Genomic DNA, 52,196 nt, shown 5'->3' with positions numbered 1-52,196 from the left:
TAAGTATCGTGAAAGTACGCAGCCCCGCACGTCACCTGTAGGAGAAAAACATACAATCCATCCCGTCAGTTTGTAAACCGTACTCACGAATTCTTAAACTCCAAGGAACAACTCATCACAGTAACTTCTCTAGATTATTACAGATTCTCGCGCTTTTCAACGGACACACTTCGGACTTCATTAGAAAAAGTGTTCATTCCATCGCGGGGAGGATGCTGAAAGACGTCAAGAGCAGAGCACTTGTGTGCCATGTTTGCTGGATGTGTGAGTGTTTTGTTTAACAAATGTCTCTGGTAGCTTACAGAATGAAAAAAAAAAAAAACCGATTAAGTTCAGCAAACAGAGGTGGTTGATGTGCATCAGCTAACAGGTTAAGGCAAACAGGGGTACCGGGGTTAACCCAGACACCACACAAAGAGCTCTCGTTACCACGCTACATTTAACCTAACCCAACTGACCATGTAAACCAAACACCCAATTAGGGAAAGAGTTTAATATAAATCAGTTAGGTTTTTTCCTGGAATACACGCCACACAGAGCTAAGCACAATGGATAGGTTCCAAGCGCACACCCAAAGACATGGCACAAAGGGAGTCGAGTGATGCCAGACGCCACCATTTACTTTTTACAAATAGACACTAGCTTTGCTACAAGACAAATACACAAACAGAAGGGCATATGCGTACACACGACACATATTCAACCCCATGCCACACTTTGACACGGACAGAGCTCCACAGGAAGGTGTCAAGCATATCAGTTGTAGTTTTGTAATGACGTTGCCCGTGGTTAACTGGAGACGGTGCCAACAGAGTACGATGAGGAGGGAGGCGTGATAGGTCAGGCACCGGAGCTGTTACAACGGTGGGCGTGGCCACCCGGGAAGGCTTAATGAATTGGAGTTAGTGGCAGACAGTCAGACTTTGGCAGTGATTGGTGGAGGGTTCAGATGGGAAAACCCTTGCTGAAGTTTCTGAGGAGTCTTCTCTCCATCGGTGTACATCTCCGTGACTCCATACTTGCGCTTCTTTTACCACCCTCTGAGCCGTATCTCGCTGTCTGAATTGCTCTGTCTGACTCTGAGAAATAAAAGGCGAAGGAACGAGGAATGAGACGGTGTTTATGGCACTGCTCATTAGGACACGTCTGGTTGTCATTGGCCTGCCACCACTTGATACCAAAATTAAAGGACTAGTTTCACGCAACAATGAAACTTCTGTCCTCAATTACTCCACTTCAGTGGGGTCGTATTGACTTGACATTGAAAGGACAAAAAATACAATGGGCAGTCAACTGGGAAACAAAATGTTGGGTACAAACATTCTTCAGAATATCTTCTTTTGTGTTACGCAGAAAAAAAAAGAAAGTTCAGTATACAGGTTGGACGTTGGGTAAATGGTGACAGAATTTTCATTTTTAGGTGGACTATTCCTTTAAAGAGAAACTGAAATAAGCCACAATAGCAACATATTTAATTTTCAATAATGTGGTGTTTTTGAAATAAAAATTAAATGATATTCAGTAAGAAATAATTTAAGGAATAATTTCTTTGTATCAGGATAAAATAAAATAATATTTCTCTGACTTCATACTGACTATGAACATTAACTAACATTATTATTATCCACCATAATAAAATAAAATCAAATTAAATTTCTCTGAATTCATACCTGACTGTGGCGGATTAACTAAAATTCTTATTATCCACAATAAAATTAAATGTCTCTGACTCATATCTGACTATGAGGATTATTAACTTAAATTCTTATTATCCACCACAATAAAATAAAATATAATTTTTCTGACTTTATACTGACTATGAGGATTAACAAAAATACTTATCTACCACAATAAAATAAAATTAAAATAAAAATGATCTGACCTATCATATTGACTATGAGGATTATTAACTCTTATTATAATTATTGATTATTAATACTTATTTATTATGCACCACTATAACTGTTATACCGTGAACGATTTCCACAGGAACTTCATGGTGAGGTTTATTTTTTTATTTTATTTTTTTTTTTGTCATTTTTGATAAATTTCATTTCGATTTAAATCCATATGGAAGAGTGGCAGGTATTCTTTAAAAACAAGCCTTCCATAACTTGATGCCATTTCCTAGTGAAAACACAATGATATTCAGTATGAAATGATGTAAGGCATGGTTAAAGATGGATCAGGATTTCAGATGAAATAAAATAAAATATTTATTTTTGATGACTTGATAAGTGAATTAGCCAGGATCATTCAATGAAAATTCTTGTCATTCACAATCATGAATATATCATGAATATATATCATGAACTATTTTCATAATTTATGGTTGTCTTTTTTTAAAATAAATTTCATTCATTTTAATAATTGGAAAAGAGCAGCAAGGCTATCTCAAAACAATTCTCTTTTTTGTTCCATGGATGTCTATGTGTTTGGAGGGAGAAAATAAATTAACCAATTTCATTTCTGAAACAATCTATTACTTTAATGACCTATAAAACCTCTCTCCTAGGCATCTCACCTGAGAGACTGTCATCTGAATCCTCTTCATCATCATCCTCTTCATCCTCCACATCATCATCATCATCGTCTTCGTCCTCAGCAGGAGTCATCTGAGGGTCTTTGGCTGCTGGGCAGCTTTTATGATCAGCTCCGCTGTGTTGAAACAGGTCCACCAGAGACTGCACCAGGTGGTTCTGGGATAAACCCCTCCAGGCTTCTAACGCTTTGGGAGTCTTGCTCTTCCGGGGCTCACGGGGTGCGGTCGTTAGGAGTGGGAGATGCGGAAAGCGGGGGCTTTACGGCCTCCCGTACTGAGATTGACAGGCACGTCTGAAGCAAGGTTTGGTGGTGAGGGCCAACGGCACATCCTGGGTGCTCTGGAGACTCCGTTAGGCTGGCCCAGACCCAGCAGCCCATGAGAGAAAGGCCGGACTGGGGGAGGACACACCTTGCACTGCAGGGGGCTTGGTCCTACCTGACGCCTTTTAGAGACTGAGCTAAGAGGGAGTGCGGAGGAGGAGGATGAAAGATGAGGAAGAAGACGTGAGTGCCTCCCGCCTTCTTGTTTATCTTAGATGGATTGAGCTGCCCTGTTTCTTTAACTGGAGAGGAAAACGTCTGGTCCTGAGACGGGAAAGAAAGACTGCAGAAGGAAAAAAAACGGGAACGATGATGGAAAGAAAAACTAAAACAAGTCTATATCTCATCCAGTCTCATTCACTAAAAAAGCTGCGCACAAGTTTCTAAGTTACATTAATAGAAAAGATTCCAGTATTTTTCTATTCGTTATCTGATAAAAAAAATAGTAAGAAAGTGAAAAAAAAGCAAAACACTAAAAGAGTTACAGTTTAAAAGGAACTTTTTATTTTAATTTTAAATTCTTTCATATTTTGTAAATGTTAAATCATGCCTGTGATGGGGAAAGCTGAATATTCAGCAGCTATTTACTTCATCTTCAGTGTCACAGAAATCCTTCAAAATATCAGATTTGGTGCTCAGTTATTATTGCTGCGGAATTATTAATAATGGTTATTATTATCAAAGCTGAAAAAAGTTTTTGCTAGATAATATTTTAGTTTCTTGATGAATAGGAAGTTCAAAAAGAACAACACAGGCATTATTTCAAAATAGAAAAACATCTTTTGTAATATTATAAATGGTCTTTGTTGTCACTTTTGATCAAATAGATTGCATTCTTGCTGATCAAAAATTATTCTTTTTTTTTTTCGTCTTTTTTAAATCTTTGTTACCACAGACTTCTGAACGGTAGAGCATCACAGTTTCCACAAAAAAATATTAATAAGCACAACTTTGCACAAATTTCAACATCGATAATAATAAGAAATGTTTCTTGAGCACCAAATCAGCATATTATAATGATTTCTGACTAATCAAGTGACACTGAAGACTGATGAAGTAATGATACTGAAAATGCGCTACGTATTTTAATATAAAGTGCTGTTCACAGCAATGCTGAGGGGGTAACTTTAATGATAGCTATAAATATAACGGTTTTAGCAATATAATTTAATGAGAATAGTGAACTACACACCTCAGCTATAACAATTAACAAACACTGAGGAGCAAAACATTTTCTTTTTAAATCAACATTCCACATGGGAGTATGCGTACATCTGATATATAAGTGAATAAAAAAACACTTTTTATTTCTTTTATATTTCTTTTATTTTATATCTATTTATACTATTAATCTATTCTCAAAATCTCAATATTTACAGCCAGTACTGCTGTGGGGGAACACTGTTTTGAATCCAAGTGAAAACAAAGGACTTGATTTCCTTGAACAAAGCACATCTTCAGAGAGGGAAGGGGAGATATGTATTACCTAAGAGCAAAGACGAGAGGAGCAAGGAAACACCAAACTGATGACAAACAAAGAGAGAGGGGGAAAAAAAGCAGCAGAAGAGGGAGAGGTGGAGGGGGATGTGGTAATTGCGCTGGTTGTCATGTGGGCTTAAGTGCTGGTGGAGGAAGAGTGTGCGTAAGCATAATGCTGCTTGTGACTCGCTGAAACAGAGAAACAACAGAAGACGGCCATGACTCTATCAGCTCACCAACATTCATTAAGAAAAAGGAATGCTCAAAATCTCGTGCCTGCCTTCAACCGCTCAGCACCAAAACACTTGAAATCTTCCATAGTACCATTATAGTTTCCAGACTCATGAACATGAATGTATTGGAATAATAAATTGAAAACTTCATTTTTGCATTTCTTCAGAAAACTGCTGTTTTATGAGGTTGCTTTGGGAATTCTAGATAGTGTTGCCAAGAAAGCCCACCTCCAGGTGTCTATGGCATTCTGAAAGCATTGTAATAAACTCCATAAGTATGTAACAAGAAACAAACAACAGATCAAGTTTTTTTTTACTTATTGTGGACTCAAAGTGAGATCCAGATCAAAGTGGTTCTATCCGTTGGTTGTTGATTGGATGGAGTCAGATATCAATGAAAGCTTGCAGTGGAAGTCTGCAGTTTCACAGAAGATCGTCTTGTGGCATTTTGTAAACTGAAGTATACATGAAGTAAAAAAAAAATTATTGTATACATAAATCATCGAACCATTCTTTCATAGTCAGTTCAATTATTAAAAGATCGTGTATTTAGGAAAAAAAGATTTGGTGAACTTTCTTAAATGCCATTTTATTATCCACCAGACAAAAATCTGATCACTTAGAAAAGTAAAAGCCCCTCAAACCGCCACATGTATTCAGGAAGCATTCACACAGCACACACACCAGATCCTCATGTATGAACAAGAGTAAACATCGTTAGTTGCCTTAGTAAGCACCACTATTACAATTAAAATATTATGAAACTGTTTCCTCACTGTAAACATACTAATAAAACCACTCTGTTTAATTACAAGTAGAAGAAAAAAACTATATTAACCCCTGTTCACACAGTAATTTCAAGGGCAACAAAAGAAGAGGTGAGGAAAAGGCACTGTTATTACACTTCATTTGCTGAAATCTGGACCCTTAAGAAAGTCATGGAGTTAATTGCCTTGTTGGTTTTTGCTTCAGTAATTCTAATAAAGCGATGCACATTGTCACTTTCAGTTACCAAACGAAATGCCACACAGTAGGGCAAGCCAGTTCTACTGATAAAGAGAATGGAGCTGTCCTTTCTGTCCTTCTCTCTGCATTTCTGTCTTCAACACATCCCCTCACAAACACACACACACACAAATAATTCTCTCTCCCCCTCACATTCCCTCTCCGTTACTCGACCTTTTCAAATAGGCTGGTCAATAAGGAGAGAACATGTCCTGAATACCAACAGCACCCTAAAAGCGATAATCCTAAAATTGGCTTAAAAGATACGGGACTACAAAAAAAGACTGTGGAGAATTTGCTTTAGCTGGTTTGCTTTTCTGGAAAAATGAAAAAGTGTGGACACCGGCATTGAAGGGAAAAGCGAGATTAATGTATGGACTTCAAAGGATGAACCGTCTCACCTTTCTCCTGCCGACGTGGCAGACTGTCTACTCACCTGTTCAGCCTGTAGTCAGCAGTGACTTGTGCCAGAGAACTTTCCCAAGAATCTTCCTGGTGGTCAGAAGCGTCCAGCGCTGGAGATTGGGGCTTCTGAGGCTGGAAGCGTTTAGAGCACTGCGCTTCTGAGGGAAGGGGTTAGAGAGGGGGAGGTTTGGGGGAAGAAGAACCAGGGGGAGGGGTTTTGGAGGGGTCTCATTAGGGGGACTGAGAGTGGTTTGGGGAAGGAGCAATAAAGGAGAGTGGGAGGGGCTGAGGTGAGGAATTGAGGGGCTTGGTAGTGGGCTGATAGTTGTTTTTTGGACGAGGTGAGGTGTGATGGCTGGGACGAATGTTTAGGAGAAAGGTCTCGACGTGACTGTTACGATTAGCGCTACTGGTTTTAGCGCCTGCAGCCAGGCCTGTGGACTGAATGACGCTGGTGTGGAGGCGGTCTTTCCCGGGCTCTGGCTCTGCCCGATTAGAGGACAGCAGAGGGGGTTGAGACAGGCCTGGAGTGAGGTGGAGAGCGATGCAGGTGCACTGGAGGAGAGGGTGCACTGCCCGGCAGGTCTGTGTGGAAGTCTTTGGCTGCCAAACAGCCTGGTCTTTTCCTTTCTTACTGAGCCCAGAGTTTGGCGTCACAATATCTGGGCAAACAAGACAGAGAAGAAGGCCATTGTTGATTAAGGTTTTTATTGTTTGTTTTTTGGGTACACTAAAAACAGTCAACAGTCACTCTCATGGACCCTCAGCATTAAACAGATTGTTTTGTGTTACTTCTAACTTTAAGACACTCTCAAAAATTATTTAGGCCTTATTTTAAGATTCTTGCATTTTAAAATTCCATAGAAATTCAAAAAACAGATATAAAGTGGCAAATGTTATTGTAATATTTGTCAGTCATACAATAAATTAAATGAGTAAGATTTCTGCACTCAACATAAAATCATGACAATTTATATTTAGCCAAATTATTTATTATAATTATTAACTGTGGTTAAAAATTATTAAACATGGTTAAAATATGGCCATTCTGTTGGACGAAGCAATATTCATTTCCGTTAAAAATGTGTGAAATTGAGAAAATAAATTTGATTTTTGACTGATAAATATATAAACCTGGATTATATGTAAAACTCATTTGTTTGTGTAGTACTATTACAGAAAGTGTTCCCTGTTTTAAAAACCATTTTATTTATGCACGGACCTGCCCAATATGCATTACATAAATTGTATTTTTATGTTAGAAAATAATGTAATACAAATGTTACATTCAATTCACATCCACAAACCTTAAAATTTAGGCCTAAAATATTTTTGAGTGACCTATGGTTATGTACTTTTTTCAAAAGTGCATTTCCAATGCATTAGAGGCGAATCTGGGGGTTAAGTGGTTTACTCAGTGGTGCAATGGTTAAGGTTTGAACCGTGGCAGACCTTTTGGTTTCCTGCCCCCGTAATAGTAACAAGCTAATATAAGCAGCATGCTTACTTCATTTTATTTTTTTTCTGCCGCTTCCCTTTTAGGAGTCCGACTCTCAACTGTCTTTACTCTGATCATCTTCGTCTTCATCATGATCATCTTCTTCCTCTCCAAGACTCATCGATATCGCTGCTGCTCACGCCATCGCGGTCAGTATCCAGCGATGATCCAGATTCACTGCCCTCGGGCTGACGACCAGACCCCTCTACCTGTTTCTCTTCGGGCTTTCTGCATGGGTTGGCACAGACGTCAATCATGAGCAATTTTATCTGATTCAACAAAAACAGTTAAATATTTGCTCATGTACTAAGCAAAGAAGTGTTTGTGTGTTTAGACTGCAAAAATGCATGGTCCGGTCCCGTCATATGTTCATGATGTTGTACCGAGTTCTCTTTAGGTTTCTGTGAGGGTTTCCCATGGAAGCTCCCCCTGTGCTGTTGCTATGGTGAGCTGGCCTTGCGGTCGTCGCTGGGCTTGGCGTTGAGTGTCCGGCTGTGTTCAGGGGGCCGGAGCGCGGGGGGGGGGGAGGCAGAAGCCGAAACCGTTCCTTTAGCCGCAGATGGAGCGACAGTGCCAAAAAACAAAGACCCATTTCACAGAGCTACAGCGACAACGTGGGGGCACGAAAGAGATGTGTCAAGCCATAAGAACCAAATTAGATGCTTTAAACGATTGCCAAAAATCTTGCTTACGAGAAGGGTAGCAGAAACGAAATAGTCAGGGATTGTCCGGTCAGACAGTAGTGATACTAGGTCAAACTAGCACTGTGTCATGGATTTATCTGGAGTGTTTAAACATGCAGAAGAATTCCTTATGAATTCAGCACTGGAAGGGAGATGGGGGCTCTAAGGGGCGATGAGTTACTAGGAGAAGCCCCAGCCTGAAGGCTAAGCATTACTGCTGAAAGACTTGTGTGTTCAACTTTAAGTCTGCCTCGAGGGGATACGCATACTATTTCCAGGAGGCGAGATATGAGATTAGGGTTTTACAGAGTAATACCTTTGGAGGGCGCTGACTTGGTCTTGCCTGGGGTGTCGTGGTAGTGATTGAGGATTGGTGTGGTGGTTGTGCAGGCGGCGGGGCAAGAGCCTAGGGCGGGCTAGACCTAGAAAAGGGCGGGGGAAGGAAGAAGTGGATGACTCTTCCGTCCTTGCTGTATGCTTGACTCGTGGCCACGCATTGGATGAGAGGGAAGGAAGAGGAGGGGTTTAAGATGTGTGTGTGTGTTAATTTGATGTTAGAGAATACTAAGGTGTAGAAAGGACTGAAATACATCATTTTGATATTATATTTACTATTATAACTTTTATAGGGAATATAATATTTATTAGAGTATTGTATACTGTTACATACACTCTTAGAGATATACTTTTTCTACTTAACATTGTTTATGATATATTACAATTGTATGTCATTTAGTACCTAAGCTTGGCTCATCAGGGCTTCAGTCCATGAACTTAAACGGCCACAAAACACTGTTCATTATAGTATAATAATAATGCAATTATGAATTATAGTTATACGTATGGCTTTACTGTTGTTGCTTTTAGCAGACTTTGGCTATCCTGTTATTATATTATATATATTATATTATATTATATTATATTATCTATATATTTATTATTTGTAAGGGCTGTCAAATGATTAATCACGATTTAATCACATCCAAACTAAAAGTTTTGTTTACATAATATATGTGTGTATACTGTGTTATTTATATGTTATATATAAATACACACCAGGCATGTATATATTTAAAAAGTAATAGTATGTTATATGATTAAATATATTTATATTTAATATAAAAATATCAGAATTTATAAATATCTAAATATGATCTACATGAAATTTTTTAAAATATTAATTAGGTGTGGTATTTATATATACATAATAAATACCCCTGTACACCTACTATATTATGTAACAAAACTTTTATTTTGGATGGATTAAATCGTGAGTAATCATTGGGACAGCCCTAATTAGTTGATATTGGTCTTTTTTAGTTTATGACTTTTGTGTTCATTTGGTTACATCAGGAATTTTGTGTCATCAGGCTCTTCGTTCAAAAACATACCTGTTGAAGGGCTAAGTTGTGGTGGATGAGATCCCGAGGGCACAGCCAGGCAGACACCCAGTCCTCATAGACCCACAAAACAGAGAGCTGGGGGGGGCCGCCAGCGCCGGGGGTGTGATAGCAGACCAAAGGCTGGGTGGGCCAATGAGGCGGAGACGCGCTGGGAACAGAGGTCATTGAGCTGAAAAGAAAGGGCTGGTCATACTGACCCCGTCCTCCCAAACAGAGGACTGGCCCCATTCAACACACAACAAAAAAACCATTACACTTTTAGCATTACGGTAACCATAACATAAACCAGACTATTTTTTAAAAGTTAATGTTTAAAAAAAAAAATAAGTTTGGCCACACTTTAGGGAAAAAAAATATAAAACCAAAAAACTCAGTATATTCTCTATATGACATACAGTAAGTATTAATATCGTACCAAAAGTTTGCTTCTCAAATTAAACTTGTCAAAAATTGGTTATGGTTAAGATTTTTTTATTTTTTGCATTGAATGTCGTTAACCCCCCCAGAAATAAAAATCTCTACACCGCCCAGTGGACCACTTAGGAATAGAAACGGAAGTTATTTGGATCGAGAAACGAGGAGTGAGTGTTGAGTGAGTTTCAGGAGTTCATGTGAGCCGCTTCTATGTTGTTCATTTGAGTGTTTTAAACGCATTTTGTCAAAGGTTGTGTGTGGTGGGCTTGTGTGTGTGTATCATAAGCACCGAGGTTCAAGGATGGTTGTATGGGCTCTTCAGTGCGGGCGTGGGCCTATAGCCTCGTAGTGCATATTCAGACCCTGGAAGCCACATAATTTAAAAATGACTAGGAGGCATGCTCATAAAGCTGGCATTCTTCAAGCCACAAAAGGCTGAGACGTTTATGTTTGCACGTCCAAAAAAAAAAGGGAGGGGAGACCGCATGAGCCAATTTCTGTTGGGCCATGGTTTGTCTGTAATTTACATGAGAGGCAAGACATGGAGGGGTTTCCCTGCATGTCCCCAGAAGTTAGCCACACGTGGCAACAACTTCACCTTGGGTTCATTTGGGGACATCTTAAAAAAATGAAGTCAATCTTTTTTTTGTTTTAGCTACCAATGCTTAAAGTTTTCTTTTAGGGGGTAGGGAGAGTCTATTGTATTTATAATTAAATAATAACTTTAAATTATTATTTAATTATTTACAAAAAAACCCACAAACAGTCTGTTTTGTCTTCATTTAGGCCTGCTGCCTAAAGTAAAATGTGTGTGCGAGAATCAAGAGGAGACCGTTGATGGCCCTGCTTAATGTTTAATGTAATCACAGGCTTTCTGACAGTATTTGATTATTAATACTATGATCAGACCAAATGAAAGTCTCCCCGCTTGATTAGAACAAGGAAGAAAGTGAGGAGAGAAGACGCCCAAAAGCGCTCTTGCACTCGTCCACATTATTCTATAGATATCCACAACACCCTCTGAGTTCGATAAAATCCTTCAATCTCTTGGTTTGACATTGTATAGGCTCTCGGTATACATGTAAACACAGAGCTCTTCATATTAATCATTGTCGTTCGTCCTCATCATCCAGATTGCAATCCTTTCTGGGATCGAATTCTCCTCTGGCAGCGCTGATGCGGCCCATTGTCTCCTGCAGGAGTCACATGTAATTTCTAAGCCGCATATTTCATGCAAATTCAATTTCCATTAGGGAGCACAGAGAAGAAAGGCTTTGAGCGCCACCGTTTCCGCCAGCGCAGCCCCGCGCCAGCTCTCTCTCACACACACACACAGAGAGAAAAGTGATGATGGGAAATGCAGGATTTTTGCAGATAGCTACTAACTCCAGGAGAGACAGAGAGAAAGGGAGAGGGCCTTGACTTCCCTTTGCTCTTGTTTATGTTTGAAGACTGTAGGAACTGTCTGCTGCATGCAGATTTTTTGCAGCATTTTTTTCCCTGGAGTCCATCTTAGAAGTTTGTCCATTGAAAAGTCCAAAGAAAAAACCGTCATAATTTAGTCTTGCATGGCCATTTTCCACTCTCTCTGGACCCTTAAAAAAACGGGTTGTTTTTGTTACTGTACTGGAAAAAAAAACTACTTTCTTGTCTGTCAAAACTCATTATTCTCTATTTGATATAAATTTCAGTCTGTTTTCCTTCATTTCATATTTACTTGTTGTTCTGCAAATTTTCAAGAACAAAATCCAGTCATTTCATTAGCGAATTCACGCAATTAGTGAATTTTTTGCTGTGCACAACAGAACGCTGCTTTTTTTGAAAGTAACTTTTGTGTGAGCTGGCTTAACATGACAAAAATTGGCAACAGACAAATGGAGCTTTTTACTGCCTGCAAAATTCTGTGATGGCACCTAAAGACTTGGAATATAGTGCCATATCAACGGCATTTATGATTCTTTGCCATCATTTCATCTTGACACAACGCCGGTCACCAGTGTAAGCATTTCTCAAAACTTCTCCATTTATCTTCCACAGAAGAAACAGACATGAGGGTATTGAGTAAACGATTGGACAGTTTGGGTTACGATTCCATGAAACGCCAAGCTTGCCACAGTAGCATTGCACACCAAAACCTTAGTTACGGTATTTACTGATTTTGAAGCAAGGTACAAACATTATACAGACAGTATGTTACAATTCACTGATATATTTAAGCATGTCACATATCTTTAATACGGCTCTAGAATGGAAGAGAGAGAAGAAAGAATATGACAGACAGCTTTCAGTCCCGCGCTCTTAAGGCCTGTCCTTTTTCAAATTCGCACACACCCAAATCCACGTACAGGCCTGTATGTTAAAGTGGGTTTGTCCTGATTATAGACAGTGGCGTCGAAAAGAAGAGGAACAAGGACGAAAAGAAGAAGCTTGAGAAGGAGAGAGGCGGATATGTGAAGATACAATGAGAGTAATATATTCCCCAAAGACCATCATGGCCACTCCTGCTGGCACACATACACACACACAAACACACACCAAGGTGGCAGAAGAAACGCCAGTTTTCATATTAATGCGCTTTCAGCCGGCAATAATTAACTCAGCCTCTGAGAGGAGCAGAGCAGGAATTACCGGGATTACCTGATATCATTCTTAGTTTATTTCTTTCCTCCTCCGTTCTCTCTGTCTCCGTCTCTCTCCTGGGGGGGCGTGTCGTTCTGGGGGGGTTGGCCGCGCCCCCCGCCACCAGCTACACACCTGCCCGGTTCTCCATCTTCTGACAAACCGAGCCATCTTGAAAAGCGGCACTGTCCTCCCCCACCTGTCTCCTCGTTCGCTCTCTTATGTGGGATGCGGCGGAAGCCGATTAATGTGCCCTCCGTTTGCATCAATCACATTTCTACAGACAGATCTGACAGCCGACTTAATTGTCTGTGTGTCTGTGGGGGACGGCGAGAAAAAGTGCGAACATGTGGCCACCGTTTGTTCTGTGAGAGGTTAAAATATTCTCTGTTTAAGCCCAGATGCACCTCGTTCTCGACCTGAACATCATCTATCGCTCTGGCACGCTTGTGTGCCGGTGATTTAGTGGGACAAAGTGTTAATTGCATTTAAAGCGGCAATGATAGCACTGTGAGAACCTGTCGAGGGATGGTCTCATTCTGAACGTTAATCAGCTCAACTAGGACTGAATAACCGAGGTTCTCTTCTCTGTTTAACCCAAGTAAATCACTTTTTTTTTTAAAAATGGATCATTCTTTGTTTTTGGATATCTGCGCGCGCCTCCTGTTTTAACCCAGTAACCGGCTCTCTCGTATCTAAAACACACACCATGTGACATCCCGTCTTGTGGCAGCTGAAGACAGCAGCGGGCGAGTTACATAAGGGGGGGGAGAGACAAAACCACGATCTAACAAAAACTCACCCAACCAGCAAGCGCCTCCAAACCGGGTGCGGGCAACCCCATGCCCCACAAAATAGGCCCAAACGGCCGGACAAGCGGGACCGCAAGTGGGGGAAGATGCCGCCGGCATCACAAGACAATGACGGGAGGCACCCCAACACAAGGCCCCACCATGACCCCCCGGTCTTTCCACGCCCGCACCCCTCACGTCCACGCCACTACTCTCCCACCTGGCGAAAACGGACAGCCTAGCTGGCTAAAATGTTAAGGATAATGCCGTTTAGGTACGTTCATCAAACGAGCGCTAAATCACAGAAATACCCAGGTTTCAGGTGTCTAAGACAGTCGAAGTCAGAACAACAAAAGAAAGGCAACGGAATGTCCTCGGGGCGAACAACCGGGTGTGGCCACACAACAAAAATAGCAACAAAGAGTTTGAAGCCCAGGTGTGGTTATAGCAGTGGAGTAAGCTTTCAATTTAAAGCCTAAACATAACTAAAAGACATTAGTTTTTATAGCATGCGTTAAAAGCATTGTAGTAGAAAAAATATCACGATATTTAAAAAATTATATTATATCCATGCTCAGCACCACCAATTTGTCAATAATCAGATGACTAGTCAAGTAATAAGTCCTTGCCATAATCCGTTAATCATCTCGTTCAGCGGTCTTTTTTTTTTATTAATCTGGAAAAGTATCAAAATTAGAAAGCGTTCTCTTGGTTTTGTTGTGTAAAAAAACAAAAAACGCAAAAACAAGAATTCATGCTTAAAGTTTCGTTTTCGTTCAGTGGCCCTCCACCAACTGCAATAAACAGCATGCAATATTCAATTTCTACCATTGACGGCTGCGAATTTAAATAGCCCTCTTTCTGGCTGATTGCCGTTCTTTTAGCCCGTCAGCCGAAGATCAAACCGTTCCAGGGGGGGGGGTGTTATCCAGTTCTTCCGCAGGTTTCATGCAAGCAGAATAACAGTCCCTCTGCTGCTGCAGTTTAATGCATTTCATTGCCCACAACTACAATTTCATCATTTTTTCATCAAAAACAGACTAATGCAAATAGCTCCGACACAAATCGCTAACCTACGCGGCCGAGTTATAGACAGGCGTCTTTCTTCTTTAGATAAACAGCGATTCTAAAAGTGATGCAGGGTTATGCCCGAAATAATGTGCTATACCCGTCCATTATATACAGACTTGTTCAAGTCACTTTTTATCATGGATACATAAGCCTACTGTTAGTCTATTCCACAGAGACTTATATTGAATGCATTTAACGTCAAATAATCTAATATTACGCCTTTTAAAAGACAAGCATTTGCTCTGTGCTCATTTTTTTTGTGGCCTGTAGCCGGGGAAAGATTCTCGAGGAGACCAAGACAGACCGACATGCGGGTGTTCTCTTTCTTGTTGCCACCCATGATATTTTGTATGTTTTTTGGAACATAACTGCCCCACCACTACAACAAATACAAAATATACAATTTTACCATACAACTACATAAATGACAGAGTACTTAAGTTATTTCCGCATCGAGAAGCCCGAAAACAAATCCCCTTGCACCGCAATTAGATACTCACTACTAGTTTAAACTGCATCTTTAGGCCATGTCCACAAGTACACAGGGCGTCTTTTTATAAAACTTAGTTGGTTCCTTTCCTTCTTTTAACAAATAATACCTTGTCCACATGAAAGGGCAGACGCATGCTATGGATGCACTGTCAAGGAGCATGACCAAGCCAACGGTTGGGGATGGCCGATATAATCTCAACCCCCTTAAAGCCATGTTGGCCAATCAGAAGCCTGAAAAAGTTTCCAGTAGGTGGAGATAAATCGCTGGCCTCCAACATCACAGCCAAAAAACGCTGGTTTTGCTGTATACACGATAACACTACAACACTGGAGTTTTTGAAAATGACACCTGGCAGGACGTTTTCAAAAATTGTGCAGTTTCAGTGACCCGGCACTGCATTTGCGCCGTGTGACGGACGAACGGCCAAACCGCGTAGAAAAACCTGCGGCGCCCAAACCGCCAGATTAAAAAAACACGTTTGTGTGGACAGGGCCTTAAACTACTTTAATTATGACTGCTGCTTATTTATTGTGCACTTCAATAGAGGTGAATTCAACCTTAATGTTGTTCCAAAGGCTTATTACTTTTTTTCAAAACACACAAAAAATGTCTGTTCGCACTTGCCAATTTAATGGCAGGGGAATGGTATCTTTAGGTTTTTTTTTTTTTTTTTTTTGAAGCCGGTTACTATCTAAACAAACACCCCTTTTTTCGGATTGTGTTTATATCCCCAAGACCCACCCAGCTAGAATTTAACCTGCATTATTCGCATGAGCACCATGCCAGACGGCTCAAACTTGTCAGAAGTATATCTGCAGTAACTACTAAGCCACGGCTCTGACTAAAACTGGAGCTTTATATTTTATTTTCTGTGAAACAGAACAACAAAAAGTTGGTGAGTACTTGAACCCGAATTTTGCTGGGTACTTGAATTCCAAAGAGAGATGAAGCCGGCGCTGGAATTACATACTCCAAAATTGCAAAGCTCTGCAAGGTGAAAAATAGCAAAAACAACACGGGTCTCCCTTCACAGTGAATCTTCTTGTCGGGATGGTGAGGAAGTAGAAGAGTGGCAAGCAATGTGGAATATCAACTGTTAATGAGAGTCTCGTCAGAAAACGACACGGCTCCGGCCAAAAACGAAACCAGAGAGACAGAGCGAATTACAAACAGCCGACGATGTCAGTGGAGCCTTACAAACTTCACAGTTGTATGGAGGAGGAGGAGGATTTTAAGAGTGTCAGGAAGGATGAGGGAAAGGTGTTATTGTGCCTGTGCCGTTCACGTGTGTGCGTGGTTTATGTGAAGGGGGGTGGAGAGTGAGATGACAGCCGTATTAACAAAGGCCTAGTTAATTGGTTGAGAATCATTAAAGCAGCAGCTTTTCAATTTGCAGCCAAAACTGTGAGTGCTAAATCCTGGACTGTGTTTTCACATGCTGAACAATAAGTCGGTAATTACGACAGAAGCAAGTCGCGTGGCTTTCTTCAGTCCTGACTACGCCACAAATGAACAAAACACAAGAGGATTAGGGAGAAGAGATGCTTTATCAGATAGAAAGACTTCATGGACAGTTGGAAAAAGTGATTAATATACAAGTTCATCCAAAAATGAAAATTCCGTCATCCATTTATTAAACTACCCTAATATTATTTCAAACCTGTTGTTGAAACGCAAGGTTTCAAGCTCCACAAGTAAACCCAAAAATGGGGTTTTTTAACTGATTTATGGTGTAAACCATTTAATTTACATAAGCACTCTTGTTGTTTTTTTTGTATCCCAATTACTGATTTATTTAGTGAGAAACCTTTCACAGTTCAGTGGGTGAAGGTGAGCTGAACAATGCAGACTGAATTGGGAATCGATTTTGTTAAGCTGTTCAACAAATTCATTGAAAAGAGATTAATTTACAAATCAGCCATTGCTAGTTCTGATCCAAAACAGCCACCAGATATGTGACCTCAATTTCTTAAATAATGTCAGGTATAAAAATGTAACATGGCAGTTGTTGCTAGCTTCGCTAAAACAGTTTTTTTAATGCAAGGCCAAAAAATTATTTAAAAAGTAGTAGCCTATCACTTTGTTACTAAGAAATGTTGTTCAACTAATAGCTCTACTGCGTAACAATAACTTTCAAGGGTATTTCATGCAAAAAAAAAAAATGTCCATTCTCTGTCCTCATTATTCACACTGTATTTTCCAAAAATCTGTATAAATTTCATTCCCATTTTGAAACACAAGAGGAAAAGTTCTGAAGAACTGTTCATGCAGCTTTAGCGCTAACTTAATGCAAGAAAAGTCATTAACTGCGGCTGAAATCTGCTTATTTTTAAGTCATCAACGCACTGAACATCTTCTCCACCACCATAACTCTCAAATATTATTCATGATTACATCAAATTTAAAACATGATGCATAACTACAACAAATATATAACTGATGTCAAAATCAACACACATCTGCTCACATATAAAGCTATTGTATGGCTTTAAATGACTTAAAGGGGATAGCGCACTAAAAAAATTTAATTCTGTCACTTACTCACCCTCACGTCAATCAAACCGATGAGGCTTTAGTTTCATCTTCAAATCAAACAGTTATTTTTGATATTTTATTATCATTTTTGTCAATCCCTTTTAAATTTCACAAACTATCAGTCATCAAAAAGTTCATAAAGACATCTCAAAAGTAATCCAAATGAATGAATTGGTTTAATAATGAACAGAATTAATCAATGATTTTATTCATATATAACACATAGAGCATATATAACATCACATATTGTAAATGTAACTGTACTTGCTTGAGATTACATACCAAGCAAACATTTTTAAAAGCAAACCTTTAATATAGAGTCATAATTACTAACTTGTATGGTGCTTTTTATGTTTTTATTTATTTATTGTTTGGGCTCTTTACAGCCCCAGTCCCTATTTACAAAAAAAAGTATAGTCTGGACTCTCTGCAAAAATCTCCTTTTGTGTTCCCCGGAAAAAAACTAAATAAATTTTGAGAGTTTGGAACGACATGAGGAACAGTAAAATGATGACAGAACTTTCATTTTTGGCAGAGCATCCCATTAACAGAACAAAATCTGAGAAAGTGAACACTTGTGGCCTTATCAGACAAAGACTCAATCAGCAGAGAAGATTTGCGCTTTATCACATGTCACTCAGAGAAAAAAAAAAAAAGATGCCTGCTCAATCAAACAGGAAGAGAGGTCCCTGATGACATCAGTCTCCAATCTGCCGCCAACCACGCAGTCTAAAAACTTGGAGACGGGCTCAAAGCGTGCCTGTGCGACACACTAGGCGGTGTGTGTGGAAATGTGCTGGTGTGTGACTGTGTGTGAGTTTTGACTTGAGCACTTTTCACACTGCACAATAAGCAACCCTTGCGTCAGGGCATGAAAGAGTGTGTGTGTGTGTGTGTGTGTGTGTGAGCACAAGTTCTTACCGCATGTGCCAAGCAAGGCCGTGGTTCCGTGGTTCAGGCTGCTCTTGGCATTGGAGGCTGCTGTGGATGAGGAAGAGGAAGAGGAGGAGGATGTTGATGCAGAGGTGGCGGTGGTGGACGGAGGCCGGGGGTGGTGGAAGGCGAGGCCAGCCGCTCTCCAGACTCCATATCTGTCAAGCACAATCCAATCGATAATTAGAGCCAAGCTCTTGCACGCACACACCGGCCTGCCACTCTTCCTTTCACATTTCACTTGCCATGAACAATATTTCTATTTAACACCCAGTCAGTCTCCCTACACACACACACACACACGACGTCTACTCGCAAGGACGAACCAGCCCCACAAGGCATATTTCTACAGGACCACACATTAACGTCCCCTTTTGGACAGAGGGTTTGTTCGGCTTGTCAAGTTAACCATTCATTCACTGTTCGAGACCCCCTTCAATAGGATAGAGAGAGACTGACACAGGATTCACACACTTTCACGCACACACACACACAAAGTGAGCAGTGCACTGGGATTTACAAGACTATATTCACAGTCCATTTTTACACAGAGGTTAAAACAAGCATTCTCACACTTGATGTGCTTAACAGGCAAATTATTGCCTTTAACTGTTTCTGTGGAGATTTCCACAGTTTGGAGAGAGGCATATTAAAGACAGTCACACGCAGCCAACATATACAGTATACACACACAAAACCCCACAAGCCTTCTTGAATGTATTTTTCCCTCCTCAAAACATACCATATCTGCAGATACTTTAAATGCATGAAAATACAGATTCGCAGCCGTTAGCGGTGATTCAAGGCACACCGTCTATGTTCAAGCAGAAAATACCTGACTGCTGAAGACAAGTTAAACGTTTTATGTGTTTGGAAATCTTGAGCTTGGTCGCATGTCCGCATGGATGCTAATGTCAAGAGGAGATTTCGATGGGGGAAGCAGCAGAGAGCGCCAAGGTGTAGCAAACATGGCTTTGTTATTCTGTCATTATATATAAACACTCGTGGCCGTCCCCTGAGTGGCTCTCCTTCTTGTATATCTCTGCTACACACACACACACACACACACACACACACACACACACAACACCACACACACACACACACATGCATACACACACCGATTAGATCTCAGCGATGGAAGCATCCACGGAATATCAACTAACAACTCTCGCCCGAGAGCAATGCCGAAAACTAACACACACACATAATGAAAGTGTCTGAATATTGGCGTAAACAGCAGCAGAGGACACAATCTGCCACTGCGGTTGTTATCCCCCTTTCTTTCGCTCCACCTGTCCGTTGCTTCCTCGTGTTTTGGATCATCCCTCTATCTCCTCTTTCTGACCATTTTCCCCTCACTCTCATACCCTGCCTCCAAAGGTCAAAGGTCACCAGGTCATGACCCTGCCAATTCAAGTTCATGGCAGGTTACTCTAAATGAATGCTAGCTTGAAAAATTCAGCCGTAAAAAAAACACCCAAACAATGCTCAGTGGAAAAACAACGATGAATTATACACAGTGCTTTAATATATCTTGGTGAAACTGCTGAGAAGTAAATCACAAATGAACATTCAATCAGAAACACATTTCTAACACAGACACAGTAATAAAAATGTGAAAAGAGATACTGCGAGTCACTTCATTTACTGAAAAACACATACAGAAAAATGCGAAAAAGGACTAAGGGGGAGGTTTTTCTAAATTGCACAACCATCTCTCCACACATAAGATATAAAATATAAATACATTTTGAATTGTATGTTAAAATAATCGTATCATTCAATAGAGTGTAATATGTCTGAATCAAATAATGTTACATTTATAGATTACGCCACGCTACTGTTTAAAAGTTTGGGTCGTAAGATTTTGTAATGTTTTTGAAAGTCTATGCTAATCAAGGCGCATTTATTTGATCAAAAATACAGTAAAACAATACTATAGTGAAATAACATTACAATTTAAAATACATCAGTAATTCAAAATGTTTTTATTTTAATATATTGTAAACTAATTTATTCCTGAGATGGCAGAATTTCAGTAGAAAGTAGTAATACTGCAAAAAAAATCACTGCAATTTAAAATACATATTTTTTCATACATATTTTAATTAATGTAATTATTTATTTATGATCATTTTTTAAATGAAATTTATTCTTGTGATGCAAAGTTTAATTTTCAGCAGACATACTTCCAGTCTTCAGCATCTCGTGATACTTAAAAAATTATTAAATATACTGCTTGCTGCTCAAGTATTTCTTATTATTATCATTGTTGAAAACAGTTGTGATATTTACTATATTTATGGAAACCATGATGATTTTTTTTCAGGATTCACTGATTAATAGAAAGTTTGAACAAAACCGCAATAAAAAAAAAAAAAAATATTTTGTAGCATTATAAATGTCTTTAATGTCACTTTTGATCAATTCAGTGTATCCTTGCTGAATAAATGCATCAATTTCTTTAAAAAAAAAATCTTACAGACCTCAAACTTTTGAATGGTACTGTATATAGGTTATATCATCTGCCTCTCTACAGCTATTCACTTAGCGTGATTACCTTAAACATCAACGTTAACAGACGAGGGTCTCAAAAATAATTCATAACAACAACCATGATTACTGCAATAATGGTATGCCAGGGTATTTAAGGATCCAATCCTGACTTAATTATCAGAAATTAAAACAGCTTTTCGCATCAGAATTAGTCTGATTTTATAGCTAATTAGCCATCTTCCACTGTGGCACTGGAAGGCAGGCATCATAATCTCCGTGAGCTGCGTAATTAATTTGACTTGGTGCATGCGGCCAATGAGATTGCTGGAGAAAAACAGCAGGGTCCCGGATCCTGCGAATGAGTGAATCATAGCTAATCACGATCCGGGTGCTTTGCGGAATACATTTAGTCCATGCAATATGGACGACACCTTCAGTTCTCGAGACAGCCGGGAGAAAACGCGAACTAGATTCCCATGAACGTGCTTCCAGAGAGAGACACTACATAAAGCTGTGTGTTATTTAATTTAACCTGAAAATCAATCATACACTCCTGAGCAGTGAAATATACTGCTGAGGTCGCTGTGTTTGGGAGAGTGTGTGTGTTGTGATTTAAGATTCTGTGTGTGTGTTGTGGTTACTCATAATGCCTCATATCTGTCTCCAAACGCACACATGACCCACACTTCTCACTTGTTATGGCCGATAGTAACAGATGGCCAATGCTAGCCACGCTAATCTGCCAACAGAGTCGTCAGCAAGGATCAGTGCTAATCAGAGCGCGCCAGCAACCACACCGACACAAAGACTCCATTTCCTCAACCAGAGCACGCTCAGCACAGGCCCGTCACCTTCCCGTTGACCTGCGGCAGGGGGAACAGTGACCTTTGACTCATATCGCTGCTAATTCCCAGCTGCAGCGCATAAATGCTCATTCCTACAACCAGTAAGTACACAGCACGTGGAACGCAATGCTATTTTCACAAGGGCGTGAGATTGTGGTTAACGAGTGTCCAAATGCATCCATCTCCCTGGCCCTTATGACTCATTGATTGGTCGCAGCGCTGCGTCGCCATTGGCTGGAGCAGCTTCCTGAAGCGTGAGATGGCTTCGCCTGTCGCAAGACACGGTTGCTGGTGACACTGGCAGTCACCACCACCCCGTCAGCGTCCCCAGGGATGCACAGAGAGATAGAGAAAGAGAGAATGTGTGGCGTCGTGTTAAAAACACCAGTCTCTAAATCAAGGAGGGGAGGGTGGATGATATGTGGGCCGGGGGCCTGTACAAAGAGGTGCTGGATTCACCTTTCTTTCTTCTGCGTCTCAGTTGTGATTGAGAGGGTATTAGATTTTATGTGTGTGTAAGTGTGTGTGTGTGTCCTGCCAGATCGATGAATAATCTAGAGGTCTTTAAGAAAGCAGGACGGCAGGGGTCAGACTGATAAAATTGATTTCCAAGTGCTAAAAGCTGTGAGTTTCTCCACGGCTCTGTGAATCCGTGTCTTTTCGAGCAAAACCGGGAAATTCTACAATTCTGATCGTGAGCCAAACCATCCGGTTATTCTAACGCAAGGAGACAGATGCCATTGATCACGTCAATGCCACCTTTCTACCGTAACAAACATTACTCTTGTGCTACACGGTATCAGAGAGTTGAAATTCAAAGGATGGGGAACGTGATTCAAAGCTGTAAAATGTGTATGTGTGTGTGTTCTTTGCGTGTTATGATAAACCAGAGACCAGCAGCTCAACCCACACCCAAACAAAGGGCCCGATGACAGATGGTGGAAAAGCTGCATGCTGGGATACTTCGGCCTTTCATCCGTGAGCTGTTCTGTGGTCCCAATGAGGAGTTAACAGATCCGCTTCCACAGCAACACAGATCACCAGATATACCGAGCAGATCGTCTGCCCAAACAATGCCACACAAACAATGCAAAATGGAGACCTGATGTCCACACACATACACACACACACACGCATGCACACTGCTAGTCCTACAAGCGAACATCTCCTAAAATTTTGCAACTCTGAAGTGGTATGTTACAGGAAGAATTAACTTGTCTTCATAAGCACTGCGTCATGCAGGTGAAAGTGGCGGATGCTTGTTCTGATCTCATGATCTCTCAGTCTTCTCAAAGTCAACTGGAAAGCATCACACACATTCCTTTAGGCCGGATGGTGCTGACACACACGCCACACAAAACACACGCTGCTGGTCACGCCCCACACTTGTGGTTTGTTGTAGTGCATATAAAGCAGCTACATTTAGCCCTAAGCCAGGGACGGATCCATTCCCACACACAATCTCTCCAATTTTTTTTTTCCCAAACATCACCCACTGAACTACTCTAACAGCACTGCCCTCTGCCTTGTTAAAAACGATATTTCATGAGTTTTAAGAAGACTTTAATACCCGATCAAAATAAACAGGTTCTGTTTTGTCTGTGCCACATATGGGCTGATCACATTGAACTGTGGTACCTCAATAAGAATGATTGAAGTTTTGAATTCAGTTGACTTCTATGCACACTTCTACTATGTCAGCTATCGCAAACACAAACGCTTTGAAATATATTAAGAAAAATTTACTTACAAAATATTAGAAACTATGAGATACATTTTATTGTAAACTAAAAGAAATAATAATTTACAAGGAAAAAAAGTAATGTTTAAATGTTGTAAGTATATATTAATATGGCTGCACATTTACTAATACTACTACTACTTATTATAATATTATTATGCAAGGCTTCCAGAAACATATATAAACTTTAAATTTAAATGTTTGTACTATTTATAAATTATGATTGTTTATGAAATATTATATGCATTATCTTTCAATACACATAAGTTACATTTATGAAAATACATTTAGATTTTTCTAACAATTTATACGTGTTTTCTATAGGAGGGGGGGGGGGGGGTTTATATATTTTTATAATTAAATCTATTGTCAAAGGCTCTGAGAAACTATGTACATTGCAAATAGTGTGTACATAACTATTGTTGAACGGTTTCAGGCAATCGATTTCATCTTACAGCCTACTTGATACAGGCTTGATCAAATTTCTCTGGAGCTTGTACATAATCGCTTTCTCACTTGCCACGGACTGGCACTACTGAAAAAAAAGCCAGGCAGTATGCCATTCTGCCCCCTTCACCCCATCATTTCCTGTTCTCTCTATACCAAGTCATTTGGACAAGCGGCAAAGTTTAGGCAACCACACAAAAAAAAGTATTTACAGTCTCTGCGAGGTAACTAAAAGATCAATGTTAATGTATGAGAGCCCATTCCTGTCTACTTAATGATTGAATGACCTCTTGTTACCAAACACGAGGGCTGAACGCACAGATAATCCGTGGGCTGACCACCAATGAGGACAGTGCATGCTGATTGGTCAGTTCATAGGAGCATTAAAGTGTCTCGCAGTATTCACCAGCATTCTTTGACCTCCACAAGAATCCCAGTGGGACCATTGAGGGACTCATTCGATGTTTAGGCTTTGCCACAGCACGTTCAATGTGTGTGTGTAATATGTTTGTGCTGTAATTAAACTGTGTGCGCAGGTGTCTTACAATCCCATCTACAAACAAGCGATCCAACAAAAACTAGATCGTTTAGTTTTCACAAAACTACTGATCTAGGTTTGTCACACCACTGCCAGTGAGCGGCGATATGCCGACGACACAGCATTAGAGGGAAAGACGAGAAAAGAGTGTGAATGTGTGTGTGTGTGTGGTGAGTGAGAGAGAAATTCTGTCCTTTACTGAAGACCATGTTCTTATTCACTCGGAGGCAGCGGTCATTCACGACATGTGGAAGGCAAGCGGGCAAAAACCGGAGTATATTTAGACACTCCATTACACGAGAGCGCTATGTGTGTATGTGTGTGGTGACATGCTCAATGTCCCTGTACTCAATGTCTCCATTAACATCACACAAACACATTCATGGAACACAGCAAGGATCCACCATGTTTCCACCAAACAAAAGTCTTCACAAGACAAAAAAACGCATTCAATCTATGCACCTCGCATTCACATTTACAATATGCACACAACACAGGACAGAAACATAATACACTACGGATACAGCTTCATCACTTCAATTTTCTCTCCATCAACACACTGACGTCTCTACTGTATTACCATCAGAACATGATTACAGCTCCGCAAAAGAGGAACAACCACATTCTGCCCTCCCCATGTCCTGTGTTTGTACATGTGTATGTGTGGTGGTGTGGTTTTTACATTGACAAAAGCAATAAACATGATGAGAAACAATCCATCTCCTGTTTCAGAAGCGGACAGAGCAGAAATATCTTCTATTGATCACTGCATAACAACCATCAGCTAAGAAAACAGCCAGTGCAGTTCCGCACCACTCTCCCTGTAGACTATGTGTGTGCGTGTGTGTGTGTGTGTGTGACAGTGTCTAGCTCTAGGGATGATTAACATGCAAAAGGGAGTAAACTCAGCATGTCAATTACTATAACACAAGAGTCATCACATTTCTACATGGAAAAGGGTGATGGAAGTGGCCAGCCCTCAAATAACACGTGTGCAAAAGGAGAGAGAGACAGAGAGGACGGAGTAAAGAGGAGAGAGAGGGTAAAAGAGAGAGCGAGTGTTGGAAGCATAGAAGATTGAATGGGGGAAAAGGCAGCAAATTAATAAGTTATCGATTGGTTCTTGAATAAAATTTGCATTATTCATTGTGGGGTATTGATGATAACTGTGAAATTAGAGATTCATTTTCAGAAAAGAAAGAGGGAGAGAGAGTCTGGGCGATGATGAGACGCCATCCTACTACACCAAAAAGTTTCCATCCTTGCACGTACACATTACACCCTCTACATTACCCCGGGCAAGTGCCAAAAATGAAGTTAAAATAAAATAAATAAAACAACTCAATAAAAAGGTTGTAATTTGCAAACTCAAGATTTGAGTGATGTGAGTAATCAAATCCATTACATCTCCGAGCATCTTTTTTAAGTGCTCTATCTAGGACAGACGTAACTAATCTATTAACAGATGCTGGGAGGGGGCAATACTAGTATTTTACATCTAATGTATGTTTTTTGTGGTGTGGTGATTTTTATTAAGTTTGAATAAGTTAATATAAAAACTAATAATATATAATATAATACTTAAACTAAAAAAATCTTATATTTCGAATAAGTCGTTCTGCCGGCCCCTGGAAGTTTGCTGTGGCCCATAACGAACCAATGATCTTTGGATACCGTAGGTTTTTAAAGTTTTTTTTATTATTATTTTTTCTGTAGATACCATATAATAATAATCATAAATAATATAAAATCCATGTTTGATAATACCAAAATAAATAGGCATATAAAATAGCAAAGTGATTACTGAAATAACAGAGCAAAATGGGGACTTTACTAGTCCAATAGTCATCAGAAAGTTAGAACGGTGAAACCATGCAAGCTTGCATATATTTGTATTGTCAATTAATGCAGACAATGCTAAAAAACTGTTTCTTTGCATGACATTTTTGGTTATGTTGGATCTTGGAGCAGTTCTCTACAGTTGTGTTTGTATGGGAACATACACAATGAATGAGCAATTGCTCTAGTTCCACTTCTTTGTCACATTTTTCCACATATACGGTAGAGTCCAACCAGTCAGGACCACAAGTGAAAACCATGGATTTTGCATTTTCTAAATTCAATATCACAACACGTTATTACAAATTATAAGATTAGTTTTAACAATTACCTGCTCAAATAAAAGAAAAATCAGAGCCTTCCACATAATTTCATCGAAAAATCTTTTTTCGCGCTTCTTTTTTTCCCCAAAAATACTAAAATATGTAATCTAGATATTGGGGGACAAAATGCAAGGAAATTTTTCCCCTGTATTTTCAATATGGTCCCAGACCTTTGGACAAGTTAACCATACAAGCTTATTAAAAACACAAAACACGGTTTTTAGGGGACAAAGTTTGCCAGACAGGGGGAATTTCCTCTGCTGACACTGAAGGTCATGTGGCCCTGACTAGTTAACACATTGGCTCAAAGCGTTCAAGACTTAGAGGTGAACTTAAGACTCTTTCAGTACAACCTCTAGTCTATAACTCAATAACACACACACAAACAAAACAGTCGACACTTCATGTAATTAAATACCAGCAAGTTTTCAATTTACTCAAGTCATTTGTGTTGTTCTAGGGTGTGTGTGTGTGTGTGGTGTGTGTGTGTGTGTGGTGTGTGTGTGCTGTGTGTAATTGAGGACTACAGTCACAGAGACAGGCAGACAGGTAGTTGCAAATTAAACAAGAAACTATGGCTGCTTGAGCAATTTTTGTTTTTTAAATATTTCATTCTCTCTGCACCACCCGGATCCTCTCTCTCCTACTCTCTCTTTTTCCCTATGGCGTCCAGACCTAAATCCAGCAGCTGTCTAACATGCTGCCTAATTTTAGCTTAAAACCGCACATTGAGTAGTTTCCTCCTCCGCTCTGTTGCACCCTGTCATATGATCCTTTATTCAGCCGTTGACATCCTCAGACAGAGCAGTCTTAAAAAACGGCCCCATCTGCGCACACCCAAACCCACTTCCCTGCCGCCCATCTCAGAAGTCTGGGCCTGTTCGACTGTTACCGGCAGCCTTTACAGAGAAGTCTCCAAGTGCCAGGATGAAACACCATGGCGACAACCCGCAACAATATTTCAAGGCGATTACGATACCCAAGAGCTCTGGCGAACAATCAGGCGTTGGATTACGACGTTACTGTGCCTGATTCTTTCAAACAAAGTGTGGTGCTAAGGTTGTGCAAACTGTGAGGGAATACCACACGCATGTAAAAAAAACACGTGTACACACGAGGCGACGAAGTGTGCCGATTAATCTGGGAGGACTAAATGGAATCAGTGGGTCTGCACGTGAGCTCGTCAATACATCCTCGCGTTATTTTGTGAGGAAGTCTAAAGCAGCTGGGGTCAGGGAGGATGCGGTGGAAATTTATGAGGGTATGATGGGCCAATCGTCAAGGACTGCAGGCGAGCAGGCGGGTCGGGGGGGCGTCAAGTGCCGAGGGGACACGCGGATGTGAACAGGAACATAGGACTTGAGCCGCAGACCTTCACAGGCCCCTGGCAAGTACACCGCTCCCAAACCGTTGCATTCAGCCCTCTCCCCATAGAGGTACAGAAAGAGAAGCTGACAGGAAAGAAATGGAAAGAGGAGCAAGAAGGGCGGAAAGGCCAGAAACTATAGCGAGGGGAAAAGTGAGAATGCTAATGCATGATTTCTGTGGGCGGGGTTTTGAGTGGGACAGCAGGATCGAGTTGAGGTAAAGCAGACTGGACTGGCCCAAATCTTTCAATCCTAAACATTGGCACACACACAGGCTTTGTAGCCAAAACCTAGTAATAGAGAGGAGAGTCTGCCTACCTAGACAGCATGTTTAAGTGTGCATCAAAGGTGCAGACCCTGGACAGACCTGTAATGGACAAATACTGTGTACTCAGGTGGCGCTATGAGTCCAGGTGAATAAAGTGCTGCTGGATGAAATTAGGTATGTTTAAAATTCATAGATTCAAACGACAGAGGTTAGAAAAAGGAAACCTTAATCTGATACCTACTCTTATTCTTCTCCCTGCCGTACGAGCATACCGAAGTCTGTATCTGATGTGAGTTGTGACAAGAGTTCACTAAAATAGATGGTTTATATGTGCAATCAGAATTTTTGACTTTGACTTTTTACACACCCAGTCGTGTTTGTGTGCTTAGCACCTTCTAACACTAAATAAAGAAAAGAGCTGCGTACAAATTTGTGGTGTAGGTGCATATTATAAAGAACTGTTAAAAAAATAGATAGTGTGGTTTCTATAAGTATTCCGAGGTGTGTTTTATTAAATACAAGTCCAGGACATACTAGCATACAGGATTGTTGCATGTGCGATATAACTAGTATGACTAGCCTGAAACACATTCAGTTCTTTTAATTAATCTTTCCTGTGTTTTGGAAACTGGAGGAATTTAAATTTGTGATTCAGTTAAATGATTTTATCGCTGATAAGAAATTTGACAGAATGTTTTTAGAGATGATCAGTCTTACCCATCAAGTAGATATATAGACTGTATTTGTGTGCGAGAGGTGCCAGTCGCTATCCATGTCACACTGTCAGAAAAAAAATGCTAAAATGATGTATCTTTAGTGGTACAACGCGTATCACTGCATGGACAGCTTAAGAGTTAGCAACTTGTACCATTATCTAACCCCTAAAAGGTGGCATAGTGGTAGTATTAAATTACTACCATGATGAACCTTTCAGGGTATAATTATGGTACAAAGATGTCTTTAGATGGGTACTGCCTCGGGACGAAGCTGCCAATGCCCCGTTAAGGGGGAGGTTGACCAAGGACATTTTTACACACTTTCCCTCAGTAGGGGATGGCAGCCAATGAGAACAGACTTGTACTAAAATCAAGACTTATTAGGTGCCAGTTTCTGTTAAAATGCACGCTGCGTATTTAGACATAAGATAGCAAGGAGCAGAAGAGGGTTTTTAAAACTGAGCTAGTCGGGCAATCAGTTACCTGACAAAGCTTCATCGAAGATGTTCTGAATCTGGACGTGGGAGAGATCACGCTTAAAGGAGAATGTCTAAAAGCCTAGACAGAGAGACTCATATTAAATGTGTAGTTTGGGGGTGCTGGAGGTGGTAGTAGCCGCAGTGTATTTGTGTGTAATGAGCTCATGTCTCTGTTGTCCCAGCTAAATAAAGCCTGAAGGCACCATCCCTCTCACTCTCGTCGATCTCAGACTTTTCCATCCACCGCATCTCTCCACCTAAAATGCTGTCTTGGTTTTCCTTGTTCAGTTTTAGAACGACTCTTTCTTATTGCAAAAAAGAAAAAATATGTATCATAATATTAGGCTGTCGTTTAAAGAGAGATAGGCTTCATTAGCTTTATGCAGTCTCTCTCGAGTGCCGTGCCACATGGCGCGTTCCTTCCCAAAAGAAAGCAATTTATGTGAAGTTTCTGTGGCTTTGGCCAGCCAAATATAGTGCAAGGCCGTTATGAATAACATGAATGAGTCATAATCTTGTGTGTGTGGTGTGTGTGTGTTGAGTGTATGATTGTGTGAAGTTGGAAAATGACCCATGTTGCATATAATGAGATGTATGCTTTGTGTAATGTATTTATTGTGTAACTTAGAGCAGGGACCACAACTCTAAAACTATGAATACGTTTTTGATCAAGGCCGCTGCTGCCTAAAAAATGCCTGTTCCTTTTCCGAATCCCGTAGCGTCAAAGGTCACTGACAGTAAGCTTGGGGAGCTTGACTCTAATGGGCCAATTCCATGTCAGACTGTAACAATGACCTGCCTCATCTAAACAATTCGTCCTGGACACCGATTCTGTTTATTTTTTTATTCAAGACAGATGATTATCTATCAGCGATGGGAATGCATTAAAGGCACCGGGATCAGTTGAAAGCACCCAGCATGCGGACACAACACGCAGCAGGTGAGCAGCCAGCTGTCCATATCCTCACGCCTAGTCAAGGGAAACATCGCTCTGACATTTCAGGAGCGGCAAGTAGACAGCCAAGCGGAGCTGTGTGAAATGGCGGATTGTGAGCGTGAATCTCCAGACACACACACACACACCCACACACAACACAACGTGGTGGTGGATTCAGGGGGTTTGAAATGGCGACCGGACTGCCATCTCTTCATAATCACTCAAATCCACACACACACACACTTATCCACCCACTCATACACACACTAACACACTCGCAGTCTTCTCTAGATATTAATCCCCTGATTTAGCATAATCTAATCAATTTCACAAAATTGTCTTTTAATTACCAGGAGCTCCTCCGGTGTGTGAACCCGATCGGAGGGCCATGGAGGGAGAGAATGATCTTCAAGCGCCCCCCTCACCGGTTCACTGGCACCTGCTCTTTGCCTGTACACGTGTTTGTTAACCAAATGTTAACATGGTAGCATTAGCATTACAAGTGTTTCATTGGTTTAATGGTAGCTAAAAAGTAATCCTCGACCGATTACAAATCTTCCTCCAAAAAAAGATTTTCTACTTTAACACAATTTACAGCCGTTCAATCAACTTAAGATCTTTGTTTTGTTTATGAGATTTTGAAGTGTTTACAGGCAGAGACTAATGACTAAAAGTCAGGCTGTAAAACACGCTCTAAATAAAACTAGCCCTGTGTAGCAGGAGTGAGTAATCACGGCTGATCTGCCAGTTTGCTTGTGTGAGTGTGTGGGTACTTTGCCCGTGTGGGTAAATGATTAACATCCAGGTGACTCACAGCCCCCAACAATAACACGGAGAGGTAAAGACAACACACACAGACGAGGTAAACACACAAACACGCTAAATCTAGGATCCGCGCAACACATTGCCAAAGACGCATTCCACCACGTCCTCAGGCTGCGGAGAGCTAAAATAGCAACAGAGCGGGATAACATTAACAGCTGTTTCTGCTCAAATACGAGAGAGTTAACAAGAAAATTACAGGAAGGTCTGCGGCATCTAGAACAAAACTCGAGCGGAACAATCCGAGACCTGAGGTCTATCTCTCTCTTGGGCAGAGACAGATAAAAAGTGTCCTCAGAAAGCAGGAGAACATAAGAGTAATTAACTTGGAGCAAACAGCGGACTGTGTGACTTGGGTTTGTGATATTAAAGTTTATCGAGTTTTTTATCAAGAAGTCTTTACAACAACAATCACCAAAGCGGCGCGGGAGATGACACTTTAATAAGCTGGTAACCTTTAACCTACACATATCCATCATATCAGACTCGGCCACTCCAAGGTCTGAATTAGGCAGAAACGCACTCTAACTTTCTTATCGTACTTTTTAATACTGAGGTTTTGTTCATGAAACAAAGGAAGAGTTTAATATGAGTATGGATCCGTTATAGCTGTCACTAATATACATGGGAAAAGTATTAAGGGTCAGCACTCCTCTGTCCCTGCCCTGTAAGACCCTCATCGCAGGCCTAGGGCAAAATACAGAAGTACGGGTACTGGTCGGACATCCCTAAAGTGAATAAAGGGCCTTTATGCAAAAACACGATTACCACGCAATTAATTTCCATTATTTTTTAATATAAGCATGCAGTAGAGCGACAGATTTGACTCATTGGTGTTTTTACATCTCATGTCTTTTCTGTATGTATTTTTTTTGTCATTCCACTGTTCAAATTACGCATTTTGTGGGCTGACAATGTTTTTAAATGGCCTCTTAAGGTGCAACAGATTTCAGGAAATGCTAGCCAATAACCCCCTGGGCTCTGACAATGTTTCCTCTCCTTTTGAAAAATAACTTAAATGGCCTGAAGAGCCAAATTATAAACCGGCGGGTAGGTCAGTATAATCTAAAAATGATTTTAACACTGAGCTTCATCTTGAAGGGAGAAAACAGTGAGAGACAAATCAAAGAAACCAGCCCAGCGTTCCCTTGATTTATTCCTACATCCCTCCGTCGATATACTCTTTCCCTGCCTCCCCCTCTCATCTGATCATTTCCATCCAATCAAGGTCCCTCACAGCTGCCCACACACAGATGTGGACACTGAACCCAATTCAAGCTTAGAGAGAAAGAGAGAAAATGAGAGAATAAACCTTGAAAGCAGCTGCGTGTGACACATGGAAACAACAATTAGCTAAAATGCTCAACACACTCTTTAAAACACACATTGTTGCCCCTCACACACACACACACACAGTGTTGCTAACATTGTGTCCATCTACAACAGTTTTGGATAAGCTCCTCTCTGTGGAGATGGCAAGACACTTAGAATTCAGTTTGAGGCATAACAGACGTTGCTCTGCTGTGGACTGCCACCACAAGCACTTACTATTGGCCTTTTTTATCTGTTTCCAAATTAATTGAATCCAATTCTGAACCGAATCCTGCCCCAACAAATCCTGCTCACAATCAATCCTTTGTGAGTGAGGGGACTATAAGGAGCTCTAAACCCTGCGCCATGTTTCAAAAAAAAAAAAAAAAAAAACAGCCCAGCCTAACCAGCTTTCTTATCATGCTCAGAATATGACACATTGCCAGGAAAGTAGCCATTTAGGAGACACTATAATCCAAAGTGTCTGAGACAAAACCAATGCCACCCCTCAGATACGCTACTCTACTTTTGCCCTCCACTATGAAAAGTTTGTACATCGAAGGATGATTTTATTATTTATTAGATTTACATAGAAACATCTAATGTGCAAAAAAAAAAAAAAAAAAATTAAAAAAAAAAAAAAAAAGATTATACAGCCCTACAAATAAGTGTTTTTAAGTGGTGAACAATTCATTTTCTAGTTCACTCCCTGCTTTTCTTGCCTATGTAGACTGACTTTTAGCAAACAGGCTGTAAAGGCACATTTTATTGGTTAGAACTCTACTAAACAAATAGCCCATTTTGATTCTGTCTCTGAGGCAGCACTGATCGAGTCCTGAATGAACTGGGCCGTTTCGTTTGTGAACAAGGATCTGCTGACTGACTGATTGCGTCTTGATTAGTTCACCATGGAGAGTCAATCTAGTTCACAAACAAAGAATTATGAATGGGTAAATATTCTGATGGTCATACACAATAAAACTGACGTGGGAACAATTAGTGAAACTCTTTATTAGGTGCTATTAATTGGTTTTTATTTTTTTTTTTTATTTTCTATAGCTTAAAGACATGCCCACTGCCCTAGCATCATGACAAAATGGTAGTCAAAAACACACATCTTTGCGATTTATATGGGAAAACAGTCATCATGGAAGTATTTCTCTTATTTTTGATTTTGCACTGGCACCACCCATACATTCTAAAAAAAAATGTTTCCAAAAGAAGGGTTTTCCCAGTGATGCCACAGAAGATCCATATTTGGTTCCCCAAAGAAACATTTGCTAAACAGAACGTGTAAGGGAGAGACACTTTTTCTATAGTGTGAAGAAACATTTTAAAATACTAAAGAACCTTTTTCTACTATAAAAAACGTTTGTGGAAATGGAAAGGTTTCCATGGAGGCTTAACGGGTTCCCATGAAACCACAGATGTCAATGAAGAACCTTAAAATGAGTTGCAGAGTTTGCAATGTTGATATGGCGAGCATATTACAAGGACACAGTCCCCGGCTGGAGAAACCTGAGGTTAGGCGCCAATGCTACACTGGAAATATCTCATGGATCACCTCTTGAGGAGTTTCAAACCTATGAACTTTTTGGGTTACTAGCCCAGATCTTTAACTTATACTCCACATCACCCAATGAGGTATGGAAGCAAACCTGAAGGGCAAAGCATAAAATACTAACAATTGTTGGATTTAGCAGACTTATTTTATCCAAAGTGACTTACCGTACACTAATTACAGCCACAGTCCCACTGGAGAAACCTGGGGTTAAGATCCTTGCGAAGGGTTTAAAACGGCCACAGAGCAGGACTCTGGCTTTTCTGGCTCCTGTGTTATGGAATAGGGAATTAAGCTTGTTTCTATTCTGCTATTTAGAAGAACGGAATAAACACATGTAACATCTTGTCTGGGGTTAAACCAGGGCACAATGTACTTTCCAATAAGCTGTTACAAAACATGATCCTGCAAAGCTCACAGGATACATCGGACATGGTTCAGATACAACGTTTACTATTTCTGCAGGAGCAGTAAGTCCTATCATGGCATAGTATGCAAATACACATGAAATACCCAGATATTTTTGGCCAAAAATGTTTAAGATACAGGAAGAAGTACAGTGAGTATTGTTTCCCACAATGCAATATGGATCAATTCTTTGTGTAATATTTTATGTAGCAAACTATATTTATTACTTTGCAAATTGTGTAGCCTTACACCCAAAAGCACAGCACAGCCCCCCCCCCACCCCAAAGTCAAGCAGAGCTATTTATTTCTCATAAATATTACAATACTACTGTTTCGTATATTTTTTTAAATGTTATTAGACAGTACACAGTGTATGCTGTGCATTATCTAGTAAGCCAGCAGGGTTGCGTTCCATTCCGTACACAGCCAGGGTTCTTTTGCACTTTACTTAACATGGACTCTGTTGTCTCCCTCTAGCTCTCTCTCTCTCTCCTCGAGCTTTTATAGCTAGTCTTTAAAACATTCATTAACATTGAGCCTTTCCACAGCCAAATGCTGAGCTCAATCTTAGAAGCGTTCAGAGAGGTCGCTGACCTCTGGAGGAGACTGAATCGAATACATGTATTCCATTCGGTCCCCCTTTAGCAATCAGGCGAGTGTGGGGCGGGAGGAAGAGGAGGAGAAGGAGGGGAGGGGCCAGCACACCCCTCCACGCCCTCACTCACAAACCAGGAACGACAGCCCTGCAGAGATACAGAGCGAGAGAAAACACCAGCCGTCTCTCTCTCCCTCTCTCTCGCTTGGCTCACGTATCCTGTACATTCCAATCTCCTCGGAGAGCGAGAACAACAAACGCCCTGTCATCCTCGTGGAGCGGGGGCCATCTTTGAGAGCTGTGAGTGTGTGTCTGCCGATACAGATGATCAGATCAGGGGGGAAAGAGCGCAGGTTGCTGTTAGTGTGAGAGTATACTATACCTGATACCCTCACGAAAAACCACAGCAGCGGGAAAAAAAAAAGGGGGAGGAGAAAACACACCACACTCCTCTCCACAGATGGACCTGTTTGATGCATTTGATTGAATCATCCTGATTGTAGTTTCAAGGAAGTTTATAATAGACTGTGGTGGTAAAATTAGCTGATGGTTTATGTCCTTAATGGCCGTCAACTAAATCACCTGACAGCCAAACAGTCACATCTCCATCACATACGCACAGCGTCGTTTGCAGTCTGTGTGTCGCTTACAGATGTACCTGTAATATTCTCGATTTCTCTCGCTGTTAACATTCTGTTTGTGCGCTGATCCTTTCAAGACGTTATCGGATTGTACTGACACATGACTATCTCACAAAAACACACCCACACAGGCACACACAGCTTACAACGGTTATTTCATGTCTCCTGCTTTGATTGTGACAGTGGTTTAGTCTCCGTACATTTGACAAAAAAATGACTGGCTTTTGAAATGCTACACACATACCACACACCACACGACACACACACACACACACACCTTCACATATCTATCTAAATGGGGGGTACATTGCATAGACATCTATTGTTTTTATTACACAGCTAGTTAAAAATACTGTAACCTAAACGTTGTCCTCAAACCCTAACAGAAAACTTTCTGTATTTTTACAACTTACAAACAAAAACTTTATTTACTTTATTTTTACACTGTTTTTACACATGAAGACCAAAAAGAGATTTTTCAGGTTTAGTCCGCAAAATATGGTTAAGTAGGTACACACACACACACACACACACACACACACAAACCTAACAAGGACTTTTATATACATTTAAACTGTTCATACATATCGACCATTCTCAACTATTAACTAGTTGCTTATTAACATGCATGTTACTATTGGCTGTTTATTAATACTTAGCACATATTTAAAGCACATATTAATATCTTTTCTGAATGATCATATTGTTAGATCCCATAACCTAAAACTTAACTACCTTAGACAAACTATTAATAAACAGCAAATTTGGAGTTTATTGAGGCAGAAGTCATTAAAAGTAGTTAAATAGTGAGAATTGGTCCCCAAACTAAAGTGTAACCATAATTTATTATTTATTACTAATCAGTCACTTTAAGCTTACCCCAAGGTATGGTTTTGTTTGATTTGGCTTTTTTTTCACCGCTTTAGTACAGCAAAGCAACCCCCTGCTAAACACACACACACACACACACATTTACTTTCACACTATTGACCCGCAAGTCGATTCTGCACTTCCTGTATACTGCTACAATGCTGCAAAATCACTGAGAAACTGAGAAAGTGTGTGTATTTGTTCACACAGAGACACACTAATGGCACAGACCGTTGATCCACACACACACACACACACTCCAGATTTAGCAACAGCGATCACTTTAAAAATAAAATAAAAATCATCTCCTTAAACTGTTCTAATGATATGAAACAAAACTGTTTGGGTTGTTGAATGTGGCTGCATGTGACCCGGTCTCTCTCTCTATCTCTCCCACTCAGCTCTAAAAACACATGCACTGACAGACACTGTTAGCATGTGCTCTTTCAGTAGCAGATGGCTGGACACAAATCTGTGCCTTTTCTGCAAAAAATATCAATAGACCAAAGAGAGTCTATGTAATTAAAGTGGAGTCCAAAAAAGTCTGAGACACCACACTGAAAATACAGATTTTTTTTAAACCTGGAAATATATATATATATTACAACATATGAAGATAGATTTAGATTTTGCACTAGGCTATTTCTAGATCATTAATAAAATGAAAGCAAATTTGTGACACTGATTTGTCTTTGTGTAGATTGTTCTTGATTCCGCTGAAGCTCAAGAATGCTCTTTGGATCATTCTCAAATCATGATCAGCAGCTTTTAGTGGCGGCTCTCATTAAAACTCCAGTTAATTTTCTCACCAATTTAACTTTTCACTCTTGTTATTATAATGATGATATAATTTTAAAAATCTTTAAAAAAAATCTTAAATGTGTTTTTATCATTGCTCAAGACCCTAAAAACAACAGGATGTGATGAAATGGCAAGGTGTCCGTCAGGAAGTACAAAAACCAACAATTAAAATGAACGACAGAATGCAGGCCAGTTATTGACTTATGTAAACAAAAATTTATTATGAATTTTAAAGCCACTTTTTTTTGTAATGTCTTTTCAATGCATTAATCTGCATCAATATTGTTCTCAGTAAATATTGATATATGTGATTAAACTGTGATTTCAGTACATTTTTCACTCGATGCAAAATAGAAGCATTTACTTGTGGTCTCAGACTTTGAAGCGCCATGTGTGTGTGTGTGTGTGTGTTCCTGTGCACACATTGTTTCATGTGTCTGTTTTGGATGTGCTTACTCTGAGCTTTCCTGTAAAGTCACCCAGTGAACAGTCATCTCCACACACCCTTTCTGTATTCCCACCTGTGAATTTGTTCGAGGGTGTGACTAACCTTTAGTCAGAGTGGCCGAGAGTCTGAGCTCTCTCTTATTTCTCAAACAAAAATGTGTTTTGCCTGAAAGCAAATAACATGGTGGTTTTGAGTGTGTGTGTGTGTGTGTGGCCGTTATGTGCTTTTGATCCACGAACTCCAGACCTCCATCAGTTTGATCAGCTTCACTGAGATTTGCAGAAAATATCAGACCAGAAATGATTTTATTTTTTTTCCCTGAATCACTCTGATGAATATGACAGAGAAACCAGAATATCCGAATGGAAAGTGTAACGATCATATTTGATTGAATTCCATAATCCACATAGAAAAACAGAGATGTGCTGCAATAGCCATCAGATCATTAGCCCAAAGAGAAAAAGAGAGAGAAAGAGAGTTTGTGTGTGTGTGTGTGTAAGAGATAATCCGGCCTGACTGTTTCCTGTGAAAACAGATGGAAAAACATGAGTATTTTTTTCCTGTGCCTGGTCTGGGCTATTAATACCTCTGACACACACACCACACACACACACACACACACACCACACACACACACAACACACACCACACACACACACAGACCTCTATACTCACCAGAGACTGAGCACAGCTCAAAAGTTCTGTTATACAACCTGAGATTGGTTATAGAGGCTTGTCATTAACACAAAACACACTCTAATATCACACGCACTAACATCAACCCCTTATTTCACACCATCTCAAACACACATACACCAGACACTACCTCCATAGAAACACCCAGCTGAAAGAGGAAAACACACACACATACACACACACGCACAATGAAAGACAAAGATGGGCTTTTGGTTAAAATTAAACATGTCAGAGACACAAAACCAGGGGCAAACACATTAAACCCTCTTTCTCTACGCAAGGCCTCATCTATAGTGAATGACAACGCACTAAATGCTTTTAATTGCCATCAATTGGATCTAGAGAGAAACGGAGGGAAAACCTCATAAAACATGTTTTGTTTTTTTCCTTAAGGCTGCAGTTAAAAATCCAAACGTTTTTGTCCAAACCTACGGGCGGCGTGAATGCAATATTCATTTTGCTGCAGGAGAACAATTCATGCATAACAATGAGATTTGCTAATGAAATCAACCATCAACCTGCAATACATACATATTAAAGCAGCTTGCGCTGTCACCCGCTTTGTGCATCATTTGTTCCTCCTGCCGTCTCCTCAGTCTCCCTCTCCCCCACTCTTTCCGACCTTTCTATCTTGCACTCACCTTGAGTTTTAATAGCTGTATTAACACAAAATGATGATCGCACATTTCTACTTCCTTGACCTGCGCGACACACTCACACATCTGTGCAAAGAGGTCAGACCCAGATAAGCTGTGACTGTAGTGACGTAACTGAGAAAGATGTGACAGTATCTACTAATGTTTGCTAAACCAAAAAGAAGCCAAAAACACAAAGACCAACTAATTATATGCAGCCAACAGAAAGACAGATACCGATATGTAATGGTTAAAATATTGATATTAGCCACCTATATAGTGCACTGGTCTGACTGGACGTTGAAGGCAGATGATGTCGGGTCTTATTTTTACCATTTTCAAACAGTATAACCTTTATTTGTAGGTTTCAGAAGAACTAAACAGATATCCATCCAATGGTTGATTTCTGATCTGCCACAACATTTAATTAATAATCTTTATTAATTACAAGTAATTTTATTAAGACAAACTAATCAACTAGTCGACTTCAATGCTCTGCCATGACGCTTTAAGCTTGATGTCGAGTAGTCGCTGGCCCTATAGAGGGGCGCAACAGGATAATAAATCTCTGAAGGACTTCCACATTTTACGCTTCGTTTTCAAACGGTTTTTATAAAATGACAAATAAATGCATACTCTGAAAGCACTCCACAAGACATGTGTGATTATATTACTGGATGCTCGAAATCAAACGGGGAAAATGCCACATTTTAAACAGCTCATTGTACAGGTAAGTTAATCACCGTTCTTATGCGCTGCTGCACTGTAACGCTCACACATAGGCTACAGACAATAGCGCGTACATCAAGCGCAGATCGCGAGCACACAGAATCAAATTTATTTACTAAAACACTGTTCTGTGATTTCTCAGTAAAATAGCTTAGAAACTGAAAAGTTCAAGCACATATTTCTTCATAACTAAATCCCACAGCTTCAGTACTAGTAGAGAGATGCTGCTAGCTACAATTAATTCACACATGCAATAAATAGCTCTCACTAATAGGGTTGGGAATCGTTAGAAATTTTCCGGTTCCGGTTCCGGTTCCATTAAAATCATTAAACAACTATTAAAAAATAGTGGTAAGGAAAAATGCACAATTACTCAACTACTCAATGCTCAATACTGTTTATTACTTATTGTAAACTTAATTTAAAGGTTGGCAATGTCAAAATTCAACATATATTACAATATACAAATGTTTAGGTTCTGATTCCAGTTCCATTTAAATGAATTATGTTTTTTACTATTTTACCTTCATTGAATGTAGTGTTGCTGGAAGGTAGTAAGTAATGTTGAGTAATGCTAGTCTATCTAGCTAGGCTATCATTCAGCATGTGCTTTCAAAGTTGATGTTTTTTACACTATCAATAACATTTTGCTTTTCAAGCAGGAATAAGCTGGTTGGTCCCTTGAGGACTAAGGCACTTGCTCATCTCCCTAAATTAATGAAATATACACTGTTATACTTATAACCATGTATACACACACTCCATAAAGCCCTATTTTACAAATAATAATGCAGTCAGGAGATTGTGTGATGCAATGAGTGGTTTCCACATTTTTAAACATTTAAAATGCATGAAAATAAATATTTCCTATCACTTTGTTTTATCACTCTTGAAATGACCTGTACACTAAATAATCTAACCCTCATACTTACATAACAATAGCAGTCCTATTTATTTAGTGGTCCAAGTTGAAGTCAGTAATGACAAATATGGGACAAAATATGCGTCATTAAAACGATGTGCACAGTTATTAAAGGCACAAGTGCACGTACAGTCGTGTGTGCACAGTTATCAAAGGCACAAGTGCGCGTACAGTCGTGGGAAACGTGTTGCAGCATTCAAAAACACGATGCGGCGAGTTTGTGGAGTGCTCGTCTTCGGAAACAATCTGCTCAGTAATTAAAGAGGCAGGGCGGCATTTCTGTTATTTGGTTTGTGACATCCTTTACGGGAAACGCCGAATCATCAGAACACCGGCACAAGGCTGCTCACAGCGCATGGTCACGTGTCGCACCAGAACCGTTTTCGGAACCGAAACTTAAAAATTTCTCACGGTTCTGAATAAGAACCGGTTCTTGGTTCCGAACCCTACTCACTAATGCATTCATATGAGTGTAATGCTACTTTATCTGTATCTGATTTAGAACAAGCAGAAATCTGTGAGAAATATAACGACCCAAAGACAAAAGAACTGATAAAAATGAGCTGTTATAAGAGCAATAGCCATGTGGGCAGTGCTGTGTCATATCCCATAGCTGGGCACAAGGTGTTTGCCACAGCTCCAGAATTATTTGTTCATTAATGACGTCATCAGTGACTAGTCGACTTCGACTCGACTTTCATCACATAAAAGTCGACTTTAAAAAACTTGTTCAACCACTAATAGACAGATAGAGTTAGATGGACGGATGAACAGACAGACAGATAAATGGAGGTAGAGAGATGGATAGACAGACAGATGGATGGACAGATAGAGAGATGGATAAAGAGACAGATAATATCAATATCTGCCAATGTAAGAGATTTTTCAGTATCAGTTAATTATCAACTATCCGTATCGTCCAAAAAATTGTATCCCGATAGAGCAAGAGAGAAAGAGAGTGTGTATAAGGAGTGTGTGAATGGCCATTTCTCCCTGCTGACACAGCCTCCATCTGCCACTGAGCCGTGCAGAGAGGCACAGCGCGCAAGAGAGAGGGAGAGAGAGAAGAAGAGGAGGGAGGGAGGGCAAGAGGCAGTGCTGGTGTGATGGAGAAGGAGAGAGAGCGCTCACGCTCACCTTGGTGTCACCTCTGCTGAGCTGAACGGGATGATGGGATAGGTAGAGACACAAAGACGCTCTGCCCTCTCCCCCCCCACACACACACACACTCACACTCACACCTCTCTCCTCTGTGCTCCATCTCTTTTCTGCTCTCTCACACACGCACAGAGTAACGGCACAATCTGTGATCACTGGAGCCGTTTGAGCCAGATATCGTCTCTGGGGGATTTACACACACAAACAGGTGCACACACATGCAGAAATATTCAGGCATACACACAAACCTACATGCACTGTCTCGTGAGATCCCTGTCTTTCTCTTAAAACACGCACACACACACACACATGCTGTGGAATACACACACAAACAGACACAAAATAGGGCAAGCGGAGAGATTTTGACACACTTCTAAACACACACACAGAGAGCCTGAGGGCAGGGTTTGAAATGAGAGGCAGCGTTTTAAAGAGCTCGCTGAATTCCACCTGTGATTAGTGTGGCTGCAGGGCTGATGGATCACGGCGGACACATTTCACTCGCTCGCTGCTTATCTCTCTTTCCCTCCCTCATTTTTTTCTCCTCTCTTTTCCTTTCTCTCCCACTCCTTCCCTCCCTTTTTTCCTCTCCGTCTCGCTCCCTCTCATCCTAGCTCTGATTTTTCACTTTTCTTCTCTTCTCTGTGCTTTAAATCCTCTCTGCTCGCATCGACATCTACACTAATGCCCCCTCTTTCTCTGTATTTTCTTTCGCCATCTCTCTCCCTCTCAGAGTGTGCCAGCAGGGAATGACCTAGCAGCTGGGTCCTCTGGAACAGACCAATAAAATACTAAATATCTCCCTGCACATCAACCACACACAGACACAATGCCCCCCTCTTCCCTGGACCATCTGCACGCCAAACCGTCTGTCCCTCCCCCCCGACACTCAAGACCCTTGTGAGCTGTAAACAATAGCCAGATATGACGGAGAAACGCTGTTGTTGTATCAACCGCTCTAAACCACCACCCTGATAAATGACAGACAGATAAATCAGATGATATTTGGCCATTTCTTAATGATAATCATGTTGGTGTTCTACCTTGTGTCACTTCTAAGAACTGTTGACAGTTTGACTAAATAGCACTTTTTTATGTTTTGGAGTCAATGTTGTGTAAAATAAATCAGCAAATTTGTGTATCACTTGCTATCATTAAATTATCGCTATCATACGGTTTGAAATACTTGATTCTGATTGGTCACCCAGTGGTCAAATATTTGTAAGTTGCTCTGAAACCTCATCCTGCGAGTCAGTGCCATGGTGTAGCAAAAAAAGAAAGCTGTTGTGATAACGTGTCCCACAAATATGCAATTACTTGACGTTTTAATCTTGATCACATATCTAAAAAGAAATGTGACAAGGTATTTTTAAATCAAATTGAGAAGTCAGACGGATTCAAGCATTTACATGCTCTTTTTTTTCCAATTGATCGGAATATTTCAGGTCTACATTACCCCTTTCATTCAGATTGAGATCAATTGGATTGATTGAGGGTTTACATGAAAATTGAGCCATCAATCTGACTACTGTCTGGGTGCATGTAGCAATAAAGCTTCGGTGCTCATGTGGATGATGCAGGTTTGAGTCTACCTGGCATCATTTGCCAATCCTGCTCCTTTCTTCTGTGCATCCTTTCTCCACTATCACTATAAACAAAAGCTGCAAAAATCGCATTCCGAGACCTCCACCCTAGGCACGAATCAGCAAACTTCATCGCTTATGTTTCTAAGACTCCATACCCACCTCTCTCCCTGTTTTTTTTTCTCTATCTCAGCTTCTCTTTCTGTAATGACCTCCCTGAGGTCCAGAATCACAGCTCTCTCTCTATTTCCAAGAGGTGAGGCAGGTTCTGTGAACGCACACCCAGCGTAATGAGCTCTCCCTGGACACCCAGAATACAAAAAGCCCCTGATATGCTCTGAGAATCTCCCCGGACCACCTTGGATCCAGATTGACCCAGCACCTGTTCTGAGCTCAGGGCCTTCCATGGGTTCTCTCTAAATACCCTGGGTCGAGGGAGAGAGACCCCCGGGTGGCTTGCTATTCTAGGGATGGGGTGTGTGTGTGAGTTTATGTCTAGGAGTGTGAATGAGATAGGTGTGAGAAAGTGTGTGGTTGGTGTAAAAGGTGTGTTTATGAGGGATCAAATCTTGGTGTGTGAAAAAGGGGGGAGTTAGATTCAATAGAATCTCTTTAACCTTCTTTGAGGGCCCCCGACCTCCCCAAGAGCCCCTCTAACTGCCCTTAACCGCCCGATTCCTCTGAGAGAAAGGAGAGACACCCGCCGGCCAACCTCAAAAACACACACCCCCTCATCACACCTCGTACACACACATTTTTACACTCTAAATGGAACATAAACCCTACAGAGTAAACCATGTAAGCAGTGATGCTGCTTTTTCTTGCACACACACACACACACACAGTTTATGGCTACTGTTCAGTAAGAGTCGTAAGTGTGTGTTTGGAACCACAGCCAGCACGTCAAATTTGTGGCAGTAAAGCAAAGCCACTCCTTTTTATATTTGCCCTTCAAAAAAGGCATAAATAATGGCCTCTGTGTGTGTGTGCTCCCTTGAGGTGTGCATCCTGTGCTGAACACACACAGCGAGAGAAGGAGAGATGGAGTGAAGATGAGCACAGAGCAGAAATGAAGGAAGAGCAGGGAAAAAAACAGAGGTGGGGAGAGGAATGAGAGGGCTCGTACACACACACACACACACACACACACACTCCCTCTGCGTGCAACTGCGGTGTAAATGTCATCATGTACACAGTTTATCCTCTGTGTGAGCGAGAGGTGCAGATGAAGGGAGAGAGCGAAAGAGAGGAGCGAGTGAGCCCACTGCAGAGAGGTAGACGGGAGCACACAGCCTCTTCTTCTGTTTGTTCATTAGTATTCCAGCGCTCACTCCTTCAGATCCGTCCTCACACCGCTTTTAGCGTCAGCACGGGAAAACACACATACACACAAACACGTACACCAGCATTAGAAAGAAAGTAGCTGTGTTCGATGTGTTTCGCCCATCTACCAAATCATCTCAACCTCTTGTCTTCACAAATGACACAATAAACCCTACTTACTGATTACGGAAATAAGTTCACCTAGACTAATTACATGACGTAACGTGCTAAAGTCAAGACGTTCTGAGGAATACTCATTTGTAGAATCACTTAAATGTAAAGATATTAGAGTTGGGGCCTTGTATGCACTTGGTCTTGAGCCCTTGGTCTCAGTCTCAAGTTTCAAAAAAGACAGGAGTCTGTCTGCAGTGTTCTTAAAGGGGTGGTTGACAGTTTTTTTTTCTAGGCTTGATTGTGTTTATGGGGTGCAGTCTAACATGTGTTCATGCTTTGTTTTTTAAAAAACATTATTTCTCACATAATTTACCTTTATCCCACACTTATCTGGGTTTGTGATGTAACGGTCCTGGGAAGAAGCTTGTTGTAAAAAAAATTGCAAACCTCATACAAAATGAAAAGAAAATGAACAACTCAGATAATGTTTAGACCTCTTAAAAAAAAGTTTACATTCACTTTCTGAAGTTAACCTCCATCACCATTTACTTAAAATAAACCTATTTGTGGAAAGTCCCAGACATTACCTAAGCTGTGCAGAGTTCAGCATTTTGTTTTCTTTTTTTTTTTTTGATGATCATTGATTATATTGTTTTTGCCAGAATCTCATGGGCCCTATTTTTTTAATCTGGTTTTAGAGGGTCTAAACTGGAACTGGTTTCGGTATAGCTCTCTTTAGGTCTCTGAGGGTCTAGTGTTGAGTGTCATTTTAAATGTATTATTGTCTAATGACTTTCATTGTGTATTGTTCATGAGAAGATTTATTTAACGTTGATAAAATTTTGGAAGAGGCATGAAAAAAACTTACAAAGTGGTGTAAGTAGCATCTAAAGGATATGAGTATCTGCCATTTCAACCTATAGTTTTTCGAGTGAATGACTTGAAAAAACTTTTTTAAAATGACATTTCATGATTTATCTTTATTTAAGGAAAAGCCGATTCAGGGAGACAGTGGTGGCAGCGATTGGTCATTTACCCACTCATGAGGGAAGAAAATTACTCAAAATATTTTTTTCACTCAACTGTTACTTGCTTAATGGCATAAGTGGCCGCGTGGAGAAAGCCTGAAGGTGACTGCTGGTTAATTTCGAGCCGTTTCAGTATGTTTGTAAGAGCAGTGCAGATAAAGCGCTTGTCCTTTTATGCCGAGTTGCTCTGAAAGGCCTCAAGGCTTAGTGCCTGTTATGATTCTTAGATTAATTTCTTGTGTCTGTTTTTAAGCAGAAGGTGTTACGGAACATCAGGTACCTGCAAATCTGGATAGGTTTGGTTTTGAGTTATCCGCAGTCCAAAAACATGGTAACCACATTGACACTCCCACATGGTTCCACCGTGCTTAGCTAAACCACAATCAACAAATAGGTAGTTTTCATTATTTCAAAAGGACACCTGCCTTAGGGTTGGGCCAAGTTAAAATATTAGTGCTGCTGAAGGAAAATATGTGGATTCATATGGAGAATTAGCGAGATATTGCTTCAGATTGAGCACTGCCTGCTGTGGTTGTCTCAGTTTAGTCAGTGCACTATTTGTCAGTCTGTTGTAGGTGTAGTGTATTATAGTGATTCTGCTGTGGATAGGGTGGTATTATTGGATGGATCTCCACGGTAACGGGGCGGGTGAAACTCAATCGGAGTCTCTCCATGTCGTTCCCTTAGATGGCCACCCGCTGATCCTGACCTTCTGGATGTTTTTCTCTTCTCCTTTTCTCTCTCTCTTCCTCCAGCTCTCTCAGCCCATCTTCTATTTTCTGTATTCATTTATCTATCTTTCTAGTTGTGATGGATACAGGAGTGCCTACATGTTCTTATACTGTTATTTTTGGCTTATGTTGTCATTGCACTGCCACTTTAAAACACAATGACAACAGCAAATGAATAGTGTCTATCCACTTCATAGAACCTGCATATGTGTATTGTGTGTGTATGTGTATAAAGCCATAGATGACAACACTTATGCAAGTGGGTAAAGCAAGATAATAGGAGATTATGTTTATGATGTACTTTGAATATTAACTGCCTCATAACTGCCTCATTCTTTTTCTCTATGGAAGATTCGGTATTTATTGCTGTATCCTCCAGAACAGTCGGAATCAGCATGGCCTCGTACCCTGACCGAGCATAAATATTTAAGGCAAGAAGGAACAGTAAAATTGCAAGTGGCAAGCAGAGGGACAAAGAGAGAGAGAGAGAGAGAGAGCGAAAACAAAAAGGGCCAATGACAGACACTTGAGGCGCCCCATTTCAAACTCTCTCCTTTACTGTGTGTGTGCCCAGAATTTTGTACTGAGGTAATAACTCTCAACAGGGATCTGGAGGGCCCAGCAGAGTTCAGGCAGGGGTCCATTACACCTTTCACACACACGCGCATTCACAGAATCCAGCAGGCCTGCATTATTTGTACCAAACAACCGGTATGTTTTGCCTCTGACGCATAAGTACAGACACACTCCTACTGCACAACACCAGCAATGAAAACAGACCCCTCTACCATGATTTCTGCTCAAGAACTCTCCAGCAGGAAGTATGAGCTATGAGCCATCCCCAGGGACGCAGGAAAGAGAAAGAGAGAGGCCAGGAGCCTGACACTGCCTGGCCAAGATCTATGCTCAAACACACTCTCTTGCCTCTTTTTTCCCTTTCACCACCCTCTTTTGTCTTCCTTTGCTTTTATTTCTTCCGTTTCTTTCTCTACTCGAAATAAAGAGTAGTTGGTTACACTGAACACACTCATATCCACTTTGTGCAGAGAAATGTCATTTCCTCTGCTTTATTATTCTCTTTCCCCCTCTGTGGGAGGCTGGGAGGAAAGTTTGCTTTGAAGAGAGAGGGTTTAACATGTGTGCTAATAAATAGCTGGTTTGCCCCTGGGCAAGATTGCAAGAGCTCAGTTCTCTCTCTTCCATATAGTCTCCAGCATTTTCAGTGACTACAACTTATAACCTCCATTTCAGAACAAAAAGGACAGAGGAGTGTGTTTTTCCTCAATATGTCCTGACAGACCTGATTTTACTTTACAATTTTAACTCTCCAAAGAGACTGGTTGATATTCTCTCCATCTATAAACTTTTGTAATTCCCTCTGGGTGTCCAAGCGGTGTTCTGTTTTGTTCCTTTCTTTTTTTCATGAGAAGGAAAATTCATCCCTATAACCGATACTCTTGCAGGGCTTCAGTATGCCTTTGTTTAGTTTCTACTATCAGTTAACACTATATTTACTTTTATGAACTTGGCAGAGACTTTTGCTAAGCAACTTATTTGACATTTTCTTGAATCTCAAATTTTTAACCAGTATATCCTTAATTTGCAATCCTGGATATAACACTCTGAAAAAACAAAAACATCAAATCATTAAAAAAAAAATTGTAAGTGAATTTATTGCATGTTATGTAAATTATAAATCTGTCACGTTCTAAATAAGTCACAATTAACTAAAAAGGTTTAGCTTTAATTCATTATTAGTTTTTAGGTTTATAAATGTAAGTACTTCAAATTATACTTCTTATTTTTAATGTAAGGTTTTCATCTTTATTTTTTATTTAGTATTTATTTTAATCAATTTTACGCTATACTTACTACTATAGTAACAACACTACTATAGACGCATCTCTGTTATACAGTAGTTGTTGTTCTTTGCCGCCTTCTAATGCGGTTTGATGAAGCACGCTGCCTGTAAGTCAGAGGGCATGATTAAATGTGCTGATTCTTTTTTTGTAATTAATTGTAGTAAATGAAGGTGTTAAACTGACAGCCCCAAAAACAAGTTTTTCTCCAATTTTTTCTAGGGCATTGCCTGGCATTAAATGGACATGCCCGGTGCTGCCTCAAAGCATGATTGCCTTGTAAGTCAGACATACAGGAATGTTAGTGTGATTCATGCTAAAATCCTGACCCGTCTCGCCTTCACTAAACGAGCAGAGCCGTTGAGCACGGATGACCCTTCACGCCTTCCTACAATTCCCAGAAATCAATACTCGGATGGAGCTTCCATTACCATTATTGATGGCTGAGGCGGTGGCAGTGACTGCTGCCAATGCGAGAGGCCGCAGTGATGTGTAGCTGAGGAGCTAAGAGCCCGTCTTTGTCCGTCTCTGTCTGTCTCTGTCTTTCTCTGTTTTTCCCTATCCCATTCTCTCTTTCTTGCCATTCTTGTATTTCTTTCCATATATATTGTTTCCTCTGGAGTGTGAATGGAGCACTTTTCTAATAAAAGTCATCTGTAAGCCACCACACAGACACACACCCACTCTCTCTCACACAAGCACATCTGAGGAAGCGCTTGGTCTACACACAGCTGCATGTTCACCTGAGGCAGCTGCAAGTCCGTCTCTCAGTCTTTAAGCACTCCAGAACTCAAACTCTACATTGTCACTTGTTAGTGGTATAGACAGAGAGAATGAGAGAGAGAAGGAGACAGCGAGAGAGTGGAAAGAAACGTCCTTGTATTTCTGTCACTCTCTGAAACCACCAGGGAGCTGGGGAATGAAACGATTCAGCCGAGCAGAGAGCCCTGAGAGGCTGCCGCCTGCCTAGCATCACCGCTAACACCGCGACCAGCATCCGCGCTACCAATTAGCCTGAGCCCACACAGGGAGAGAGAGAAACCGGCTGATTTGTTTGTTCCAAAGCACAAACTCTCTCCACGGCTGCGGTTCGTTCGAGAGACTCGGCTGTGAAAATGAATTGCTAAATTAAAGATCTTTACAAAAAAACAAAGCACACTTAAGAAATGTCAACCTAACAACTGCCTTAGGAGAGCTTTGTTTCAGCTAATTGGGAGGGATAGGGGTGAGAAGAGGGGCTCACATCCTAAGAATGATATTAAATTAGGTTTAAATCGGCTGAATCTGTGTTCACCCTTTTCGGTTACAGCATCCAATTACCCGAAACAAACACAGAGGTGCATAACCGTGACAAATGACTTCAAAACTGGAAAACTGGTCTTGCAACAAATGCAAAGTCAAAGGTTTAAAAAAATAATAAAATGTGATGACAACTGGTTGCTAAGAATTATGGAACAAATACTCACTGAGTGGGAATGTCCTCAGCTGTGTGACATCACTGCTTGTCCACCTGTAGGAGACCGGGAAAAAGAAACAGAAAGGAAAGTGTTTTAATGGCACATTTGGTCACTAAACAGAAGCAAAACTGAGGTAAACTGTCCTAAATTACACTTAATAATAAGCTTCGGCCTCAAGGGGAAAAGTCAATGGCAACAGGTTTCAGCGCTGCGGCTGGAGTAATACAGTGTGTTTAGTGTGTTTACACCCAACCTGTGGCTGCCAATGGTTTTAAAGTAAGAAAAACACTCACATACATACACAAAAACACTGACAACCACTTTTCACATGCCCACACAAGTAAAGCAAAAACACATGAATGTGTGAATGCTCATACACGCACCCGGTTCCATCTTTTTTCCTGCTAAACCTGTTGGAATTACAGGCTTTAAAACCCAGGGTGTGTGGGATGTTTTTCCAAGCACACATGCTGTCTTGTGCATAAAACCAGCCTGCTCCAGTTTTCTCACAGCATTTGTGTGCGTGTCTGTCTGTTTGTGTGTGTGTGTGTGTGTGTGTGTGTGTGTGTGTGTGTGTGTGTGTGTGTGTGTGTGTGTGTGTGTGTGTGTGTGTGTGTGCAGAAGTATTATCAGGAACATCACAGCAGTGAGACACAAAGGTGAAACAGACACACAAATCAGATTCGGTTTCCAATCTCCCCAATCTGCACAGATAAGAAGTTGCACATACACACACTGCTCAGAAACAAAAACCACATGCACAATGAGGAAAAAAACTAAAACAAATTACCACCACAAACGAACAGCAGACGCACTCCGAGTAATCTGTGGCTGGGCAGTTAGTTCCTCTTTTTAGTTCTTTAAAACATTTCCATCTGGGCAGAGTTAGATCTCTGGAACAGTTTACCACTGTTTGCTACACATTGAGCCAGGCTGTGACTGACAGCATCCGCACGTCAATCAAAATCCGACTCATCCATCTACAGTAGAGGCGCTCCATCGCCGCAGTGGCCAAGGACACGTTGGGGGGAGTTCAGCCCTAATGACAGCTCGGAGAGACGAAGTCTGAGATAATGGAGAGCGCACTGGTGGGGTTGATCGTTTCCTACATGATACATTCGGCCTGATCATTACCACAATAACACAGCGCTACTGCCAAAGAAGGCCGGAATTTGTGCATAGTAGCTCAAAGCCTGAGCTCTCCCCAAACATCTTCATCCATCCTGAGGACCAGCTAATCAAAAACGTCTTGACGCTACATATTTTTATTGACTTGCCTAGGGGGAGGAATTTAGATGAAATGATAACGCACCCCCTTCGGATAGACTGCAAACTGTGCGCAGCTGTGAGGATGGTGTGCAAGGAGAAAAGACGAGAGGGGAGGGTTTTTTTCCTTTTTGTTCTTTCTGCTCCAGGTTGATACTTCCTGTCTGAGGAGCCGGTCCTTTAGGGAGCACCTTACCACGACTGCAGACGTTTAGCTCCAGCCCTTCAGAAAAACACAGGCAAGTCCCGACAATCTATCTCCCGTGGAATCGTCTCACCCGTCCAGTTTCAGGAAACTGATCCCTAAATAGAAGTGATTCATCTTTTTTCATACAATATGAGCACACACAGCACAAAGAGACTTCTCTTTCCTTTTCTCTCGCTTTCTCGACTCTTTCTTGATCTCTCTGCCTCGCTTTGCTCTGTGTGATTCAGTGTGGCTGCAGGGCAGAGTCTTTTATCGCTATATTATGCCCAGCTGAAAGCTGACAAAATGGAATCTGTGTGTGAGTTCTGTGACTGAAAAAAAAAAAAAAACGCTTTGGACCAGATCTCTTTCTCTCTTGTTGATAATCTTATTCTTTCATCATTAGGCCGATTGGAGTTTATCCAGGAGAAGGGATGCAGAAAAAGATAAATACAGAGGGAAAAAAGAACATGGCCATCCAGAGGGCAAAAAAAAACCCTCATACCTGGAAACACTTCCTCAAAAATGGCCACCAGACAATTAGCTCCATCTGAGAGAGAGGAGGGGGTGCGCTATAACTTAAACTGCCCACACTGGAGGTCATCACTCACACGCTAATGGAAGA

The 52,196-nt window shown here is 40.7% G+C and overlaps 1 long non-coding RNA gene across 1 annotated transcript; it reads right to left on the bottom strand.

The window, feature by feature from the left end:
* Positions 1-18,281: 18,281 nt before the first annotated feature.
* On the bottom strand, positions 18,282-52,190 carry LOC122144262. The gene is made up of 3 exons (XR_006159628.1): positions 50,909-52,190; positions 50,128-50,171; positions 18,282-18,585 (listed from the first exon to the last, which is right to left on the bottom strand). It is a non-coding gene; the product is annotated as an uncharacterized LOC122144262 (long non-coding RNA).
* Between the last annotated feature and the right edge of the window lie 6 nt (positions 52,191-52,196).

Source organism: Cyprinus carpio, unplaced genomic scaffold, assembly GCF_018340385.1.
Source record: "Cyprinus carpio isolate SPL01 unplaced genomic scaffold, ASM1834038v1 S000006626, whole genome shotgun sequence".
NCBI classification, from domain to species: Eukaryota; Metazoa; Chordata; class Actinopteri; order Cypriniformes; family Cyprinidae; genus Cyprinus; species Cyprinus carpio.
Note: the sequence above shows the minus strand (reverse complement) of the source record. Positions and strands in the feature narration are given on the sequence as shown.